The following is a 72,089-nucleotide window of genomic DNA, read 5'->3' on the forward strand; positions in this document are numbered from 1 at the left end:
TTTACCTCCTGCAACAAAAAGAGAACAATTAGGTAAATAAATCAGGTTTTTAATCTCATGGAATAACAGATTTAAAATATATTTAAAAACAAAACAAAACAAAACAAAATTAATTAGGACATAAAAAATAGCAGACAAGTGTCTTCTTTTACCACCATTATAAATCAAGAACCTTCTTAAAGTTTGATTTCTTAGTGTCAAAACTATCAGTTGCAAATGCAGAACTGAAACTGCGTAACACCTGATGTGACAAATACTGCATGGTCCTGTCAGTCAGCCCTGAATCCCAGATGCAGGCCTGCCATATTAATCTCTGACAGTGACCAAAATAAGCCACCTGAAATAGAGTACATAGGTAGTTCAAACTGTATTAAGAGGAATTTTCAACTTAAAATGGAATTTCTACAAGAGGTCAAAATCTCCTGTCCCCTTTTAGCATGTAGTTTTCCAAAAGCACTGAAGACATGTAAGTCTTGCTGCAGTAGAACAAAGTTCCCATTAAACATACAGCAAAAGAATAATCAAAAATCATGCTGAATGCTGCAAAACCAGCTGTGTATATTTTAAATATATAAGGAAGAATCTTTGCAACTCTCTTACACAAGTGCAACCAGAATCTGTCAAAAAAACTTTTTAGTAATACAGCTGATGTCAGCTTTGTATATAATAACAGATATCATTGGCTAAAGGAACAAAAATGTGGATGCCTAGAAGATTTTGAACATACTTCATGTTTGTTTTGGAATAACCCTTAATGAGTTTGGCATTTGACTTGAAACATGTTCAGAAAAATGATTTCTGCTTTTTTTTTTTTTTTTTTTTTTTTTTTTTTTTTTTTTTTTTTTTGTGTCCAGAAAACTGAAACTGAAATCTGGAATGAGTGCACAAAATCAATTTTAAAGACTATTCATGAGTAGTGCATTCTTGTTTCTTTGGTTTCCCTATGCAAATATATAATGCCCAAATATTTATTGGTTCATATTCCTCTAAGTTTAAAACGTACATGAGTCATCTTGAGACAACTGTAAGCCAAGGATGAGCCAAATCAGTGAGAATAAGAGTAACTACTTTACTTGTTCACTGGACATCAGGCAGATGTGGGGATAAAACTGTCAAGTGTGAAAATACAAAGAGAAATATTGCTATTTTCTATTATTCACATTCTTCCCATGAGCTGTTTGCTCAGTTGCCATGGCATAGGCGGTGAGATTTCATAATTTTTCCCCTGCCTGCCATGTGCTCATGCAACAATGTGAATTTAATCAGCCCAGACAGTTGGTTGTGTTTTGTTCATGTGAGTGGAATAAAACTTTTCTCACCAGCTCAACCCACAAAGTATCTAAAAGCCATAAATAATCAGAAACTCCTATGACTTGCACCTGCTTGCTTTATTTGACCAAGGATACAGAAAGGCTCATATAATGAAGAGTTCCCAAGCATTAATCACTTCTGATTGCTTATAAAAATCAAAGTAGTTTTATGTTTATTTTGTAGTGTTTTATTTATTGCTTGCACCTAGATTTTGGCTGGGTTAATTTGCAGCCTTACCTCTCTCAGTAATGTCATTTTTGTTTAAAATTATCTTGACTAGGAAAAGGACATTTTCTGGATAGCAAACAAATTTCCAGTTACCTATTAATCATAACTGATGCATTCTTCCAGTGCGTCCTAAACAGCAAAAGGAGCTGGAAAAGCTGCAAACAAAAATGGCTGGGGAGAAACTAGAAAGTAACAGAAGAGAGATCTCTGTCAAACTTATGTAGAAACATGTATGTGCCATATTGCACAAAATGATACTTTATTTTGTATAGTGTCTTTTGTCTAAAGTGCATCACAAAACCACTTTGCAGGAGTAAAGCACTACAGTTACACAGACAAATAATAGCAGAGGGAGAGCAAAATTAACAGATATAGTCAAGGCAGAAAAGATATATTTTCAGCTGAGATTAGAAGGAGAGCTTCATAAGAACATTAGAGTATTTTAGTTTTAGCATTTTTCTAAACAGAGCTTAGCTATATCTATAGAGATACAAAATCAAAGTGAAAGTGGTAAATGTTTGGAAATTTGAAGGTATGGCTTCTTGAAGACCTGCAGGGTCAAAATTGAATTAAACCAAAATGAAAACCCAACAGAGTTGTTTAAAAATTAAGGAGTGTCTCAGTCTTTACACCTTCTGTCTTTATGCCATGTTGGTTTCTCTAAATGGAAAAAAAAAAAGGAAAAACAAAACAATTCAAAAGACTGAATACTGTGTAATGTAACTGTGGTGCAGCTTCACAGATACTAAAAAGTGTGTATCAGAGATTAAAATTTGAGCCATTTGAGTATCTTTCATGGAATCTGGCAAACATACAATATTTTCTATTTGGTAACTAGCGCTCTTATCCTCTGGGGAGCTCTTGCCAGGAGCAGAAGTTGCCTATTCAGATCTCCTAAATTAATCCAAGCTCTGGTTTCCCACTAGTTCTGAGGTTATATACTTAATAACACCAGAAGAAGGATACTGTGAGGAAGGCCGAGTTCACTGACCTTGAGGAGCATCTGTATGGGCACAACAGTATGTGGGCGTTGTTTTCTTCATGGAACTGATGCTTCTATGGTAATTCTCTTTGTGGCTACCTGGACAACCTACAACAGAATGGGCAAAATTCAAATATGAGATTAAAAAAAATCAGAAAATTTTCCTCTTTAGTAGGCCAAACCAACATCAAACTGAAACAAAGCCTGAAAAATATTTTTATCTCATTTGCTCACTGGGAAGCCTAAGATAATTTTTTTCTGCCTAAATTGAAATAAGCTTTTTATTATTTATTTATTTATTTATTTTTCTCCCCAGATATTGCTTACAATGAAAGGAACTGATCCTCCAAAGCCCTGCAAGAACTCTCAGTGCAATCAGTATTTTAAGTAATAGGGCTCAATCCAACACTGGCCTAAGTGATGAGTAAAAAGTGAGCAGGATAAGCAAGAATATGCATCTAAGTGCTCCAATTTCCAACTAAGTCACAGGTAACCAACATACAATGTTGTTTATAGCATGTGTAAGAAAAACTGACCAACATCAGTAAAGGAAAGGAGATAGAGAGATTAGAGAGTATCAGCAGAGGAAAACAAACAAACAAGAAAACAACAAACAAAAACAAAAGGCTTGCTTTATTTATTAATCACTGGCTAACTGGATGCCAATTTCAACAGACATTGCCAAAATTGGTGTTGTCACTGTATCTGCAGGTCTTTTTTTACACATTAGTACTCATAGCTGTTTTCAAGCCTCCGTAGAACAGATCATTTGGCACTATTGTTTTCATCACTTGTAAATATTTCACAAAAAGAGTGCACTTATTTCTTGAGACAGTATTCCAGAACACTCTACCTGATCCTTCAGTTTAGGCTGAATAGTTGTTCATCTTCCAAACCCACCCTCTGCTTTCTCTGAGAGCACTTTCCTCAATCCATATGCTTCTTGTAGGTGTTCAGTGAATGATGACTTCGTGTATAAATCACTGTGCTGCTGCTTCACATGGAAAACTCTATTTGCTGAGCTCATGACATTTTCTGTGTGTAGCACTGGGAGCCAGCTGCCGTTGAAAACTGTATACAAAGGGCACATAAATTGCTGGGTGTCGTGGAAAAATTTATGCACTGGCTACATGGTTTTCCATACAAGATTCTAAGTGTTTTGTATGGATGCAGGAAACAAGCAAGTGTCTGTAAAGCCTCTACCTCAGTCATTGTTCTTTTTAAAGCAACACCAGGAATGAAGACCTGGACTTTGTACAGCTCCTTAGTTTTACAGGATGGGTTCATAACATGCTTGGGAAAAAGTATCTCCCTCTGTATCTTGATTTTTGCACAATTAATGCAATTAACATAATCTCAATTAAAACAATCTTAAAAAAAAAAAAAAAAGCATCATGCTGGGGGCAGGCAAGAAATTTCCACCATGACATGTAAACCAGAACACGGTAGGAAAAACATCAGAAACTCTATAAACCACTGTAACTTTGCCTTACAAAACTCTACTCTGTCCTTACAGGATGAAGAACCCTTTAGGCAGGTTTCTGTTACATAATAAGACTTCACTTTATTTTTTTCTTGCAGACTTGCCTTTTAATTTATTTATTTATTTATTTATTTTTATTTTTGTATCCTTACTACTCATGGTAACAAATTATCTTGCTTTCTTTAGGCTTCACTCCTTCTTGTAACATCTCACATAACTTGTTTGTCTTCATGGGAAATGCCAGAATTTAGATTCAACCAGGAAAAATGGCCTTTTGATAAAACAAATTTTTAAGTAAAATTGGAGGTTTATTTGTGCTGGGCTCCTCTATGCAGTGGTGTTTTGTTGTATAAATCCAAACACCCAGTGTAATTATGGGAAAGCACTGTAGTAACTGTTGCAGCTCTGTGACTAATTCAGTCCCCCACCTAGACAAGGCCCTTCCGGGCCTGGTGCTGTGCTGTTGAGGTAGGTAAAGAGCTCTTATTGTGAGAGAAAGCTTTGATAGGTAACACAGATGTATCAACATGAAAGTGTTTTTTATTTTAAATCTATATTTATATTTATATTTATATTTATATTTATATTTATATTTATTTGTATTTGTATTTGTATTTTTATTTTTATTATTTTTATTATTTTTATTTTTATTTTTATTTATTTAAGTAATATGATTATAACAATTATAGTAATGGAAGCACAAAACATAGATCAAGTTGAGGGGGCTTAATTATGAACCAGGGTAGCAAAGTTCCACATAACATCCTAAAATAATAGATTATGAATCTTTTTATCATGAAAAAGCCTTTCCCTTGAAATACCCTTAACACGTAGATTGAAAAACTAATAAAGTTAGCTGTTTCTTTCGCATTCTTCATGTTCATGCATCTGTATATATATTTACATAGAGTATCATACAAAAATTACCCTTATACTATTTGTCAATATAGGACATGAGCAAAGATAATTCTGTCACTTAAAGATTTCTTGAAATGATTAAGTCAAGATTAAAAACAAAACAAAACAACTTTAACCTTCATCATGATTTGGTCTTGCTTTTGAAAGTACCTAATATTTTCTGGCCATCCCCTCTATGTTATTTAAATGCTAGTAATCTTGTTCATGGCAATTTCAATAAGCCACAGCAGACATATAATGCTTCCTCTTTTAATAGGTGCAAAGTGAGTTATTGTCACAAAGCATATATATGAAAAAAAGATGTGAAGAGAGAATCCTGCCTAATCTCTGTAATAAGGGCTTGTGAGGGTGCTAACATGGTCACCTGAATTATGCATGTCTATTGTGTTCAAATATCATAAATCGAAGCATGAATACCCTCCAAATCATTTTCAGTTCATGAACATTTATATACAGAGCTCTTGAGCACTGCAAAGACAATTAGTCATATTTGTATGCCGGAATTAATTGAGAGTGAGATGCGGGAGGCAGAAAGAGAGAACAAAGAATGCTTTTTGTCAGTTCTTCCAACTGACAGGGATAATTAGATATATGAAATTGAAATTCCTCAGCAGGGGGTTTCTGTTGACAATGAATTTTCTTTTGATTCCATTCTGTTATTCTTTTATGCTGTCATCTGTGGCAATTTGTTATTCAGCTTGAAGCTTAAAAAAGCAAAGCATTCCGCTTTTATGAGTAGATGATGTCAGTTTGTACACTGCTGGGAAATAGATATTAAATGTAATCTTTAAACTAAAAAAAAAAAAAAAAGAGAGAGAGAGTGGAAAATAAAATCAGTTAAAGAGACAGTGCTCTATCTACACAGCCCTCAGAGTAAAACTTTTCTGGGAGGTAGAACTTACTTTTGATGGTTTTTAAAGATGCTCAGGCTGCATTAGTGTTTCATCTGCAGTACAAGGCTGAGCTGTGCTGCATGCTGGAGTGAAGATTTGTTGCTAGGAATAGCCATTTAAGATTATTTGACTATTTTCAAAATGCTGGAGTCTGCTTGCAGACATCACTATAGTATATTAACATTGTACTTTAACCTGGATGCAGACAATATTCTTTCACATTCCCAAATCCCAGACCTGAGCAAAAGGATATTAATAGGAAAATTGCAAAGCTGTTTAGTACTTTAAGGCATTTGGAAACAGCAGTCTGCCTGGATAAAAGCTGTTTTTGTACTTTATGAAACCTCAAACACAAGCAGGGAGCCAAAGCAGGGGAAATCCCAAATACCACTTTCTCTTGGCTGTTCAGCTGTGACAGGTTTGCAGGCCTGCTGCTATCTTATCCAAAAAAACTTTATTTTTGCAAAGCTTAATAAAAATGGGGCAAAAAAAATATTTTATAGAGTAGCTTCATCAGGCATTTGAAAACTAAGACAGCTGCAGAATCTGGTCCTTGGGTAAAAATAAAGTCTTATTTATTTAATTAATTAATTAATTCATGCAGCCTCTCATGCTCTCACCTTCAAAAAGGCTTGTTCTGTACTGGCATCATGAAAGCTTTAAAAAACATTGGCTAAAATAGCTGGTTGCAAAATGTTGGTCTTGTAGTAAGAAATTTGCATGTTTGCTTATTTTTTCCTTTGTGATTTTGACAGCATGTGAAGAATGCACCACATGTGCATACAGTTTCCTATGGAAGCCTATGCATACATATATTCCTAATAATCAGAAATATATATAAAATCTTACTTAGGTTTTCTAGCAAGGATTCTTACAAGCATTTCATAGAATCTAGAATATGAAAAACCCGTACTGTTCCACCTTCCCCTCTCCTTTTCATTGGAGCTGATCCACTGAGCTCTCCAAGCTTTCTTTTGCCTCTTTCCCTCCTCCAAAGCCCCATGTTTTTTGGCATTTATTATTTTTCAGACTGCAATTTCTCCTTCAACAGGCATCTTGGTGACTATGGCTTTATTATATTTTTATTTTATTTTATTTTATTTTATTTTATTTTATTTTATTTTATTTTATTTTATTTTATTTTATTTTATTTTATTTTATTTTTGTTACTAAAGCAAACATGCACACACAGTATTATGATGTAGTATATATTCCAGTGAAACACTGTGAGCCTAACTATACCATACGGCATATCATTACACATAGCAATATTTAACTCATATCGTCTCTGCACCCTCTGAGCATTCTTTGCAGATGCAGTTTTGTCTCACACTTTATGGAAGAAGGCCCTGTTTAAAAAACTGTGACATGTTAGATGTTAAAATAACTGAGAATACAGTCTGAGAAACTTATACTGATGAGAAGCCAGAGTGTCCCCAGTGTCCCAGTAGTGACCTAGAAGGGCAATCCCATATAAAAAAAAATTTGGTCTCTTTTCAGTTTTTCACTCCATCAGTTGATACTCCTTAAGGATGCTGCTTGTGATGACAGTTTCTGTAACCTGGCACATGTCCACCGGAAAATGCATTGATGCCACAAAATCATTTTATGAAGATGAAAATATTCAGTCACTACTGACCTTCGATAAATTATTACTGGTGACTCAGACTTTAAATACTATTCTTTTACTGCCTTCCTACAATGCAAATAGCAATGCAAACACTGTATTTGTATTTTTTTTATCCTGTTCTTCATCTCAGCCTGAGTTAGGTTGAGAATAACATCTACCTTCATGCAGGTTTAAAGAAACAAAACAACACACACACCACCACTACCACCAAAGGAAAACAAACAAACAAACAAACAAACAAACAACAACAACAACAAAAAACAGCAAACAAGTGGAAGACTCTACATGGGATTTTATAGATAAATTTGTGTTCAGTTCAGTAAGCCAAATGGAAGCAATTTTCTATGAAAAATGGGATACCATGTATCTCAGCCTTGTTGTTCAGGTTTGTTCAATAAGGACATACAATATATGCAATCAACTCCATGCCCGAATGCACAATCCCATGCTAGCCTATGGTTTTGTGGGATTCTGGAACACTCTGTGAGAAACTGCTGGAGCCAGGAGGCATACTTACAGTTCATCTCAGAACTAGGCAAAACAAAAAACAAAACCAAAAACAAAATCCCCACACAACAAACCCATTCCCCCCAAACCCAAACCCAAAAGACAGTTATGTTCTGGAAAATCCAGTGCCTTAAACTTTTTAAGAGGGGAAAAAAGTGTCTTCAGAAGTTAAGCAGTAGCAATGATGCAATGATTATTTTTTTTTCAAGAATGCAGAGGTGACCATCTGCATGCTTTATGGGTCCAAATTCAAAACTATTTATTTATTTATTTATTTATTTTTAATAGCACAAGCTCAGGCCTCAATTGCAAATTTTAACACTGACGTAAGACTAATATTCACAGTGTGTGCATTTATGAAAATCAAACATACTAATTGGGGATGACTGAGATGCTGATACATTAATAGTTGTTGGCATTCACAAATGTTAAACATCAAAGCATCCACAATACTCTGAGGAGAAAATCAGCATCTACAACATAAAACTTGCTTGTTTTATAGCCATTATGTTTTCTTTTTCTTCTTATTTTATTTATTTATATATTTTTTCCTTTAATCAATGTATCCAATAGCACAGAAATATTAGAAGATCCTCAAAACATAAAGAAACTAATACCGTTGCCAAAGTAGTATATATTCTTTATTATGAAAAACATCCAACAACAGTACCTGTTCTGAAAGCCTGGAAGCTTGTGACACACATCTTGTAATTTTGGTGGAACATGTTAATTTCAAATTGATTTGAATTTTCATTCTATGTAGTGTTGTATTTTGTTTTCTGAAAGTAGTAGTACTTTGTAGGCTAAAGATTTGCTAAGTATACTAAAAATGTTTAATCTCTTATTGCCTTTTAAATATTTTTTTCTCATATATCCTAACTGATGGGAGTCAACCTAATGCAAAAGAATGGCCCCAGATTTAGCTATGATCTTGTTTCTGATGCACATAAGCATTCACTTTTATGTGACGTAGTTCACAGTATCACTCCAGAACATGTTTTATGGCTGTCGTCAGTGTTTGAGATCACTGATTTAATATACCCTTCAGAGAAGATTCAATGTATCAGGGCTGCACTCTTTCATCTGTGTATTGCTTTGTAAAATGAACTACATGGGCAGAATAGATGTTCATATGATCTTTCCTAAGAGCAAATTAAATCACTATTGCTTGGCTGCTCTGCCATAAAAGAAGGGAAGTTATTATCTGAATCCTTCCATCTCACGTACAAATATCATTTTTAAAGCCAATTGGTAAAGCAAGTAGCATATGATTTTATGACTCTATGATTACATAATACTCTAGCTTATCACAGGGAAAGGGTTGTACAGAATTCCCTTTTACACTTTCTAAAAGCTCTACATGCTGAAGATAAAACTCCAAATCTTATTCTTGCAGATTGTTTTGTAAAAGGAAAAGAACTGCGTGATTAGCTAAATGAGTGCTTCCTTTTTATTTTATTTATTTATTTATTTTCCCTGTTACAGGGGATGAGATACCCTGCTTGCAGATGCAAACGTTGAATTAGTGATTGCCTCTAAATGTCTCTTGCCAGATAAATAATCTCGTCTCTTTTAGACCACCAGCTTCATTCCTAAATTGCTTTCCCCCCTCATTCTCATTCTCCTTGCAGCATGTGTTCTTCTGACTGGACAGAAGAACTGTTACTGGCTGGGCATTGGCAAGGACACAACAGCAGAGACCATCCTATTAGAGTTTCTCACACTGCATTGGCTGAAAACACTGCAAGTGGTTTGGAGTACAAAATCAAGAGGCTTTGAACCTCTTCAGCTTTGCAGATAAGTTCCATGATGATGTTTTGGCAAGGATTAAGAGATGCTCTCTTCTGACTCGCTGTATGGCAGCCTGAACCAACGCACTGAAAGAAGGATGCCTGCGTCTCTACCAACACTTCTCATTTAATGTTGCAACTCTTTGGAATGGAGGATATTAACTACTCCAGCTTTTCTCAGAAGGTGCAGTGCCTAACCTCCTTTCAGTGTGAGGTGATGCTGGGCTCTAAATGACTCATATCTTCCTCAAAAGAAGCTGGGGGACTTTAGAGGAATGAACACTAGCTCTTATGATGTTTTAAGATAGCAGCAACATATGTTGACCATCTAGGAGGAATTACGGTGGCACTGTATGTAGGTGGCCTGGTCATGAGATAAAATGTTTCGCTTTCCACTATATCAACTCTTTCAGCTTTTACTTAGCATATTCTCATTGCAGCTAATTCTGGGATTGATCTCAAAGTTGGTGTTTTGGTTTGTGAGCATTAAAAGAGGTAATATTCACCTCAATTCTTTGTTTAGCTCCATTATTGCAACTATTACCATATGTTTTATTATTTATTTATTTTAATTCTCTTCAGTGGTAGATAGATATAGGTCATCCCCATTTCCACCTCCCCCTCCTCCCCTCCCACACTGTGTCTTTTTTTCATTAAATTCTAACCACTTGCCCTTTCTCTACAAAATTTACGCGTTCTGATCCGGGCAATTCTTATGTCTTCAGCATGATCCATGAAACACCAAACACCAAAGAAAAAGAAAGAGATGGGAGACGGAATTGTTTTCCTGCACCTCCTCTTCATTCTGGTGAGATTAGTGCCAGATGCTACATTCTGTAAAGCAAACAGCCAGGCATGTCTTCTAACTTCATAATTACGTGCATATATTCTTCACATAATAAAACTAGAATAAAATCACTCCTTCCCCACAAGTAGTAAATCAAGCAAATGGTGAATTAAGTTTGTCTGATGAATGTTGCTCTTTATAAAATTAAGCTGTTTACAATGTGTGGTTCATCTTCTTTTACATGTTTAATGATTTTATTGCTTAGTATTTGTTCTATTATTCCATTATTGTTCTATTATTGTGCAAGGAGAAGTTAGATTTCTCTGCTGTGGTTGTTAAAATCATCCTTTTTTTCAATTCCTTTGAAACATAGGGTATTTGCTACTTTTTTTCCTGATTACATCTCAGGCAAATACATTAAATGTCTCTCTTACATGTTTATCATATATTTTTCTCTAACGCAGTGTCTTACTTTTGTCTAGGATAGAGTTAAATCACCACCTAGTACCTGGTATGGTGCTGTGCTTTGGATTTAGGATGAGAATAGTGTTGATATCACACTGATGTTTTAATTGTTGCAGAGCAGCGCTTACACTAAACCACGGACTTTTCAACTTCTCACACTGTCCAGCCAGCGGGCAGGCTGGGGTTGCAGCAGGAGATGGAAGGGTATAGAATCATACCAAACTGGCCAAAGGGGTATTCTACACCACAGGACGTCATGCTGAACAATTAATATGGGGTGTCTGTCTGGCTGGGGGGTTATTGGCTGCTTGGGGATTGGCTGGGCATCTATCAGCGGGTGGTGAGCAATTGCGTTGTGCATCACTTGTTTTGTACACATTATTATTAGTAGTATTACAATTATTATCATTATTTTCCGTTATTTTCTGTCCTAATAAACTGTCTCTATCTTAATCCACAGGCTCTCATTTCTTTCAAATTCTCTCCCCCATCCCAGAGAGGGGAGTGTGGGGAGGGTGAGCGAACGCCTGTCTGCTGCTTAGCTGCCATCTTAGCAGCACAACAGGCAGGTGAAAATGGATGAGTACTGAAGCACAGATTTTTGTTCTCCAAATTTAGAAGATGAAAAGTTTGTTGTGGAAAACAGTGTTTCTCACAAAATAGGAAGTTTTTGCTTTAGTTTCAGTTTTAAAATTTTTATAACACCATCAAAAGAATCTCTAGCTGAAACATTATCAGGCAACAACTTTGAGATTTTTCCATTTCAAACCATTTTTTGTTTGAAACACCCAAACAACATCTTCAGCTTCCCACTTACTGAAGTAAATAAGTGAATTTTAGGAAGACTCATGAAATATTTCCTTCAAAGCAACAGTACGCTTTGCTCACCAAAGCAATTTTCCACTTATATTTGGTCCAGAGCTATGCCTAGGTGTCATTCTGTTCCCATATGGTGTGTACTGTACACTTGCTGGAACCAGCAGACGGAATGGCAAGACTTCTACCTAGTGGGCTGAGCAAAATTTCAGATGGACAAGAATCTGGAACCAGAGTAAATGATTTGAAAATAAATTAATTGATGGAGACTGACAAGAAAATGTGATGACTCATACTTGGATGGGGGAGGAGGAAAGACAACTGCTTCCAAGACCTGAGATGAACACAGAAGTGGTGGGAAGCCTGGCAGCCAAAGGGAAAAAGCAAAGACACATGGAAGTGTTCTCTGAGTGTGGGAGCAGACAGGATCCAGGGCAGACAGGACAGCAACCAGGGTGCTGGTAGGTACTGCCATACCCCAAAAGCTGCTGTTACATAGCTGAATAAAATAACTGGTTACTGTGGGATGAGCGGAAGGAGAAGAGCAGATGACACAAGTATTATGTGCATGTTTGAGATCTCCTCTTGGAGGAAGCAGGGCAGTCCTCTGCCTGACACTCTTTCTTTTGCCCTTGTCTTCTCTACCTGTGAAGTGTGGCTCCAATATGTTGACAGTGCTTTCAGAGACAAATGAACACAAGATTGTGCCAGCTGGCAATTTTTGCAGTTCAGTTTGTGGTCTCTGTGAATAATTCACCCTTAGGCCTCTTTTTCACCGTAACCAATGGAATTATACAAACAGAAGTAGAGTCCTGTGCAAAGGATGGTGCAGTACAAAAAATCATTATCTTTTGAAATTGTAAGTGGTATACTACCAACCAGATATTGTTATATTTCATCCTAGAAAGGAGAGGCATGAAAAGTTAAGACGGAGAATAAGAATTGAAATTTATAACATGATTTTCTGAGTTTCTTCTGTGACTAAAAGCTACTCTGTTCCTACAGAAGCATAGCTCTTACATATTAGCAAGCAATTCTGCTGCCTTTAAAATAGCCTAGAAAGATTTTCAGAATCAGAAAATATGAAAGTTATTGTAGCCTAAGGCTGGCATTAACTTGCACGATGATAATTTTTATTTTATGTGGGTTTTACTTTTACCTGCTTTTCTTTGTAATTCATAAACAAACAAACAAGCAATGCTGATATCAAAAGAATTACTCTATCACAAAATCTATAATCCTAACTGAGAGGTTCACTTCAGTGCCTTATAATCTTTAATCTTTTCTGATATCAAAGGTAATGTCAAGGAGGGAAACGTAAGTTGAAAAAAAAAAAAAAGAAAAAGAATGTAGTCATTTTCTGATTATTTTAAATGTATTGCATATTTATTTTTTATCTGTTTTTCTACTCTGATACACTTCTTGTCAATCATTTATGCAGTGATTTTTAATTCCCATTTTTATTAAGCTTTGTAAAAAGAAAGCAACAATCCTGCAAATCTGTTGTAGCTGAACAACAGCCAAGAGAAGGCAGTATTTGGGGTTCCCCTTGCTTTAATTCTCTGCTTTTGTTCTTCAAGGTTTCAGAAGTGCATAAAGAGTTTTTATTCACCACTGCTTCCTCCAGCATCCCCTTTGGGGGTTGCCATTCAGCCCTGTCTCTGCCTCCATAGGATGAGAGACACGAGGAGTCCTGCAAAGATGTACACTTAGGTTGAAAAGTCAGGAAAGTGCCCCATACAACATGGGAGAAATGTCTTTGCTTGGTGAAGATGCTGTGCTGAGTAGCCTCACACAGGATTTGACTCATCCTGGATTAATGCTGTAACTTCTGCTATTTTACACAAGGGTTGAGAGTAACCCATGCAAAAAGGTCCTTTGCTGCAGCAGGGGTGCCTCCAAAACCTGAGGGAGAGATTCGTTTATGGTAAGACAATGATCAAGCTCTTTGATCATCTACACAACAGGGTTTCAGCAACATCTGAATGGTGGTTTCAAGCAGAAGTTGACCAGCCAGCTCCCTGAGAGCAGTGACTTGTCTTTGGGTTGGCGCCTCACGGCGGCTGTCCCTCAGGTGGGTCTGTGCAGCAGGTCAGGGATGGTGCAACAAGTCCTCCCAGCCACAGCTTCACCAGGAGCTCACAGAGAAGGACACAACAGATGCTAAGTTTTAGCCGACCTCCTATCTCTGTGTTACCTCTGCATCCCTCTCCCCCAGCCAGCAGTGCTGTGCTTTTAATTCCTTAATGTGTGACCCAGCAGCCCGTATCATCTTACAGGGAGTGAATAGGAGAGTGAAGGGCAGGCTGTGTGGTCACTGTTTTCAATATGCCTCCTGCTAGCCATTACATCATCCTGCTACTCTCTAAGAGGATTTTCAGCAGGCTTGGCTTCGTTATTAAAATAGTAATTAATTTTTTCCTCTTCACAAAACCTGAGGACCTTCAAATGGAGGCCTCGGGAGTGAGGGCAGCTTCCTTTTGAAAGTGGCCTTTCTAGAAGCCATAATCGGCTCTCCAACTTTACAGTACACATGTTCCCCAGTAAATGTGATTAAAGAGCCACACAAAAAAAAACCCTTGCAGAAAATTAATTCAGTTTCCAGAATAAAAAGTTTGATAAAGTTGTGCAATGCTCCAATGACAACACATAATAGAAGTGCAGAGTTTTATCCTCTTGAAGGATAAATGAGCGGCCAGAAAGGTCTGGTAGTTCCCAGAGTAAAAACATCTGCTACAGCTAATTCACTTTAGCTTTTGATTGTAAAATTCATTAGCCATATCAGGCAGCTGTAGTTTCAAACATGTTGCTAGGAAGTACAGTTTTACAGGCTGGGATGCCGTTTGTTCTCCCCAGCAGTGGCAAGGTAGCATGAGTACCCAGTGAAACGCAACCTCCTTCAATCCCAAAATAAGAACTTGAATGATGGGGGAGGGAAGGCAGACAGGAAACACTGAATGATGGCTGTGCATTTCACTTCTCTGCTCTACAATACTTTTTTACAAATTTTTTTAAGCATACAGGTTCAAGTAAATTTAATGGAAAAAAGTTTCCATGATTATTTAGATAAAGAGATGATCCCCAAGTGGATTTAAAAATCTGTATATATACGTATAAAAAGATGTATGTGTACATATGCTTGAATCTTAAAATATATATTTGTATTTATATATACTTAATATTTATATTTTATTCATATTCATATCTACATTCATAAAGTTATATAGGTTTACAACATATATTTATATCATATTTATAGCTGTAGTTAATTCATCTATCACAAGAAGAAAAAGACCAAGACAAAACTGCATTTTTTAGATATTTTACTCTTGTTGACTGATCCAGATAGAAGATTATTTTAATTTGCTCTCTGAATATAAAAATAAAATTACAATAGCACGTTTATCACTCCAGGCTTATGACCAGCATCCTGCCAGCCCTTTTGGTGCACAAATTTGCTTCCAGCTACACACTGATCAAATTCCTCATAACTCACTTGAAATACCCTGTTATTTGGGCTCAGTTTAAAAAAGCAGCTGAAGTGGGAAATAGACACAGAGAAATTGTGCTTTGTGTCAATCAAACAATGATTACTCTCTACTGAATGAAATTTTCAGTTCCTAGAGGAAAGAAAAAAAGATTTTTTTACATTATTATACCTCATAAGACTGGTGATAGCCAACAAGCGTTGATTTTTGCAGGTCAGAAAGATTGCTTAAACTACTATCAAACCATCACTGAGTGTTACAAAAATATTGTCCCTCAAGAAAGTGTGACAAACTGACAGCCATGAACCCACTGCTCCCTTTTCACAGGTTACAATGAATTATGCAGGATTGGCACCTATGAGATATGAGGATACAAGGACAATCAGCCTGGTGATGATAAACTCCATTTGACTAAAGCTGATTCCAGCACAACAGTTTTGTATTGTTAGCCTTTGACTGCATAGGATAGAATTTGATACTTTCCTCCATTGCAACTACAGAAACTGTAGTAAATTTGATAAATGTACTCAATTGTCATTGGGAATGGTCAAAACTTCTCTGATAATGAGAGACTGGTGAGAACCAGTCTGTCCAGTAGCAAGATGTTAATATAAATACGATGTTCTTTGGAATTTTTTCTACCCATTTCAGCTTTCACATGACATAACAGATGTGCATTGTGAAAACCATGTTCCATCTTTTCTACTTTGTTAGAGGAAAACATTGAAAAAAATGAATTATTGAAGACAATTCTTTTTTTTTTTTTTTCTTCCTTGATGATTAGATGATTAAAGAAAATATTCATGATGATGATTATGACAAATATATCAAACAGAACAATAAGCTATAGTGAGCAAAAATTGACTTGCTTTACAGGAAGATTACAAAATAACCTTTCACAACACTTATGGTATTTTTGTCTCACTATACTCAGGAACTAGCAATGAAAAGGAAAATAGGGTTGTGATATTCATAGCTGAAAAGCAGCAGAAACTCTGATGTAGACTTGCATTAATTTAGATTATTAAAAATTAAAATAAAAATGATTTATTAAAATACACATAAAATTTTTAATTTCAGATGCATGTAGTCTTAAGTATAAGCAGATTATAGCTGCAAGGATATATTTTTTTACAAATGAATTTCAGAGAGAAAAAAGAATTTAACAAGATTAAACAACAACTTTAATGAAAAATAACCTTATTTGCACTCTTGAGAGATTTCAGATGGGTGATATCGTTAATGACCTGTTGCAGAATTTCACTGTATAGTGCAAAGGCTCTTGCTCTTTATTTGGAAATTATATTGCATCACACCTGAAATAAAAAAAAAAAAATCTTGCTATGTAAAAAGAAAAAACTCTGCCTTTGAAAATACACGCTTTTGTTTTGTCGTAATATATATGCATGTGAAAATAGCATTACACATGAGTATAATGCTTCCAAGAATATCCCAACTTTTCCCTTCACTATCTAACAGAAAACAGTATTTTTCTTTTTTAATTTTCCATAGTGTACCACAGTATTACGTCCAAAACTCCATAGCTTAATTTTACTTGCTGATAAGAAACAGGAAATCTTCCCCAGCCTGACTGTTTTTTGTCCCTAGTGATTTTAAAGAGTGCACTTTTTCTTCTTAAATACGATATAAAGTCTGTATTATTTACTGTGGAAGTTTCCACTATTGAGATAATGATTGCTAATATAATTGAGTGAGAACATTCTGTTTCCTAGTAGACAGAGGTCCTGTGCAACCTTGCACATTTAAACAAAATGATTACCAGCAATCACCTACTTGAAATTCCTCCAAGGGTTTTTGTGTAGAGCATACGAATACACAAGAACAAAGACAAAATACACATTTTGTTCTATTTTAGTAGTTCTACTTAGATTTGAACTGGGAAGCTGCAGAACTGGGAACGATCATTTTGTTCCATTTTTTTCTGAGTTTGACTAAATAAGTTAATTGCTCTAAGATGGAGATCTTGGGATTTACTTGTATGAACGGTGGCAACACAGTACGTGAGTGGCACACACAAGTAACTACAGAAACTGTTGTGAGACATGTAGACAAAATGAAATAACAGTAAGGAACAATTATATACAAATATCTAACTGTTCTAAAAGTGTCTTTTTATCTGACCATCTAACAGTTGCCCAGATGATCTTAATGGGCCTAGTCCATATACTCACAGACTTAAATAATGAAAGCACTTGCAGAGTACACTGAAAAGAGGGATGCAATCCTTTGAGGAGATATCTCTCTATTGCTCAAGTAGGGAGGGGAAAGGACAGTTTAGGAAAACTTTCAAAAGCATGCATCAGGTAGATGTCAAACATTGGGGAATATTAGCACTCTGACTTTAGTTAATGTCATTCTTTTTATTTAGTTAGTATCATTCCTTTGCTTTCACCATGTATTTCCTCCAGCAATATATTTAAGCAAAGATTTAATTTTGATTAATGTTGCTGAAACCTGAGCATGTGTTTTAGTCAGGTACATGTTAAATCAAGTTTGATTCTGCCTTACTTACCAGGCTGCTGCATGCTGACTCTAACGTATATCGTGTCCCAATATGTGAGAGTACCCCTGTTCCCTGCTACATTATTGTAAGACAGAAAATTAGGGAACTGAAAGTTTTATCTATGTTCAGCATTTTGATGCATGCTATTAGCATTTGATTTTCCCTCTTCCTCTTCCTCTTCCTCTTCCTCTTCCTCTTCCTCTTCCTCTTCCTCTTCCTCTTCCTCTTCCTCTTCCTCTTCCTCTTCCTCTTCCTCTTCCTCTTCCTCTTCCTCTTCCTCTCCCTCTCCCTCTCCCTCTCCCTCTCCCTCTCCCTCTTCCTCTCCCTCTCCCTCTCCCTCTCCCTCTCCCTCTCCCTCTCCCTCTCCCTCTCCCTCTCCCTTTTCCTATTTTTTAACCTATTTTCCTTTTCCTTCATGGTATATTTTATCTTCCATGTCTGGGAACATTGCCCCTAGTTGAATTATATCCTTTCTCCATGCATGTGCTTAGCCCTTTGGTTCTCCTAGAAGTAGCTACTATTCAGCCTGTCACAGGTACATGAGGCTAATAGTTCAATCATTAGGGAGAAAAGAGGAAGATGAAAGGGCAGGAAATGTCTGTTACGGCCCCAGAGGAAGTATTTGTAGGAAAAGGGGCACAACAGCAAATAAAGTGCTAATTAATGTCCAATTCCAGCACTGATATACGGACCACAACAGGCAAAACACAGCCTTCTCTTCCACCAACTGCTCAAGAGCTTTTTTGTTGTAGTATTATGTAAGCATACATCTTCAAGTTTTGAATATATACAATTATTAAGTCCACTCCTCAATATATACTTTCTGTTTAACTATGTTTTCATCTTCAAATAAGACCTACTCTTGTTCTCTCACTATAATTTTTAATGTATTTGCCTCAGGTTTGTTTGTCAGTGCTGTTACTTACTTGCTCAGTACATACTGAACTTATAGTATCAAATACTTGAAATAGAAAGTCTGGAAGGTGTGGTGGGACAAGAGCATATTTGATAAGCTGGATAAAAAAAAATAAATAAAAAGGGAATGAGTTTGGAAATTAAACTATCTCAGGCCTAACGGGGCTTTCACAGGAACTACTGGAACTCATGATCAAATTCAGGGGATCTGAAAAATAAGGTGATACTTATGGTACTAATTTTCTGGCATTGCTCAGAAGAAAGTATTGATACTGAGTATTCTGTTGGGAAGCATAATAGCAACAGCAGCACTGTTTAAAGTAACATTGCAATTGGGACAAGGAACTGACTAAATCTGCTGTTAACAGAACAAAAATGAAAGTTGAAATTCACAAAGGAATGTCATGATGATCAATTATTTCTGGTATTTAGTATCTGAGAATCACATCTTAATGTAAAATGTTATTTGCTGGTGACTGAATGCCAGAAATAATAATCTGACATTAAGCTTTTGTGAATCTGACCAAATGAAAACCTAAGAAGGGAATTTATAGAACAGAGTGCATTTGTTTCAGAAATGTTCAGTTTTTAGAATTTAGATGACTGAAATATTACTCATTACCCCATAATCATAAAAGGAATATAATAGTTACAAAATATAAATAAATAAATATGTGAAAATCCTGCACTGAAGTATTTAAAGATATGGCATGGGAAGACATAAAACTTGAGAGTCAGAGTGGAAACATTTGACACACTAAGTTGCTTGTGGCAGCTTTGTATGGAAACAGCAGGGGGTGTTATTTATTGTACAGCATATATTATAACTCTTATGTCCAAACAGGTTTGAATATCTGCTGAGTCTCTGACCCCTTGTGCTCATGACTGAAGGACAAGGGAGAAGCTATCTAGAAGCTGTCTAGAGACGTTTTCTGTAGAAGAGGCACTTTCACAGCTATAATCATGACAAAAGTCAATATATATGTATAGCTGTGGAAATAATTTTAATTTCAGAGCCTTTCAGAGTCTTTATATGTCCCTGATACACACTGTCAGACTGCACTGAGGTAAAATTTTGAGCCAAAACCCATGCATTGCTCTGCCAACCTCATGTGAGCAGTGACTGTGTCTCTACCTTTTATTGCTGGCATTGCCAAATGTTTATAGCTTGGTTGAAGGTCCCTACTCCCACTGGGACAATCCCTCCCCTCCAAGCCCTGCACTGGCAGTCAGCTGTTGGAAGGCACCTACCTGAGACATAAAAATGAACCACAGCTCTCTCATGTGCCATATTGACATAAAACAAAGCAGCCACAGGACACAGCTGCATGAGTCTCAAGAAATGGGATCCCAAGTAGATGCAATCCCAAGAAGAAGCACTGCTGTGCTGAGTTTCTGTCTCAAGTAAGTGTCTACAGTAGAACAGTAGCAAAAACCCTTACCCAACTTTTGTCATGAATGACAAAGATGGGAATTTTTAAATATACACTGATGAAAATAAAGATAGATCTTCTATAGTTACACTTTTACACACATTATGTTATGTTATGTTATGTTATGTTATGTTATGTTATGTTATGTTATGTTATGTTATGTTATGTTATGTTATGTTATGTATTTAGCACCATATATTTACAATTTTGCACTCAGTGAATAGTTCAGCATGGTCTTGTAGATTCAAATATTCATAGCCTTATATTGTAAGTCATGATTTCTTCCTGTACATAAAGGTGTGTGTGAAGCTATGGCTAGGCAAGAATCTTTCTTCTTGCATATGTTATAATTTTAGCCCTCTTATTTTCAGGTGTGGAGGACTGCACAAATTCAAATTCCCTTAGGAGCACTTGAGATACACACTATGCTTAAAGCATTACCTATCCAAAAATGGCAGTACCAGATTCCATCCTTTGACTAATATGTAACAGCTTGCTTTCTGTAAATACCTTCCAAGTTCCACATCTTTGGAAAACAAAAACAAAGCAAAACAATGAAGCAAAACAAAACAAAAACAAAACAAGCAATAACAACAACAAACAACTGGAATCTTTCTTTATTCTCCTACGTATTCACTAAGTCAATATTTACTTCCTTCAAGTAAGTAAGGTTTACATGGATGAACTGATGGGAGAAATTGGAGCTTTATCTTTGTAGCAACACAAAATATGTAAACTAGAGTACATAACCTTTCTTATTCCCACCTTCATGGTAAAAAAAGGTACTAAATATAAGGTCAGGATTATAATTGAAACCTTTTGACCCTTTTCCTTCTCTGAAAAAATGAGTCACTTTCTTTTCTTTTTGTTATTTTAATCTTGCAGATTAAAAGATGAGAAGATAAAGATCTGCAGTAAAATGGGGATTAGGATTAGTGAAGTAAAGATTAGGATTTTTCACCTTGCAAGAAAGCTTGCAATTCTGGTGAGAAATCTTTTGAAATTGTCTCCATTTGAGTTATTGTTTTGACACCGGGATTGGCTTTTCAAAGGATGAACACAGAGAGCCAATAAAATTAATTTCCCAATGTCAAATGCATTGATGAAATTGAAGTGATAAGCATGCGAGAAGTGAAATTTCTTTCCCAGGCTATGCTTGTGCCTCTGACTGTTATGATGGTTCTTTCTTGGGCGGGAATTCCTACAAGTGGATAAACACATGCACCCTCTGCTTAGTTGTGCTGATAACTACCTTACCTGTGTGTGTGCTCCTGTATCATATAAGGCATTGTCAAAGTATTCAGACAAACACAACACTGGACAAGATAGGTGTGATGGAGAGGAACACATATTCTTTTTGAACTGCTAGCAAAGTTTACAGGCTTCAAATGATTTAAACCAGTTATGAAGCAAAGATCATTTGTTCTTTAGTGGAATTCTCTGAGAAGAGTGTATTGTACATGAAAAGGTTTTTACCTGAACAGATTCAGAAGGAGTAGGACAATACAAGCATATTCTATACAACAACTGTTATTTTTCCAGAGATTGGCTGGGCTTTGGCAAGTCACATTTCTTAGTGACTTATAGTCCAAACAACAGTCAGAACAGATGTAGGAACAAAAGACTTCCTGTTTCTCCAGTGAGTTTTAAACTGATTCTTTGCTTGGATTGAACTTTTATTTTGGAAATTTTTACACAGGAGCTGGGATCTGTCTATTTTCACAAGAATTTTGACAAGCTTGAGCTTGATTAGTCCCCATCGTAAACATTGAAGTATTTGGCAGAGAAAGATAGCAATGTGATTGTTGAGAATAATTCAGCCAAACAAAATTTTGCACACAAATACAGTTTTGATGCCTACAGAAAAGTAAAATCAAAATGCAAATTGCCTTCCTATTTATGACCCTATTAATGAAACTTTTGCTTTTCCCCATGTATATATATAAAAATATATTTATAACCTACTGTATTATTAAATTATGTCTACTTACATAATTATCATGATATTTAAACTTATCATTGTTATTCATTAATTTCATCACAACACTGAGAGGGTTCAATTAGGTTTAGAGTATCATGGGACTTAATGGCTCAGCAAGGTTTTAGGCTCCCAGTATTGGACCTTTTTACAACACCGGCAATAAAATGTAATTTGAAGAATGGAGACTACAAAAGCCTTTTTAACCACAGAGAGAAAGGAAGAGATACCAAATCTGGAGCTTTAGTCTAGGTTTGCTTTATTTTTATTTGTAAGTCATGTCTGACTTGGCACTCTCGTAACTCTAACAAAAATCATATTACAGTAAAAGAAAGACACCTGATATAAGACTGGGATAGCATTGCTCTAGCACTTGAAAAACACAGGGGGGGGGGGGGAAAAAAAAAAGAAAACCAAAAACCAAAATCCCAACAACCACAAAAAACAGGAAGAGACAGTATCTCCTTCCCAAAGAGTTTACAAAAGGCTTGGAAACACAGGCACAGAAAGGGAGTGAACTATTGAATGGTAGATGAGAAGCAGAGTCAGAGTTGCATCCACATCCTTTAGTCTCACACCCTGAGACTAAAGGTCTTTTGCTCCTGCTTTCTCTCCTAGCTGCAGATGCAGACAATGCAGTCTTCAGTAACACTGCATCCTTGAAGTTTCTGTTCAAAGACCTATTTCAGGTCTTACTATCTCAAGTGGAGACGAGTGCTACCTGCAGTAGTGTTATCAGAGATTAAATGCTGTGAAGGCAATCACAAGTGGGAGGTGGGACCCAATACTTCTGACCTGTTGGTTAAACAAACCAAACCTATTACATCTATATTTTTCTACTTCTTTACCTTTATAAAGTTGTAAATTATCCAATGATATTGATGTTATTGTCACAATATATTTTTTTTTTCTTGGAAAGGAATGTTTTCATACAGCCACACTTCTTTGAGATGTGGCTTTATCAATATAATTGGATAGCTTTTTTAAGTGCTGTATCTGAATTATACTGCATCATATAATCTGTTGAAGGAACAGGGACTCATTTACTTGGTTTTATTTTCTGGGAGCTATACTTTTAAAAACACATGCAAGCTTGCAGGAGGGATTTGTCTAGGATCTAAAGCAATGTTAACTTTTTGTGTAATAACACTCTGTTACTTACAGCATTCTCCAGCAGAACACATAAACCAGGATTTGATTCCAGTAGAGCAGACTGTCCCTTTGACCCAAAGCTAAGCCACTGGCTTTGTGCATTGATAGTGATGTGGCTTCTGTTGCATCAGGTAAAACTCGTGCATGTCCTCTTAACTCTTCTCTTAGGTGAAGAAGCATTATTAATAAAGTCACAAAAAGGGTAATAGGGCACAGAATATACAATCTTCATCACAGAACAATTTAAACATCTATAAGTATCCTAAATAATGTCAATATTGACTAAATAACTTAGCATGTGGTTGGGACCACGTGGTATGAGGAAATGTACAGAAGCGGAAATGTGAATCTGAACTGTTTAAGAGTTTATGTGTCAGCATTTCTTAAGGTATCACCAAATCCTTCACATGCCTTTGTACATGTGTGAATAGTAGTAAAATTATCTTCTTTCCTATATGATTGTTTTTGAGGTCAACAATGTGCAATATGGTAGATAATTTAAGTAGCCAATTAAATGTAAATTCAGTTATTTGTCTCTGAGAATACTAGAGAAAATTTGAATTTGTTATTTGTTCCTTTGCAAACTAAAATGGAACATTCTATGTGTTACTTGCATTAAAATGTCTGTTTCTTGTCGCACTACACTAATAAATTTGGAAATTCTCAAATAAGATGTTTTTCTCATTACAAAAAAAAAAAAAAAGAACAGTGTTACATTTATTGCATTTTTTTTTAATTCTGTAGAAAAAGCAACATTATAAGTGAACACTTAATAACTGTAAAGTAGAACATTGCAAAGTTAAAAGTGTTAAAAAAAAGCTTGCAATTTTATTTTAGTCACCTCACAAATATGAACTAGCCCTTAATTACTCAAATTACCCAAAACATCATGTTGTCATAGGTTCCCTGCCTCAATCAGAGAACTCAATAGTCCTAAATGAGTCATGCTGGGTGGCAGAGGGGCCCATCTTATTGTAGAAGTCAGAAGGCTTGTATGCATTAAATGATTAGGCTGTGGTTGTCCACAGGTCCACATAATGCTAGAAATTCAGTCTTTTATATAGAATGGTGAAAATAGAATTGGAAGGAGGAGTCATCTGAATGCTGCTTTGGAGATTCAGACTGTCTCACATCTGTTCTAGAGTTTCAGAGAACTCAAGTCACTCCCATGGTCACTAAGTTTTTTGTGTGCACCATGTGAGATTTGAGATTCTAGGGTATATCATACTGTTCTATACATAGAAATGCTAAGTTCTGCCCCCCCCCCCCCCCCTTGAAATTGCACCCACAGCTGAAATTAATGAGAACTCTAGCACATGAAACTAAGTTTTACCTTGTCTGTACTAAGCACTGAAAATTAGTAGCTACTTTTTTGCCTCTAATCTGTTAACACTTTTTTAATACTTTCAAAGCCAGCTCACTCCATTATCTTTACTGTTTTGACCTTTGAGGGGCCTCACTGGAGGGGTTGGGACACCTGCACAGCCCCATGGTGCTCCTTGGTGTGTTAAGCAGAGTGCCATACCACCAGCAACAGCCTCATGCAGGTAAGGAAGCTGATGAACAAATTGCCAAAGACAGACACACAGATCCTCCACAAGATCTTTCGTGCAATGCTTGCTAATACATTTTTTACTTATACGAAAACTTTCCATGACTTATTACTACTGCACTTTATAGTACCTTCTACTCAATGTCAAATGAAACTGCCAGTCATTCCAGAGGAAACTAAGTAATATGCAACAAACAGAGTTGTAGTCATAGAGATGGGGACTTAAGAAAATAGCTCATCAAAAACATGAAAGATTACTGAATAGTAACTATTAACTGGAAAAAAAAAAAAAAAGTTCAAGAAAAAATGTTTGTCTTTATAAGAGAAAGTAAAGTCACCAAATACAAGTAAAACAAGCCAAAAACACCTTTACCAATACTTTAGTAAGTCAAAGCCATACTAGCTTAGACTGACCAGACCAGTTTAACAGCAAAAACAGTCAGAAAAGCAAACCAGCTAACTAACAAAGGAAATAAATGTTTACTTTTTGAACAGGTGTTGCACTAGTGTGTGTTTAGCTAAATGAACCTTTTTAACAATATCAAAATCAAAGGAGAAATTCCTAAATTATTCATGAAATATTTTAGATACAGAATTTTTGAAGATAAGGACAGAGAATTGGGAAGATGTTTAGAAGACCCAGACTTGAACATCAGTATATACACTTGAATTTGCAAAGCTGAAGATCTAAACCTAGAGGAGGTTTGAAGTTTTGGACAGGAAGCACGACAGGTGAGCTGAGGTCAGCAAACTATGGGAGCAGATAGAAAGACACTTGCAGAAAATTTCTAACTAAAGAACAGTAAACATAGTACAGAAGCTTTCTGGGGTCTCAGGATACATCATTCATTACATAAAGTAGTTTGCAAAGATGTTTAGAAGAGAAAACATTGCTAAAGAGAAACAAGACGTATACCTGCATGCTGAAGAAGAAAAGTCATAGAAACCCTTCAAGGACAAGATGCAATGACTTAAATATTATCTTGAACAAAATAACCACTTTTGTAGCTTTTGGGGTACAAATGGCGGCAGAAGTTGAAGCAAAGAATATGAAAAAAAACTCTAGCTATGGCTAATACCAGCAAGTAAAATTGAAAAAACATACCGAGGAAATAATTTCTATTCTGGATAAATGATAAAAAGATATAAATGACTTTTTTTTTTTTCTTTTATTTAAATAAAGCTTGTAATTTTAGGACTCTTTTAGGGATTAAAGCATAGCAAAGAATAAATTTCAGTGACTGAGTTTATATTGTAGTTGTGCAAAATAATTAATAAAGATAGAAATACATATGTAGATAAAAAAAATAAATAATGAAAATGTATAAGGAAGAAAAATAAAAGCTGTAATTACAACCAGAAAATACATATCTTAAATCAAATGCTAATAGGTGAAGAAATGGAACAAAGAGAAGTGAAAACATAGGCTGGAGTGAGATTTTGTTCCTGTAAATTTGCTCAGGAAAAGTCTAGACCTATATTCCTGCAGAACACATTCAAGTGAAATTCCCACTGATGTGAATGAATTACAATATCACTGAAACATCACGTTTGTTCAGGTGTTAATAAATACATTAGAACTAGAGCTTATACAAGCTATAATATTAAAAAAAAAAAAAGAACCATAAGTTTTTATTCATACTGCAATAAATAAAAGCAGAAAGTCTGTAATAGACGATCACAGCTTAAAGCCCTTGTACTTAAAAGTCTGCAGATAAAGGAAAAACAGGTGCACATTGCCAGATCATGTTGAGCTTCTCATCAAGCAATTCCCCCAGCTTCTTCTTCTCCCCAGCCTCAGGGCTGCTCTCAATTTGTTCTCCACCCAGTTAGTATTTGTTCTTGGGATTGCCCCAGCCCAGATGCAGGACCTTGCAGTTGGCCTTGTTGAACTGCATGAGGTTTCACAATGGCCCACATCTCAATCCTGTCCAGGTATCTCTGGATGGATCACTTCCCTCCCATCTGTTGACTGCACCACAGAGTTTAGTGTCATTAGTAAATTTGCTGAGGGTGCACTCAGTCCCACTGTCCATGTCATCAACAAAGATAAACAGCACAGGTCCCAATACTGACCCCTGAGGAACACTACTTGTTCACAGAATCACAGAATTGTCTAGGTTGGAAGAGACCTTCAAGATCACCTAGTCCAACCTTTGGCCTAACACTAACAAGTCCTCCACTAACACATATCGCTAAGCTCAACATCTAAACTTTTAAAGACCTCCAGGGATGGTGACTCAACCACTTCCGTGGGAAGCCCATTCCAATGCCTTACAACCCTTTTAGTAAAGAAGTTTCTCCTAACATACAACCTAACCCCCCCCGGTGCAACTTTAGCCCATTCCCCCTCGTTCTGTCACCAGGCACGTGGGAGAATAAACCAATCCACACCTCGCTACAGCCTTCTTTAGTGTACCTACAGAGAGTGATAAGGTCGCCCCTGAGCCTCCTTTTCTCCAGGCTGAACAAGCCCAGCTCCCTCAGCAGCTCCTCGTAAGACTTGCTTTCCAGATCCCACACCAGCTTCGTCGCCCTTCTCTGGACTCTTTCGAGCACCTCCATGTTCTTCTTGTAGCGAGGGGCCCAAAACTGAACACAGTACTCGAGGTGCGGCCTCACCAGAGCTGAGTACAGGGGGACGATCGCTTCCCTAGCCCTGCTGGCCACACTGCTTCTGATACAAGCCAGGGTGCTATTGGCCTTCTTGGCCACCTGAGCACACTGCTGGCTCATGTTCAGCCAATTATCCACCAATACTCCCAGGTTCTTCTCTGCCAGGCAGCATTCCAACCACTCATCTCCCATCCTGTAGCTCTGCTTGAGGTTATTGCGTCCCAGGTGCAGGACCAGGCACTTGGCCTTGTTGAACTTCATATAGTTGACCTCAGCCCATCGGTGCAGCCTATCCAGATCCTCCTGCAAAGCCTTCCTACCCTCGAGCAGATCGACACATGCACCTAACTTGGTGTCATCTGCAGACTTACTGAGGGTGCACTCGATGCCCTCATCCAGATCATCAATAAAGATATTAAAGAGGACCGGCCCCAGTACCAAGCCCTGGGGAACGTCACTAGTGACCGGCCTCCAGCTGCATTTGACTCCATTCACCACAACTCTTCAGGCCCAGCTATCCAGCCAGTTTTTAACCCAATGAAGCATATGCCAGTCCACACCATGAGCAGCCTTACTGAAATCAAGGTAGACCACATCCACAGCCTTTCCCTCATCCACTAAGATCGTCACTTGTCACAAAAGGAGATCAGGTTCAGCAAGCAGGACCTGCCTTTCATAAACCCATGCTGACTGGGCCTGATCACCTGGTTGCCCTGGAAGTGCCGCATGATGACACTCAAGATAATCTGCTCCATGAGCTTCCCTGGCACTGAGGTCAAACTGACAGGCCTATAGTTTCCCGGGTCTGCCCTCTGTCCCTGCTTGTAGATGGATGTCATGTTTGCTAGCCGCCAGTCAACTGGGATCTCCCCTGATAGCCAGGACTGTTGATAAATGATGGTAAGCGGCTTGGCCAGCTCCTCTGCCAGTTCTCTCAGTATCCTCGGGTGGATCCCATCTGGCCCCATCGACTTGCATACATCCAAGTGCCGTAGCAGACTGCCAACCATTTCCTCATGGATAGTGAGGGCCACATTCTGCTCCCCATCCCCTTCCACCAGTTCAGGGTACTGGGTATCCAGAGAGCAACTGGTTTTGCCACTAAAGACTGAGGCAAAGAAGGCATTAAGCACCTCGGCCTTTTCCTCATCTCTTGTGACTAAGTTTCCTCCTGCATCCAGTAAAGGATGGAGATTCTCCTTAGTCCTCCTTTTTGTGTGGATATATTTATAAAAACATTGTTTGTTATCTTTAACAGCAGTAGCCAGATTGAGCTCCAGATGAGCTTTGGCCTTTCTAATTTTGTCTCTGGACTGCCTCGCAACATCCTTATAGTCCTCCTGAGTGGCCCGCCCTCTTTTCCAAAGATTATAAACCCTCTTTTTTCTCCTAAACTCAAGCTACAACTCTCTGTTCAGCCAGACCTGTCTTCTTCTGCACTGGCTCGTCTTTGGGCACGTGAGGTATGACCATTCCTGAGCCTTTAAGATTTCTTTCTTGAAGGATGCCCAGACTTCCTGGACTCCTCTGCCCTTCAGAACCACCTCCCAAGGGATTCTGCCAACCAGTCTCCTGAACAGCCCAAAGTCAGCCCTCTGGAAGTCCAAGACAGCGGTTTTACTGATCCCCCTCCTGACTTCGCCAAGAATGGAGAACTCTTCCATTTCATGGTCACTCTGCCCGAGACAACTCCCAACCACCACATCTCCCACCAGTCCCTCTTTGTGAACAGAAGGTCTAGCGGTGCACCTCCCCTGGTAGGCTCACTAAACAGCTTCGTCAGGAAGCTATCTTCCACACTCTCCAGAAAGCTCCTAGACTGCTTTCTCTGAGCTGTTTTTTGCTTCCAGGGTATGTCTGTGAAGTTGAAGTCCCCCATGAGAACAAGCGCTAACAATTTCGTAACTTCTGCCAGCTGCCTGTAGAAACCCTCATCTGTCTCCTCATCCTGGTTTAGCGGTCTATAACAGACCCCCACCAGGATGCTTGCCTTGTTGGCCTTCCCGCTGATTCTAACCCACAGGGACTCAACCTTATCATTCCCAGCCTCAAGTTCCATAACATCAACACTCTCTCTGATACAGAGAGCCACACCACCACCCCTTCAGTGCTGCCTGTCCCTTCTGAAGAGCATATAGCCAGACACTGCAGCACTCCAGTCATGAGAGTGGTCCCACCACATTTCCGTGATGGCAACCAAGTCGTAGCCTGCCTGCAGCATGATGGCTTCCAGCTCCTCTTGTTTATTACCCATGCTGTGTGCATTAGTGTAGATGCAGTTCAGTTGGGCCACTGCCTTCTCCCCTGGCCTTGCCATTGTTCCCCCTGGCACAGCTCTAACAAGCCTTTTTTTCAGCCCCGTCCCCCTTCTTACCTAGTTTAAAGCCCTCTCAATGAGCCCTGACAGCTTCTGGCCTAGGATCCGTTTTCCCCTAAGAGGTAGGGACCCGTCTGCAGCCATCAGGCTGACGAGTAAAGCGCTCCATGGTCAAGAAAAAAAAAACAAAATTTCTCTGTTGGCATCAGCCTCTGAGACATGTGTTTATCTGGTTGGCTTTCTGTGTCCTCTCTGTACTCCTACCTGCCACAGTAGGGATGGATGAAATCACCACCTGTACTCCCTCTCAATCCACTAACCGTCCCAGTCCCCTAAAGTCCTATTTGATAGCCTTCAGGCTTCTCTCTTCAGTATTATCACTGCCAGCCTGGACTATCAAGAGTGTAGTAATAAGAGGGGAAAACCAGGTTGGGAAGCTTTCTGGTAACATCCATGACCTTGGCCCCAGGGAGGCAGCAGACTTCCCTACGTGTAGGGTCAGGCCGACAAATAGGGCTCTCTGTTCCTCTGAGAAGGGAGTCGCCCACAGCAATCACCCTTCTTTCTGTCTTGGTGGAGGCAGTCCTGAGGTGTGGAGTCGACTTCCTCGCCCTAGGCATCCTCCTGGGTAGACTTTCTACCTCATCCTCACCCACCAGTCTCTCAAGTTCCATGGCCTCTGTTGTGTAAGAGCACCTGGGAAGGTAAGACTGGTGGGGGGGGGGAGGGAGGGGCGTTGCCTGCGATGTCGAGCAGGGACCTGTCTCCATTCGTCCTCAACTCCTAGGTCCTCTCCCTCTGCCTAACAGTGACAGGGCAGGGGGTCCACCCCCATTTGGGGTGTCTCACCCTGGTACCTGTCCTTCAGGCCGCGCAAAGAGTTACTCCACCAGTCTATCTCCCGCTCACACTCCCTGATGGCCCTCAACCTTTCTACCTCCTCGAGCTCTGCCATCAGGTGGACCAGGTCATCCACCTGCTCACTCCTCACACACAGTTATCTCTGTCTCCCTCAGATGGCAGCAACAGGTTCAGACACTCCCTGCATCCAGAGACCTGAACTGCCACATTTTTGAGCGGGCAGTCGGTCTGGGTGGTTACAGACTTCCTAGAGAGAGTCTTCCTAGTGTAGACCATTGTGGCCTAGCTAGTGGTAGACAGGCATTAGATTACTTGTTTTTATGGGCGGGGGGGATCTCTATGTCCTGCATGAGCACACCCTGCCTGAGTGAACTGCTGCGCAAACTGCCGCACCCCGCCCTGTTTGCCTGTCTTGGTTGCCACGCTCCTGGTTGCTCGAGCTCCCTAGGGGATGCTTTTGAATGTCAGGGTAGGGAGGCACTACTGGCTCCGCCTACGCCTTGTCAGCCTCCCTCACGAGGGCTGCTGGGTCCTGGAAGCTCCTTCGGCTGCCTCGAGTGGCCTCAATGCCAGAAAAAAGCCCTTCCTGTCCCGATCTCCCCTTTGATGCAGAACGCATCTGTCCTGGAGCTGATCACCTTGGTAAGATCTCCACTTGGACTTGTTACTTGGACTTGTTACTGATCTCCACTTGGACGTCGAGCTATTGACAGCAACTCTTTGACTCCTGGGTCTTCTTTGACTCCTGGGTCTTCCTTTCTTTTCCCATTTTAAAAATGGAGGTTATGCTTCCCTTCTGTCAGTCTATACGAACTTCAGCTGACTGCCATGACTTCTCAGATATGGTGGATAGTGGCTGAGCAACTACATCCACCATTCCATCAGGACGAGTATCTCATCAGGTCCCATGGACTTGTGCACCTTCAGTTTCCTTAGATGGTATTGAACCTGATCTTCTCCTACAGCAGGAAGTTCTTCTTTCTCCCAGTCCCTGCCTTTGCATTCTGGGACTTGGGCTATGTGGCTAGAGCTCATGCTGGTGAAGACTGAGGCAAAAAAGTCATTGAGTACCTCAGTGTTCCCCCTATCCTGGGTAACCAAGTCTCTCATTTTCTTCTGGAGAGGGCCTTCAATTTCCCTAGTCTTCCTTTTATCACTGAAGTACATACAGAAGCCTTTCTTGATGCCCTTGGTGTCCCTGGCTCAATTTAATTCTGGCAGGGCTTTGACTTTCCTAACCTTCCATGCTCTTTAGGTCTCCTTTTTCTGCTTGAGTTCAGTCAGAAACTCCTTGTTCGTCCATGCAGGCCTCACAGTGTTTTTACTTGACTTCCTCTTTGTTGGGATGCATTGCTCCAGAGCAGCATGGAGGAAGTGATCCTTGAATATTAACCAGCTTTCTTGGGCTCCTCTTCTCTCCAGGGCTTTGTCCCACAGTACTTTACCAAGCATATATCTGAAGAGATCAAAGTCTTCTCTCCCAAATTCTAGGGTAGCAAGCTTGCTGTGCTCTCTCCTTGCTGTCTTCAAGATCCTAAACTGCACAATTTTATGGTCACGGCGGCCAAGGCTGCCTTTGAACTTCACATTCCCCACCAGCCCCTCTGTGCTGGTGGGAGTAAAGTCCAGCATAGTACCTTTTCTCATTGGCTTCTCTATCACTTGGAGAAGGAAATTATCATCTTTTCAGGAACCTCCTGGATTGCTTATGCCCTGTTGTGCTCTCTGTCTAACAGATAGTAGTGTGGTTAAAGATTCCCATGAGGACAAGGAATGTGAGGCTGCTTCTATCTGTCCATATAGGTCCTCATCTGCTTGGTCTTCCTGATCAGGTGGCCTGTAGCAGACTCCCACTATAATGTCACTTGTCCCTGCCCTCCCCTTAATCCTGACCCATAAACTCTGTCAGCTTACCCATTCCTAGGCAGAGCTCCTCTTCATCTCTCCTGCCTGTCCTTCCTAAAGAGCCTGTAGCCTTCCATTCCAACATTCGTCATGGGAGCTATTCCACCATGTCTCCATAACACCAATCAGGTCATAACCTGGCAGGCGTGCATACACCTCTAACTCCTCTTGTTTATTTCCCATGCTACATGCTCTAAGATACAGACATTTAAGTTGGGCACCTGATGAAGCTTACTGGCTGAAGTGGCTTGAATTCCCTTGTGCCGATCTTCAGGTGCTCTCTTCTTTAATATTTCAGCATGTTGTACAAAGAAAAGGCAGGATGTAATATGTAATGTCACTGAAACTATCATGAGATTTGAGTTCATCTGCAGATAAGTTGCAACTCCCAAATCATAGTAGATGAACAGCTTAGATATGATCTTTCTGACAGTAGTTGGCTGTGGGTTAGTGAATTGCAAACGCAGAAGTGAACTGACACTGGCGTAGCCATTTTCATGTCCAAAAATGCCAGTGCCAGCTTATTAAAATCAGATCTCCAAGCAGACCTCTCTTTAGTGTCTTTAGTGATCACATTATTGGCTGTTATGTTTGGTGTTTTTTTGTTTGTTTGTTTGTTTTCTTTTCTTCCCCAGAAAACTCTCCTGTTTTATACTTCTGTAAAGCTCTGTCCATTGATGTCTAGGATGGTGAATAAGAGGTGCAAGTCACATAAAACATTTGCTTTCCAGGGTTTGCAGGACAAGTTTTTTCTCATCATATGACTATAAAAGCCAGTTGGACTTAGTCAATTCAGAATTTTCCTTGTGGCTTTTCCTCATCTACATGCAAATTAACTTCTTAAATGAAACATTCCTCCAATCCCCTCTCTAGCCCTCATTTCTTCAGGGCAGCTTGTTATGATGCTTTTGATGCAAGTCCTATAATGCACAGGTTTCTTCTAAAATCCATCCTCTATTCTTGTCCTCTTTCTGCCACTTGTCAAGATGAGCTCGTCTACAAAAGCATAGACTGCATTTTAAAAGATAAATGGGAAGCTGTGGGTGTCCAGGGCAGCCAACTTCATTTATAGGAATGTGATTAGACTCAGCCAGTGGAAAGTACAACTACTTAATGCTTCTTAACCTATGAAAGGACAGGGAGCTCCTAGGAGACGTCAATCATGTTTAGAGGAGGTGAGGAGGTAAAAAAAAAAAAAAAAAAAAAAAAAAAAAAGTACAATTCAAAGGGTTAAAAGAAAGTTGACTTCTGAACCCTTCTTTCTTCCCTGGGTTAATGACAATGGGGACTGTATGTGTTATGACTTATGGCATCACTTCAGCTTGTTTTCATAGTCTGCCAGTGGCCAGGAAAGTGTGGAGCAATAATATTACAGTATTTATTCGAAGAAAATAAGCAGTCATTGCTGAGCTAGGGAAGCCAGGGCATGTTTATCTTCATGGATTTAGTCAGCTGGGAGATGAATAAGAGCCAAACTTGAACAAGCAAACATTTGCCTTCTTCTCCACAATACAGCTATTTCACTTTGCATGGCTGAAGACATAAATCTTTCTTCAGTGGCAAGCAAACAGACTCAGATACATGGTACTAGCTAGGGGTTGCAGGACATCAACCAAATACTTGTGACCCTGAGTGTTCAAGAAAACAGCCACAATCTATCTTAGGACAACAACAACAAAAAAAGTGGCAACAATCTTATAATGCTTCAGCAGCAAACAATAAAAAGCTGTAATTCTTCCTGTGAGCTGGTCTCTGACTAAATATCAGCTGTAAAAATGACTTCCTATCTATTGTTCTGCTCACAAAAGGAATTATAGGAAATTATTGATTTTAACATCCAATTGTTGCAGTGCAAATACAGACATAAGGGTTCCAAGGAAGTATAAAGCTATTCAACTTCTATTGATGCCTTCATGGGCTGACAGGGAGTGTTTCAAAATAACTTCCATACAGGCTAAAGAAATAATGACTTCAATGATATATTCTTGGTGCAGGAATTAAAAATTCTATTCTGCCTTGGTTAGCCAGATAGTCTCGTGTCATAAAGGATAATGATAGTGAATAATATTCTGGGACCTTAGTCATTTAAGTCCTTGGACAGTATGATTCAGACAATGTAAACCTGTTGCATTTACAGATACACTTTGCTCCTGGAGTCACAGCAAGATACTACCAGCTTTCATCTGCTTTAATCTCAATATTTCCTTAAAATCACAACAAAGCACAAATGAACAGAGATACCTCTCAGTCTGCACACAGCATGAATCAACAGTTTGAAGAGAAGTGCAGTAGACTTTCACCTCTTACATATTAGCTCTGGTCAGCATATGTGCAGGTACTTTGGAATGATTTGCCTGGTAAAACCTGGGCATCCATGTTGGCGATTCATTTTCTGAATTCTGTAGAAAAGAAACCTCTGTTTACTAGTCAGAAGTGAAACTGTGAGCCCACAGGTGCATCCCCTGGTGCAGATGATGCAGTATGTACATCTTGCAGTATGTATGCATGCACCAACCAGACTGTCCATTCTCCTAGGAAGGGAAGCAGTGCGTCATACAATGCTGCTTCACTGGGACTGTACATAAGGAGGGAAAGGGAGAAAGCAGCCTCTCAGTGTTATTACTGCTACAAATCTTTGTAGTGAGCTGCATCCATGTTTAAGTAGGCAAGTCCTTTGCTACCCTATATGTTTATTTCCTTAACAGGAAATGTGAGTGCCAGTAGGCAGTTTCTGTATGATGATTGTATAGGGAAGGTCACTGGGTGGTGACATGAACATAAGGGAGTCTTACTTAAGGATACCTTCAACCAAGCTGCTCTGCAAAGCTCTGAGGACAAATAGAGATACATGTTTGGCTTGAGGGTCTCAAAGCAACTGGAGGGATCTCTCATTAAAACTGACAGTTCAGGCATTGTCCTTCTTAGTGAATGGACATTTTGAGTCTTTAGGTATGGACTACTTACGCTCAGTAGCTATCAGCAGGGGGGAAAGGTTGTAGGTAGGTGTAATGTACGAAGATTTGGCTTTGGACAAATTCAAGAAGAAATTAGATTGTCACTATGTTCCTGAGGCAGTTGGCTATGTGATTCCTCACCTCTCCCAGTTTTAGCAAGAAAAGAGGTGGCATAAAACCAGCTGCCTGGGGAATACACCAAGAATTGAATTTCATCTTACTTTCTCTCAAAAAGAGAGTCATTTGGTAGCCAAGCACAAGCATTTTAACTAAAGCAGAATTGTTTCTGCTACTCACTCCTTTTTAACTTTTACTTATTTACAAGACATTCATTGCAAAGGATCTGCCCTAAGCAGCCAGACCCTCTGCTGTTGTAAATAGTCAGTTGTGAAAATGTCCAGGAGGAGAAGGCAGATGGTACGTCCAGGAGTATAATGCAATATATACTGTGATCTGCATACTGTGTCTTCCCAAACTGTAGGTGAGATATTGTGTGAGCAGCTGTTGGAGATGTAGGAGAGGAGACAGCATGAAATGAAATGGATTAATAAAAACACAGAGAAAAGTACACAGAAATGTTTTCTAGTAATGAGAGTATAAAAACCTCAGCAGCTCCCTTGTACCAAACATAATGCTTCCCCTTGTATGTACACTACATAAAATAGCTCTCTCCTGCCTTTGAGGCTTCCTGCTGCCAAATACACAAGCTCAAGTGCCGTGCTTTCACATCAGGAAAGAATAAGTGGCCCAGAGCCATTACTGGGGTGTTGAATCCAGGATGGCATATATGTTAGGCCATATACTCTCATTTTCAAAGTGTTTGTATTTGAAGTTTTTAGCCACTGCAACTCTTTCTGACCTTCCTGCATCCACTTATCTCTTGTGGTCATTTTTCTGCTTCTTTGAATATTTCTTTGGTATCTACTCAGCTGTAAAAGAGGGATTCTTGTGTGCTGACAGTGATCTTTGTGCACAAATGCAAATTCTCCCCCCACCCCCTTCTTTTTTTTTTTTTTTTTTTTTTTTTTTCCAATGGGCACCTGCTCTGATTTTGGAACAGGAATCTAGGACATGCACAATATGATAAGAGGCAGAGTTGATAAAAGAGGAAGAGAAAATTGTTTCTTGATATAAAGATAGCTCTTTCCCTCATACTGTATTTCTAAGGAACCGAAGAGTAGTGTCATCCATCTCCTCCTCCACAGAGAAAGAAATGGCCTTCTTCACAGCTTCTTAATCACTGTAGTGTTTTGTCTGAAAATATGACTGGATTTGAATTGCACAAAATGGTATTCACCTGAAAGAAAAAGAGGTTCTAGATCAAAATCTTAGTCTATTATCACTCAAACACAATTGTCAATTGGGAGTATGGATCTAAATAATAATTTTTAAAAAAGCTGAAGTTGATGTGGTTTTAGAGGGTAAAAATGTAAAATAAAAGAAGACCCATGGCCTCCCTTGCAATACTAACACTTGCAAATCCCTTGTAAATCTAACACTTACCTTAAAATGCAACTCACTTCTGGAAAGAAACTGTGTGCTGTTATAGGTGGTATTATAGGATTCCACACATAATGAGTTTCATTGTCAGCAAGATCATTTTTTTGTATTTTTGTAAGTTCTATCAACATTTGTTCAGGTACTGCAGTACAGGTTGGTGTTAAGAATTCATTGTTCCTTCATTGTCTTGGTATCAACAGGCAATGTCCCAAGATCTCAGAGAAGACAAGTGCCTGGCTGCTCTCTTTCCATTGTAGGGCACTAGGGAGACCCCTGTCTTTGTGCTGACACCTTAGAGATACATCCACAGGCTGTAACTGTCATGGAGATACCTCAGGTCTTCATGACCAATGCTTAGGGAAGAGTCCTTGGTGATGTATAAGATGCAGTTTGCTGGTCTCTGAAATATATGCTTGCCCACAGGGTTGATAAACATATCTCACAGGTAGACGAAATAAAGGAAATAATTTTGTACCAATAATTTTCAGCACTGAGCTGTCCTTTAAGATAAGACTTGAGTAAGCACAGAGAGGCAGGGAAATACCAGTTTCAGGAGTGTGTGAAACCTTCACCTGGCTGGTCTCAGTCAGTGAATTATAGAACAGGCTATGATTACAGGATTTCTTGCCATTGTTTTCTGCTTCACCCAGAGCAAAGTCAATAGAAATAAATTCCAATTGCCTATATTCAAATAAAGAACTGCTTAATCATTATTCTACCAAAAATTTGTGAAGAAATGGTGCCTAATAACCTAAAAATTAACGGTCATTAAACATGCTAATACGTACAGTGGGCAAAACTAGACATAAAATTAAAAAAATATATATACAATTTATGTTGTATTTGTATGTCTAACTTCCATTAATTTCTCACTGAAAAGAGTAGACCTCAAAATAGCTACTGAATATTTCTAAGTAGATTTCAGGTCTCCTTGCAGTTTTTATCTGAAGTGATTACATCTGTTTTTAATCAAAAGGTAAAGTCTCTACATGGAGGGAAACTAGTTCAGAATTAAGAAAACAGAACAAAACAAAACAAAACAAAAACCACCCATGCACAACGAAACATCCAGCATATTTTAGCTCCCACAATTCGGACAGGAAAGTCCTAGTTCAAGCACCATTTGTGTCACTTTAAAAAATGTATCTTTGACTCTTTGTGAAGGAATCTGGTTTGAGAAGACCTAAGCACCGGTCCACATGGTATGAGCTGTTTTCCTTTAACTGTTTGGGATATGAGCTCACCTATCAGGACATGGTCTTAAGTGGCTATCAGATTAAATCCATGCAATCAAATAAATGCAATCCTTGACATTAAGAACACAAAGAAAACTCTTAATCACTTGCTCATTACTCCACTGATCTTGTTACAGATGAGCTCTCCTCATAACAACTGCTAAAAAATGTCAGTGTAAAAATGGGTGTGGTTCTTACTTTATCATTAGGTCAAAATTCAGAGCTGCACTTTGGGAAGAAGTAGGTAAAAGCTTCATTAGATTAATTTTTGGAAATAAAAGTGCACAGAATATTAAATAACTATATGTCACAAATATTTGAAATCCCTATTCAAGAAAAAGCTTAATTGCTCCTAACATATGCACCCCTAGCTGTGGAATCAAAGAACTTGAAAGCTATACATGCAATATTTCAGGAGCCAAATTTAACTTCTTTCTCTCTTTTAATGACATTTTCAACCTTAGTGCAAAAGTTTAATTTGAAAATTTATTACAGCAGATGCCAGATTTTATTGTATGTATTGTATGTATTGTATTGTATGTATTGTATGTTTTTATTGTATGTATTTAATTTTTTTTTAGTATGGCAACTACTGCCCAGGGAAGTGGTGGAGTCACCATCCCTGGAAGTCTTTAAAAGACGTTTAGATGTAGAGCTTAGGGATATGGTTTAGTGGGGACTGTTAGTGTTAGGTCAGAGGTTGGACTCGATGATCTTGAGGTCTCTTCCAACCTAGAGATTCTGTGATTCTGTAACGAAACAGAACTATGGCTACACACACCAGATATGCAGTTTACTCCACAGTGGTGTTTAGCTGCTAGAAGGCCAGATACAGTAGTCACTATATTCATTGTACATTGACATAATTTCACTTAACACACACACACAAAACAAACAAACAAACAAAACCAACCAACCAACCAAACAAAACCACAAGCAAACAAACATCTGGGAACATCATCAGATAATCTTAGCAGCCAAACAGCAATCTGTATCTTATTTAATTATATTACAAAGTACTTATTAAGGTACTTTGAATAAATTATTAGAAACATTTCAACTGGTCCATTGAATTTATTTTTGAATCATAGGGTAAAAGCATGGCACAATTTCCACTGACTTTAATTGTACCAAAATTTCCCTTCTGACAGTTTCCCATCCACACTCACAATTCAACAGCTACCTTAGTAAACACAAACTTGCATGTTATACATGTACATGATTAAAAAAAGGATGAAGCAACTTTTCATGAACAGTATCCTTCTGGACAAATTGTCCAATTGTGAGATGAACAGGTATAAGGTACACTGGGCACTGAACTGGCTGAATGGCAGAGCTCAAAAGTTTGTAGTGAATGGTGCTATATCTGGCAGGCAGCCAGTCACTTAACAGTATTCCCCAGGGCTCAATTCTGGGGCCAATTCTGTTCAACATATCTATTAATGTTCTGGATGCGGCAGTAGAATGCATCCTTAGCAAGTCTAATATTAAACTGGTTGTTGACTCTCCAGAGAGACTAGAAGCCTTACAGAATAATTTACATAGATTGGATCTTTGGGTAATCACCAATGGAATGAAATTCAACAAAGGTAAATACTGGGTTCTGCACCTGGGATGGTGTAATGTCAGACACAAGTACAGACTGGGAGATGGATGGCTGGAGAGCAGCTCAGCAGACAGGGATCTGGGGGTGCTGCTTGACAGTAGGCTCAACATGAGTCAGCAGTGTGCCCTGACAACCAAGACAGCATGCTGCATGTTGGGGTGTGTTAAACACATAAGAGATAGCTAGTCAAATGAGGCAATTCTTCAATTATACTTAGGGTTGGTCCGGCTTCACCTTATAGCTCCACAAAATAGAAAGGATATTAAGATCGTTGGAAGTCTCCAGAGGAGGGCAACAAAGCTGTTAAAAAAGATGGAAGCCATGTCCTATGAGGAGAGGCTGTAGGAGGCAACCTCATTGCTCTCTACAACTTCCTGAGAAGGAAAAGCTGAGAGAGAGCTACCAATCTCTTCTACCTGGTAACTGATAACAGGACATGAAGCTTTGGGACAATGCTGTACCAGGGGAGTTTCAGACTGGACATTAGGAAATATTTCTTTATGTTAAAGGTGGTCAAATACTAGAACAGGCTTCCTAGAGAGGTAGTTGATGCACTTATCAGTGTTCAAAAAGCATTTGTATAATGCCCTTAATAATATAGCTACATTTTGCTTATCCCTGAAATAGTCAGGCAGTTGGACCTGATGATCTTTGAAAGTCCTTTCCAGCTGTTCTGTTCTGTTCTGTTTTATCTATGTCTGGTGGAAGAAGGGGCAGGCAACTGGGGACAGTACAAGGAATTTGCCAGGATATGCAGAGAAAAAAACAGGAGGGCCAAAGCCCTGTATGAGCTCAACCTGGCCACTACGATTAAAGATAAGAAAAATGTTTTTCTAAAAGTATTAATGGCAAGAGGAAGGCCAAGGAGAATTTCATATTTATTTATTTATTTTACTGGACTCAGGAGAACATGACTACAGAGGATAAGGAAAAAGCTGAGGTTCTTAATACCTTCTTCGCATCTGTCTTTACTAGCCAGTTCACTTATCCTCAGGGTATTCTGACTCTCGACCTAGAAACCTGGGATGAGAAACTCTTGTCCTAGAAACTCAGGAGAAACTCTCCACAGTTCAGGTGGAAACAGTTATAGAGACCTGTTGCTCCACCTAAACTTTCACAAGTCGGTGGGTCCAGATGGGATCCACCTGAGGGTGCTGAAGGATCTGGTGGATATGATTGCTGGGCCGCTTTACATCATCTATCATTGGTCCTGGTCATCCAGAGAGATCCCAGATGACTGGAGACTTGCTAATGCGATGCCCATCTCTACAAAGGATCGTAAGGAGGGCCTGGGGAACTACAGGCCTGTCAGCCTGACCTCAGTGCCAGGAAAGGTGATGGAACATGTCATCTTGAATACAATCACGCAGCATATATGGGACAAGTGGGGGATCAGGCCCAGCCAGCATGGGTTTATGAAAGGCAAGTCCTGCCTGACCAACCTCATCTCCTTCTATGACCTGCTAACCCACCTGGTGGGCAAGGGAATTGAGTGCACCCTCAGTAAGTTTGCAGATGACACCAAGTTGTGGGGAATCTGTCAATCTGTTGAAGGGTAGGAAGGCCTTGCAGAAGGACCTGGACAGGATGGATTAATGGGAACAGGACAACATGATGAAGAGCTAATTACCAACTCCTGCACTTTGGCCACAACTACCCCATGCAGCACTAGAGGATGGGGCTGAGTGGCTGGAAAGCTGTGCAGAGGAAAAGAATCTGGGGGTATTTATTGATGCTTGCCTGAACATGAGCTGTCAGGGTGCCCAGGTGTCCAAGGAAGGCATCCTGGCTTGTATCAGAAATAGTACAGCCAGAAAGACCAAGGAGGTGATCGTCCCCCTGTACTCTGCTCTGGTGAGTCCGCACCTCAAGTACTGTGTTCAGTTTTGGACCCCTCACTACAAGAAGGATATCGAGGCCCTGGAACATGTCCAGAGAAGGACTATGAGGCTGGTGAAGGGCCTGGAACACAAGTCCTGTGAGGAGTGGCTGAGGGAACTGTGATTGTTTAGTCTGGAGAAAGACGATGCTCAGGGGAGACCTTATTGCTCTCTAACTACCTGAAAGGAAGTTGTGTGGAGCTGGGCATCAGACTCTTCTCACAAGTAGCTAGTGATAGGACTAGAGGGAATGGCCTCAAGCTGCGCCAGGGGAGGTTCAGGTTGGAAATTAGGAGACATTTCTTCTCAGAAAGAATGGTCAGACATTGTAACAAGTTGCCCAGGGAGGTGGTGGAGTTGTCTCTGGGGGTGTTCAAGGAAAGGTTGGACCTGGTGCTTAGGGATATGAGTGACATCGGTGGCAGGGGGATGGTTGGACCAGATGATCTTGAAGATCTTTTTCTACCTTAATGATCCTGCCCTCCTCTCCCCTCCAGTCTCCATTCCCCTCCCCTCCCCTGCCTTCCCCTCCCCTCGCCACCCCTCCTTTCCCCTCCTATGAACAGACATACATAGGAGCTATAGATCTCAAATTTTATAAGCATGCAAGCACAGCTTAATTTTACTTCCAATAGTAGGGAAAACAATTAAATCAATTAACTACTTCAATTAGTGATGATGAGGATATGCATGCATAAATGTTTGTAGAACTGGAATGTAATTATATAATTGCTATATCTGGTACAGTATCACTTCATAATTTAAGATCAGATTACATGTATTTCTTTTTCAGTCTGAATGATCAAAGATTGTGTAATTTAACTCCTAACTTGGGTGTGATTCTCAGCATCAGCAGTTATACAAATGTTTTTTATCAACTTCCTCACTTTTCTATATTCCTGTGAAGATTTCTGCTGTGCCATAGGAAACTTGTGAGATATTTCAAATGTAGGATTTCTGCTGGTGATTTATTCCATTGATTACATTGTCATGTAATGGGAAGAGGCAAACCATTTTAACTGCTTTTATAAACTGCAGTGGTGAGCTGGATTCTTATTTAATACAATAAATTTAGTTGCTACTTTGCACAAGTTGTCTAATTCACTCCACACGTTACTGCTACAGAACATTATATTCACTGGTCCCATACAGTATATTTGTACAATAATGGTGGCCACTAACTTGTGTCTGTTTAAAGAATTCAGAGGGAGGGAAACATCTGGGATTTGCTGCTGAATGATTTTGTTTATCTGTCCTAATTCAATGTCAATTGGACACTTTACTTATTTAAAGCAAAAGTAAATATAATTTTTGTATTGGGTTACATAGGTTATATTTTTTGATGGTTACTTCTTCAGTTGCCCAGTTACTTACATTTTGATCCATTCTAAAACAAGTCTTTTCTAAGCAACATTATTTAGTAATTAACACTATGCTGATCCACATACAACATAATAATACCTTAAAGATTATGCTGATTTCAGAGCCCTTGTTCCAAGTCTTCCCTGTACATCTAAACATAGATTTTGGGAAGGACAGCTTCAGAAGGCCCATTGTAGCTGAGAGTGTGAGTTTACTAATAAAAAAAAAAAAAAAAAAAGAAAAGTATTTCATTTTGTTCTTTTAAAATTTAAGATTCTAAGAGCCCAAGTTAATTTACCAAGACCTCTGACCAACATGAACTAGCATGGGTAAGGAAATTACATGCTATTGAATTACTATCTTGTCAGTTGAATGTTTACATAAACACTTTTACCCTGTTGCTTTTGCAGAGTAAAAAAGTTTAATTGATGAATGGTAGCTCCCTAAGCCACAATGAAAAATTTAAACTTTTTCAAAAGTAGGTCCCTAATTAGACCAGAAAAATGTGTGATCTAGAAGCTCAAAATTAGAGTAGTCCTGCTGAAATTCCAGAATCCCATTTTTATTATTACAAAGCAGAAGATCTGAGGGTTGAGTTTGGTCCAGGGCAGGGTTGTTGAGCTGTTATCAACTACTGCAGTGCTGAGAGAACTCTGAGCTCTTGGACTTGTTCTGTAAGTGTTCTGCAGACTTAAATTGTGGGGATGCTAACACCCAGGGCTTTAGGTTGAAATTTCTATCCAATAAATGTTCCTATACACAAGAGAGTCAGGAAAGAAGAATGTGCTCCTTATAGAAAGAAAAAATGGGAGACACTGTGCTTTTGCCAGGCTTCTTTTTGCAGTTTTCTGTAGATATTTCCTGTTCCCTCACTTTCTATTTATGCAGATGTGGTGGTTTTACCCAGCTGGGCAGCTGAGCTCCACCACAACTGTTCTCTCACTCACCCTCCTCAAAGGGAAAGGGGGAAAAAATATGATGGAGAGAGCTCAAGGGTTGAGATAAGGACAGGGAGATCACTCTACAATTATTATGGACAAAACAAACTCAGCATAGGGAAATTAATTACATTTATTATCCATTACTAACAAGAGCAAGAGCACTGCTAGAGCAGAGAGAAACTAACTAAAAACATTTTCCCACACCATCCACCCTCTTCTACCTCCTCCCCATGAGCAGTGAAGGGTAATGGAGAATGGTGGTTGTGGTCAGCCTGTAACACTTCATCTCTGCTGATCTTTCAGTCATTCTCTTCCCCTGCTCCAATATGGGGTCCTTCCCAGGGGGTACAGTCCTTCCTGAGCTTATTCTGCATGCGTCTCCCACAAGCAGTAGCTCTTCGAGAACTGCTCCAAACATGAGTCTACACCATAGGGTCTATCTGTCGGGAGTAAACTACTCCACCATGGGTTCCCCATGGGTGGCACTTGCTTCTCTGTGGGCTCCTTTCCATGGACTATAAGTCCAGCCCTGAGTCTGCTCTGGCGGAGGATCTTCCACAGGCTGCAGCCTCCTTCAGGTGAGCTCCACGAGCTCCACAGTGAGCTCCTCCATTGACTGCTGTGTAGAAATCTGCTCTGCTGTAGTACACAATAGGCTGCAGGGAGACAACCTGCTCCACCATTGGCATCTATTTCCAGAGGCTTCAGGGGAGCTTCTCTTCTGGTGCCTGGAGCACATCCACCCTCTCCTTCTTCACTGACCTTGGTGTCTGCAAGGCTGTTTCTCACTCTCCCAGCAGCTGTTGGGCAGCAGTTTTCTTCCCTTTCTTAAATCAGCTGTAACAGATCTAAACAACATTACTTATTGGCTTGGCTCTGGGTAGTGGTGGGTCCCTTTGGAGCTGGCTGAAACTGGCCCTTATCTAACTGGATTCTTCTAACAGAGGCTACTTCAGTGTACACTTAGGTTCTGCTCAGTAAGAAAAAAAAAAAAAAGGAAAGAAAGAATTAAAATAAAAAGAAAGAAAAGGAAAAGGAAAAGGAAAAGGAAAAGGAAAAGGAAAAGGAAAAGGAAAAAAAAAAAAGGAAAAGGAAAGAAAAGGAAAAGGAAAAGGAAAAGGAAAAGGAAAAGGAAAAGGAAAAGGAAAAGGAAAAGGAAAAGGAAAAGGAAAAGGAAAAGGAAAAGGAAAAGGAAAAGGAAAAGGAAAAGGAAAAGGAAAAGAGTACTCTCCTTATTCATGGACACCATTCCCCTGATATCTACTGACCCTACAAAAGGTTGGGGCTCAGGAGTCAGGCACCAGCCAACCTCAAGAATGCTTGGATTTGAATCTTTTTTTTGTTTTGTTTGTTTGTTTGCTTGTTTGTTTGTTTGTTTTTCTTCTGAGTTGAACAAGGCAATTTTCCTCCTTCTCCCCTTTGTCTGATACTTTACTGCACTTTACATTATTTAGAAAAATGTCACTGAAGGAACACTCTGTGTGGTCTCATAAAATATTAATGACTCCTGAAAGAAAACTTGAAATCAAGATGTTCTTTCATGCTGGGCTATATAGTCTCTTTTGCTGGCTTTTGGTATTTTTTTTTTATTCTTTTTTTTTTTTTTTTTTCTTGTCAGTTTTCTTCATGGAATCTGAATTGCTTGGCTGCCTTTCCTTTAATATGAGCTACTCTTTATATTTATCATATTCCCCTGGAAGGAGAAGGGGCTACAGGGAACAAATGTGATGATGTTGATGGTAACTAAAAATTGACCTGTCTCTTCAGCAGCAGTTTCTACAGATACTAAAGGAAATCCTCTGTAGTCATTTATTTTTAGGATAATGCAAATGAACAAGAAAAGTGAAGGATGGGAAGGAAATAAAAATCCAGAACAAGCTGATTTCTCAATCAAACACATATTTCTGGTAATGACTGATTTACTGTTTAAAAACATATCTGAAGAGACAAGAACTAGTTGTAATTCTTTTAAGGAATTGGAATAATGAAAAAAATTACCCACCAAGAAACTTCCATGTAAATTGGAAAGCAGTCTGCATTGGGGAAAATAATCTGACCAAAAACCAAGGGAAAGTAAATCTTCCCATAGTAAAGGCCTATAAATTTAGAGGTGGACAGCAGTCGTGAGTAAAGAATACCGACATTTTAAGTGAAACATTTGCCAGCAAAGTGGCCGTCGAAAATGGTTATTGAACGTCTTGTGTGAGAGCAAATTGTAGACTAGAGGTCTTTCTTATATTTTGTAGCAAAGCCAACTTCCATTGATACCACCTTGATGTCAGCCCCTTTCTGCAGCCATTTGTAAAAAGGCTTGTGATGTGAGATTGACGACTTAAATACTTCATCAATCAATGCTTTAGCCAATGTGTTGTTCAGTGATTGGTGGAAAATTCAAGTAATCCATCTTACCCCATCACCCTTCTTCTTTATTCTCTTCAGGTATTTTCATTTTTACCCCTCCTTATTTGTTCACTTTCACTACAATCTGAAAGAAATCCTGTGCTGAGAGGGAAGGGCCCTCTGCTGTCTTTGAAAACCTAATCATTGCAGTAAAACTCTTTGGTGCAAAGTGCAACTGAATTAAGTGAAGTTTAAATGTTACTAGGGGTGGTCCTGTTGCATGTGGAATGGCAAAGCACAGGGTAAGGCTGCAATATGTGCCAGTCTCTCAAATTAAATCTGTCAAACATCCTGAATCATTTATATAATGAACAATAAGGCACATATTTCTGGTGAATTAATCTGCTAAGTAGATTTAAGGAAAGAAATAGGTATGATACAAAGCCAAACAGCAAGTGTAAGGAAACAAAAAAGGGTTTAGGACATCCTTTGCTCAGAGGGAGAATCCTTTGCTTGTGCAAGAATATTTATGTTGATATCTGGTACTCCTGATTTTAATCTCAATAAGGAATTAAAATTTTAACTGCCTACTGGAAATTTTAGCAGAGATTATAAAGCCACAGCATCAATAAACTTTACTCATCTACATTCTGCTTTTGCATCTGACTGAAAAGGTTTCTAACATAAAGGAACAACTTCATTTTTTCTACTTATAAGTGATAGTTTTCTTACATATAGCATTTTTATAGAGATAAATACAAAATTAGAAATAGATATTGGCCCAGAGACATATATTTTTTTAAAGGCTTGAGGTGGTGAAGCTTTTATGAATCTACCTAGTTTTAGACATAAGTATAGATCATTTCTCTAGTAGACATTTTTGGGATTAAAGATTGTTGTTGTGGAAAATAAAATTGTTATATTTATGTTAAAAAGTGAGCATTTTTTTCATTTGTAGTGAGAACAATTTAGGAATGTTTTATAAAATATATATTTGCTTTCAAAAATGACAAGCATCTTAAAAATGGTCATTTGAGTGAGAGATTTTAATGCTTTTAAAGCATTTTTTTGATTGGATTTTAGTTCAGATACTAAACAATATAAAGGCAGCCATAAACTTCTAAGACTGCTGTCTGATTTATTCTGGGTTTCATGCATAGTTTTTTGTTGAATATTATCTTAATCACATCAGTTTCAATAAGACTAGTCAAATGTGAGAAAGTAAGTGGGTAAGAATCTAAACTGCATGGGCTAATATAGAAGACAGGCAATCCACTCATTCTTTATTATTCATTTTTTCAAATCAAAATAAGAAAGTCTCTAGAGAGTAAAGGACATTTTATGACACTTTTGCTTTTTTATTATTATTATTTTTAATTTATTTGTTTTCCACTTTCAGGGATTTGGATCTCCAAAAATTTGGATCTCTTGGGTGTATCAGCTTATTATTATTATTCTTAATCTGTAAATCTCAGATAGAGGCCACAATGTGGGTAAAATACCCTCAATATTTTTCTATCAGAAAAAAAAAAAAGTGCAAAGATAACTTGATGTTAGATTATAACCATGCTTGTGTCATGGTTTAGTTAGTACTATATTAGCCAAACATAGTCCAAGAATTACAAAAAACAAGAGACAGAGAACTAACAAAAACCAAAGAACTACAAAAATAAAAGATGGTGAGAACTAAGACAAACCTTTTCTGGATCCACTTTAAAATTTTGTGCAGTCAGTATCCAGCAAGACATGTTTACATTATTAAACATACATCCTCCCCTTTTTTATTTTATTTTATTTTATTTTATTTTATTTTATTTTATTTTATTTTATTTTATTTTATTTTATTTTATTTTATTTTATTTTATTTTATTTTATGTATTTATTTATTTATTTGTGGAGGCTTTAGTTTTGGAATGCCAAATTAGTCCAAAATGTTCAAAGTAAAATACTGGGAATAAAAATTTTCATGTCTTGTCTTCACCCATTATCAGGACAGTAACAAACAGATACAGGAGGGAAGTGACTACTCTTCCTCCATACATTTCACTTTTCATTTCAAAGGTCTCAATACAGTGTATAGCTAAGTTGACATTTAAGAGACATTTGATACTTTCACCTGAATAAAAGTAAATTTCTTTGTGTGCATTTGTGTGTTCATAAATAAGCAGCCTGGTGAATCATTCCTGTCATTAGAAGGTAGATAAACTGCAGGGAGGGAACAAAGTCATCATTTCTACCTCTGTGAAAATGATGGGGGGTTTTTAATTATTAAAATGCAATTATTTCCATTATTGATGAGCATGATACTCAGGACAGCATCAATACAAACTGTCCAGGACACACACTCACTTGGATCTCAGGCTGGTCTGGCTGCAATAGTGTATTGATGCCAGTGTTTGTTTCACTTCTAATTCACATAATGGATGAGGACTTAAATACAATCCATGGCAAATTAGTACCTAAGAGATTGGATTTATTTATTTATTTATTTATTTAATGTGTTTATTTTTTGTTATGTGTGAGCCTTTCCATGATGTCAAAGCAGGATACTTTCTGTATTAGGAGAATTAAGGGGCACTAGAATTTTAAACATTAAAGCTTATTAATATTTGAGGTATGGTATCTAGGTTTTATGAAATTTGCTCCCAATGCAGGTATCAGAATGCTTTCTAACCTCTGTATTTTTCTCATTGCTTTAGTTTCTCCCTTATAATATATACAGAGATACATATATTCATGCATTCATTCATTAATACATGAACATTTGAACATATATATACATATGAAATTATTTTCATTTTCTCAAATTGTCTTGTTGCTTGTATCACACTGTGTTTGTAAAATCACTCTGAGAGATTAACACTTTTTATGATTTGGCTTTGTGATAGTATACAGCGCTTCATTCATTTGGACCTCACTCATGAAGACTTGTGGGAGTGAAATCCTGGTTTGTTAGGAGAGAAAAAAAGACCAACACCCACCTCACTACAACTTCTTTTCAGGTAGTTGTACAGACTTCCCTCAGACTTCTTTTCTCCAGACTAAACAACCTTAGTTTCCTCAGCCTCTCCTCATATGTCTTGTTTTCCAGTCCCTTCATCAACTTCCTAGCTCTTTTCTGAACACATTCCAGCAACTCCATGTCTTTCTTGAGGGATCCAAAATTGAACACGGGACTGAAGGTGTGGTTTCACCAGTAGCAAGGTGAGAATCACTAAGTGACTAAGGGACAATCACTTCCCTAGTCCTGCTGGCCACACTATTTCTGCTGTATGTTCCTTGGCCTTCTTGGCCACCTGGGCACATTGCTGGCTCCTGCTCAGCTGGCTGTCAACAGCACCTCCAGGTTCTTTTTTGCCAGGCAACTTTCCAGCCACTCTTCCCCAAGCCTATATTGCTGCAAGGGGTTGTTATGACTAAGGTGTGGCACCCAAGCACCCAGTCTTTGGCCTTGTTGAGTGCCATAAAAATGGACACGGAGCATCAATCTAGCCTATACATATGTCTCTGCAGAACATTCCTACCCTCAAGCAGATCAATATTTTCACACAACTTGGTGTCATCTGAGAACATACTGAGGCACTCAATCTCCTCATCAAGATTGTTGATAAAAATGTTAAAATTGGCCCCAATACTGAATCCTGGTGAACACCACTTGTGATCGGCTGCCAACTGGATTTAACTCCATTCACAATGACCCTTTGGGCCTAGCCATCCAGTCAGTTTTTTACCCAGCAGACAACTCATCCTTCCAAGCTGTAAGCAACAGTTTCTTCAGGAGAATGGTATGGGAAACAGGATCAAATGCTTTCCTAAATCCAAGTAAACAACATCCACATCCTTTCCCACTAAACATTTAGTCTAATCATAGATCAGGTTAGGAGATCAGGTTAGTCAAGTAGGACCAGCCTTTCATAAACCCATTCTCAGGTGACAAGGAAAAGAAAAAAAGCCTCAAGTTGTGACAGGGGAAGTTTAGGATAGATGTCAGGAAGAATTTTTTCATGGAAAGGGTGGTTAGGAATTGGAACAGACTGCCAAGGGAAGTGGTGGAGTTACTATCCCTAGAGGTATTTAGAAGACCTGTGAACATACAGTTTACAGGCATGGTTTAGTGGTGGACTTTGTAGCATTAGCTGATGGTTTGGACTTGATGATCATAAGCAATTTTTCTATCCTAAATTAATCAATAATTCCCTGATTTTATTCTAAAAATAACTGATGCAAAGGTAACCTTTCAAATACACTGCAGGCAACAGGCCCTCTCATTTTGTGACAAAATTTATCTCTCCTGCTTATAACTTCTCAGAACCAGAACCCCATCCCACCAAAAAATAAAATAAAATAATAATAATTATAAATATATATAGATACAGCTAGTAACTCTCATATAGGTACTCAATAACTCAATATAATCAAAATAGTCTTATCAAAAGGTATCTAAAGATATGTCTTTCAATAAAGCAAATTCAATTTTTTCCTCCATCTGTACAGCAACTCTAAGATTGGTGTTCCCTTTGTTCCCTTTCATACTTTCTGCTAAAAGTTGAAAGCATCATCTGTACAAAAGCAATGACAAAGACTGTTTTTGACCAAAAACCTGATGTAGACAGGTTTTCTTATACACAGGGGATTTGGTCAAATGCACTAAAGCAACTGTGCAAAACAACCCATACAATATTGTATATCAAGAGTAATTAAAAGCCTTAATTTAAAATGTGAAAACCAAATAATTTTATATTAGACAGAGAAACCCCTATTGACATCTGAAAATAATGAATAAACAGAATGTCAATTCACTAACATTTGCTATTTAGACTTTGATGCATACTCTTAGCTCTAAAATCTGCTCCTGGATACACACAGGAAACTTCTATTGAAGTCAGTTGGAGTTGTTTATGTGTAGTTGGCAGCGAATTTTGGCCCTCAGACATTTTTTTAGTGTTCATTTAAGGGAGTACAGACTATCATAAGCCTCTGTTTAACCCTCTGTTTGAAGAACTTGCTTTCACTGAATCCAAACTTCATGGCTAGGGCTCATTCTCTTAACACGGATCAGACCAGACTGGTTTCTATACTACTTAGACAAAAGCAGCAATTCAGTTGCTGCATTCACTAGTTGTATAGGATCATATTAATGATAACAATAATCTAGAGTAGGTTAAATTTGTCATCTCTATTATTACAAAATTTAATGTCTATTATTGGGCAAAACACCTTATAATTGTTATGGCTGCCTCTAAGGCCCCTTGTCTGTGATGGAGGACCTTGCTGCAAATACAATACAGACACATGCCATCTCACAACAGAGTGGTACAAATGGAGATGAACCAAGTACTCAAAAAATGAATAAGAGAAGTGGACCTAAGGGCTAACACAGATTTGCAGTGAATGCATTTCTGTATGTCTTCCAAGTAATCTTTCCTTAAGGACTGTCATTAGATTCCATCTCTGCCTTTCACTTACTACCCTGCCAGTCCCCAGTGCAGGGTGGGTAGAAACCTTAAAAACTAGGAATTGCCTGTGGTTGGAGCACTGTAACTTCTTTTTTCAGGTCTGCTCCTCCAGTGGGCATGCAAAGCTGAGCTGAAGAATGCTAGGGATGCCTATGAGTGATGAGCAGCTCTTCTGACCTCTGTGAAATGCTCAGAGAAGAAGTAAGACCTCTTAGGAACTCCAGGACCTCAGGTGCAGGTCTTCTCCTCAGAAAGCTGCTCCTCTGGGTGAAATTGGATTGTTGCAGCTATCCCAACACATAGGTAGCTAGAAAGCTGCAGTTAGAAGAATACTTCATTATCAGTGCAAATTATCAAAATGATGCAGTGTGTAGAGCACGGAGTTGCATTACTGCATTTACAAAGGATCAAGGAAGCCAATGGACAATGGGTAGCTTTTAGCTCTGCCTATCACCTATGCTTCTCTCACTTGAAATGATAGTTTCTTTTATTCCACCTTCAGTCAACAAACACTTCAGTATTTTTTGTACTACATATTTTCCTTTCCACTTTTCTTCTCTGTATTTCCAGTGAACACAGCCACACTTTACTTGACAGTGTAAAAAACAAGGGAAGCAGGCCGACAGTTATGTGCAAAATCAGCAATCATCACTTTACCTTTTGAAGCAATGAGGATTTTTTCCTGGAAACCCACAGACATTCTTTCTGTGCTTGGAAGCTTTCATTTACCTAGGCCTCCCAAGTGTGACTTTTGATGTTGATGAGGCATAACTGGTGTATGCATATGTCCATGGTTCACAGTTCTCCTGAACATCACTGTGATGCAAAGCACTACAGTACTTGGAGCACTGTTGGGTATGAGAAATCCAAAGAGAAAACGAGGGCTACTTTGTGGTTACTTGTATAGCAAACCCCTACAAGCCTTCCTGCTTCATTTACAGTCTAAGGTTTTAAATGTGTAAGGGAACAATGAATTACTCACCAAAATCAGTGCTGTGTTTGTATTGGTAAGGGTAAACTCTTTTATAAATATTTTTAAATTTAATCTCAAATTTAGTTATGAGAAAGCACTCTGCTTCTCTCTGTGTGGGAGGGAATGTGGGATACGTTCCACACATGAGGAACTTATTTTAAATATTTCTCTGATGCAGAATCATATCATTTTCACGGAAATACTTTTAGTAGTGTTAATTGCTATACACTTAAAGCAAGCCCCAAAACAGAATTTTAATGCGCTTTTTTTTTTTTTTTTTCCATCTGATTTTTAATTCTTGCATTTTAACAAGTACTAGCCAATGATAGTTTTGCCATTAGATTCAACAGTTAAATTTACAGTATAAAACTCTTTTTATGACATTTAGCTACACAAAAGTGACAAGTCTACTGGTAAAACAACAATTTAAGTACTGCATTTGCAGTCAAAAACATTTTTGTCACTCCTAAATTGACAAATTTCAATTGTTCCTTATTTTAAAAGCAAATTTTAAAATTACACAGTGAGAACATAACAGTCTCTGTCATGGTGTAATTAAGTCCCTTGAACTGTTTGCTATATATAGAAATACTGTATTATAAAGTGTTAGTTACCATTAAAAAAATTACCAATTACATTTATAGTGAAAGCCATTAAATTGATTTACAGCAAAGCAGTTAATTCACTGTGTTTGTGCATAAAACTGCTAATAACATGACACAAAATGTAGTTTTCATTTTGAACTCTGCAAACTTAGGAAAATTATAAACAGGAAGATACAATAAAGCTAATGAACATCTGAGGTACTTATATTGCAAAAGAATACTGCTGAAAAGACAGTTTGCTGGTTTCTAACACAGTACAATTCTTACATGTAATGAAAAACTTTGAAAAGAATTACAGAGGGCTTGACTTTTTCTACAAGTGCCCAGCTCATGCATGGCCTGAAATACATTTTCAACTTAATTTTAAGCATATTCAAGCGCTTTGCTGGTTTTGGTCTCATAAATGTAGCAGGTAGATAGTGTATATCAGTGTTCAATACATTTACTGTCAGCATATTTTAATTTCAAAATATATTTTCTTTCACAGTTAATAATGAATACCTGTATTTCTCAAAGAACATTACTTCTGATGTTGAATAGTTTTAGGTATCAGGACTAAAGATGCAGATTATGTTTAAAGGTTCTGTTGAAACGTAAAATAATTATTTTCCACTTCATCCTGTCTTCAATATACAAAAATAACCCAGTAGTTGTTTACCATTTTATGTATACTGCATTCAAAGAAATGAAACAGTGATTTGACATAAATTTTAGCCATAGTAAATGGAAATGAATATAAATGAACCAAAATAATACTGTAACATAACAAAATAAATACATACCTTGTCCCATCATTAGTATTTTGTTTTCGTTTAGACATCTTCATCCTCTAGTCATTCATTAGGCAATAAATCATCATCAGCTTTTTGGAAATCTTTTACCTAGATGGAGACACTCATGTGTTGGTGAAAACATGTGGTTGGTGAAATCAAGGCCTTGCTACAGTCAAGGGGATAGACACATTTATTTCTAGAGTTATTTGAAATCTTTATGTTCCTGAGATGCATTTTTTTTTTAATTATTATTTTATTTCTGGATGTAAGGGATATATTAGCAGAAAAAGATATATAAATTAGTGAGTGACTGTACATTTTTATTAACGGACATTCTGTTCATTGTTTACAGTGATGACTTCTGACATGCATACAAGTAGAAAAAAGAATCTACCTCTTATCTAATTAGAACACAGCAGGATTCAATGTTCACAGCCACAGTATCTGCATACCTGATATTGAGATGATAGAATAATGTGCAAAAAATAAATATTTGGCTGTCTATGAAAAGCAACAAAGGGGTATTATTGGTGTACCAGCTTCCTTATTTTTAAAAACAGCACTTTAATTTTTTAATCATTTACTCACTATAAACTTGAAGATGCAGAGGACAATCAAGCAATTGGATAGATACTTCATTTTCCACCAGAATGACAGAAAAATCTTCATGACCTTTTTTTTTTTTTTTTTTTTTTTTTTTCCATATCCAGCATTTTATGTCCTGCATAACAAAAGCTAAAACTTAATAAAATTTGATTAAAGGCCAGACTGTAGATTCAATGTATACTTTTGAATCATTTTGAATCATTAGTATAAAGAGATGGATGAGAAGGGAAAAAATGTCACAATTCTGTCCTACTTTGGTAATGTATGTAATAACCCATCAAAACTAACATGCAACCATGATGAGAGTTATTAGCTCTTTTCAGACAGCTAAGGTATAGACTGCCCAGTGATCTGGGAAATGGATGCCCTACAGACAATTTTAGATAAAAGAGAATGATTTATTTGTAATTTGTGTATTTTTCAACAAAACCTTTGATACTCTGGGACAGAAAGTATAATTACAAAGGAGAGTGATAGTGGCTAGAAAGACCAATACCAAAATGCATCTGTTTTGGTAGTCTCCAGTGTTCGAAAGCAAGTGAGGTTGTTCAAACTAAATAAAACAAGTTATGTTAAATGTTGACTTTTTGTTATCAGTAATTTTCCTTTAAATATGAAATAGTTCATATATGCTGTGGGTGGTACAGAACAATCATTAATAAGCGAAGCTAGTTGAAAGCGTCTGTACTAAGGTGGAAAGAAAAATACCACACTCAGAAGAAGAGGTCAACCTCCACAGAAAATGTGAATTATAAATATTGGTCAAAATATAGAATGAATTTTTTCAAGCTCTGGAATGATGCTACATGCAGATTTTAAATGAAAATGAAATAATAAAACATTAATGTGAAAAGACTATGTTCACCTCAGTTTAAATCATGCTTATTTTAAAGTGTAATAATTAATAGCTATATGTGAAACATGATCAATTTTCTTGCACATCATGTGCTGCAGACATCAGCTTTCAACACAATGAGCACTATATAATTGCTTGTGTTTCTTACATTTCCTAAGCACAGACTGCAATTTCATATATTATCTTTAACATGTTATCTTTATTTTTATCAAAAGAGAAAACAACTCCCTTGTACTTAATGTTATTGGAAATACAAAAGTAGGACCCAGCATTTTTGACAGTCTCATCTTTAAGGCATGACATGTGAATCAGTCACCGGCTTAAACAATGCATGTAGTTTCAACAATATAACAAAATCACTCTCTCCCTATGAAATATGGAAAGTGTTACCTATCAGCAAGCTTTATCATATCAATTAATGAGCCTTTTCATGTCTTCTTAACTGTTATTTTACTATAAAGTTTTAAACCATAAATCACTGTGACAAGTTAATGACCTTGAGTTTAATGTTTAAACTAGGATGTTACTTAGGTCACAGCATGAGTGAAAACAACAAACTTTTTATAAACTTCCTCCCTTTTGGTGCATGCAGCCTTTCCTGTTCTGTGCTTCTGTGTGTGTCAGTTGGTCCTTGGCAGTAGAGGACGTTCTTGCATTCTCTAACTCCACAGTTGTCACCTATAGTGAGGAGAATATTTAACAAAGTACAACAGAACCAAGTTCTTCATCAGTTACCCAGATTTGTTGATACTCTGTCCTGATGAGCTTTTGATTTCACTCATTAGTTACACAGAAAAAAAATCAGAATCCTCTCAAGCATTACGAATGCCAGCTCTAACAGAAGCACAAGAGCTTAAAACTGGATCAAAGCTGACTTTTCAGGCTCCTGGTCTGCCTCACAAAATTCCTGATTTGTGTATGTATGAATGAGCACAAAATGGGAAGACACAAGAGCAAACAAGATAATTTAACCTTTTGTTTTCAGTTAAAAAAATAATTTAAAAAAAATCCAAAAAGCTAAGGGCTATCCCAGGCAGACAAACAATCCATAGTACCAGAATCCCACAAATTCTGAGATTTTTACCTGTATGCATAAATGTCTTTCAAATTAATTTTAGTATGGTAATAACGTGGGATTAAAAAGATCTTTTTCAAAACTTTTTTTTTTCTTTCTTTTTTTTTGTCTAGTTATGATTCAAGTCACAGCATCTGTGACATAGTATGGTACTCAGATATTGGTGTGATTATTAGCTTTGGCTCATACTGCAGGGGCATCCTTGCTTGTATCAGGAATAGTGTAACTAGCAAGAACCAGGGAGGTGATCATCCCTCTGTACTCTGCTGTGGTGAGGCTGCACCTCGAGTGCTGTGTTCAGTTTTGGACCCTTCACTACAAGAAGGACATCAAGGCTCTGGAACATGGCCAGAGAAGGTGAAAAAGCCGGTGAAGGGCCTAGAACACAAGTCCTGTGAGGAGTGGCTGAGGGAACTGTGGTTGTTTAGTCTGGAGAAGAGGATGCTCAGGGGAGACCTTATTGCTCTCTAACTACCTGAAAGGAAGTTGTGTGGAGCTGGGCATCGGCCTCTTCTCACAAATAGCTAGTGATAGGACTAGAGGGAATGGCCTCAAGTTGCGCCAGGGGAGGTTCAGGTTGGAAATTAGGAGACATTTCTTTGGAAGCAAATGTAAGAAGAAGGGAAATCCTTCTTTATTTTGCCTTTTTTTTTTTTTTTCCATTTTCTGTTTTTCTCTTTCCCTGTAAGTTGTACAAGGGAGATAAACCAGCCTGAGTAAGATTAATACAAACTTGCGAAGATCAGAGGTGCCCAACAGACTACAGTGAAAATCTTGGGCTGTATATTGCAACACATCCTGTCATGTTCTAGGATGCTTTTCATCATATGGCCAAAGGCCAGGTGTTGCAGTTCATGTGCCCGCTGCCATCACAAGGGTGTACCAACATTTCAGAAAGGTTATTATGGCAAATATATCCCTACCACTGCCACTCAAGGAGGCCCAGATGTATTGACATTCCACTCGCTCCATGCAGACAGAAGGCTAACTGCATCATGAAGGGGTAACCTGCCTTTTAATCGATGATAGATGCACATTTGACTACATGAAGATATGTAGAGACCATGCAGCTCTAAAGGAAGGTCACCATAGGGAGTGTACTTCTAAAACTGTTAACATGGCGCTTGTGTATGCAGACTACAGCAATCTATATCAAGCAGAAATGCTGGGGAGGTGGCCCCTCTTGGAGTAGCTCAGTCAGCTGTAGCTGAGAGGATGGGAGGCTGACAAAAAGATTTATCTCTTTATTCACTCAGTCTACTACCCCAGCATAGGGTAGTCAAGTTTATATTCGAAAATAGAAAAGTCATAGGAAAGGCTGATGCCTCCATTGTTTCTCCTGCACCTTTCTACATGTGCACAGCTTATGGAGGACAATTATTTAATTCCTCAAAATATCCAGCATATTTTACTCTAATACCTACCAGCCTTCCAATGATGGAATGCCAAAACACAGCAACTGCAAAGATAAAAGTGTATGATGTGAATGGTGTGAATGCAGATGAATTTTGGTTATTGAACATTTATATGTATGTAGTGTTTGGCATTTGAAGAATCCTTTGGGATACCACAGGGGAAGGAATAATAATAATAATAATAATAATAATAATAATAATAATAATAATAATTAATAATAAAGCAAAGAAAACAAGAGATTAAACTATATGTTATATAATATATGATAAATTATATTTTTATCTCCCGGCTAGTTTTTGAATGATGTTCAATTTACATCTGTCTAGTGATTTATTTAATATCAGACTAAATTAATAATAACGAATAACTAAAGATTAATTTTTTTCTTGTAGATACCCACGGATAAGCTTACTAGGGAACAGTAAAAAGACCCTATTTCCTATGTCATTAATATTAGGATGATTAGAATACCACTAGTACAACAGTAAAAAGACCCTATTTCCTATGTCATTAATATTAGGACGATTAGAATACCACTAGTACAACTTAGTTGCTTTGATTTAGATTTTGGAACTTGATGGAAGGTGTAACCTTTTTTCTGCAACACTCTCCTGTTTATACAAAGGGTATTTATGTCCATGGGCATTTGACAGTGCTGGTGGTCAAGGAGCTTTGGAAACTGCTGTTGTCTGTGGAATTTTTCTTCAGAATTTCTCTCTACTTAAAAAAGTTTCAACCTTGTCACATTTCCAAGGCTACTGTAGGAAAGTATCTGTATGTACTTCTTAAGTCTGCCAGAGGAAGATGCTGATTACTGGAAAAGGGAAACATTTCCTTGATGTGGGAGTGATGTGGGGGGAAAGAAGGAGCTAAGGGTCATGGTTTAGCACTAAAATGGCTGCCAGGCTTACAATGGCAAATACTGAGGAGCTCCTAGGTGTGATATATATATATATTTTTCTGACAGGATGTGTATGATATAACTACGCTTCCATGTCATTGGTTCTTTTATCTGCGCCATGTAGTTAAAATCAGCCTCCTTCTGATTTAACTGAGATATTTTTTTTTTCCTGACAAACATTTAAATTCTTTTTAAAGGAAATGCTAGGTAATCTAAAAATAAAATCTCTTTCATCAGGAAGAAAAAGGTGTTCATGTGCTACTTCTCAGTTTTCTGCTGCTACATGTTTTTTGTTTTGCTCTCTAAAAGAACTGGGCAGTGGAGCCAAAAGAAGGAAATGTTTATTCCTGGTTCTCTTCCCTCCTTCCTCCCTTCCTTCCTTCCTTCCCTCCTTCCTTCCCTCCTCCCTTCCTTCCTTCCTTCCCTCCTTCCTTCCCTCCTTCCTTCCCTCCTTCCTTCCCTCCTTCCTTCCCTCCTTCCTTCCCTCCTTCCCTCCTTCCCTCCTTCCCTCCATTAAAAACCAAATGAACCATTACTTTTTAAAAGGCAAAGGAGGGATCTAAAATCATATGCAGTATCTGAAAATATACTTCTGACCTCAAATGGAAAAAAAAATGTTTTGAGCTTTCCTTTTTACTGATATAAGGCCAAATGCTGTTACAAAAACACAGGAAAAAAGTATGCCGAAATTGGTAGGAAGATGCTTCTGAGACTACCCTTGGGTAAGTGATCCCATTTTTCCTCTGTTGAGTTGTAACTCCTAACCTTTACATGCATTGTAAGTGCATGTGGCAGAAAATTTTCCAGTGAAATAGGCAAGAAAGGTAAGTGTGGAGAAGAAAAAGGAAGGATTGCCTATCTCACCTTTCACAAACAATGGCACTTTTCTAATTTTTCCTGTTCCCTAACTAGTGTGAATTCAGTAGCTTTGAATTCATGACATTACTTGTTACACCACTCTACAGTTTATAATAACCCAGTAGCAGTCCCTTTTTTTCTTTTTTCTTTTATTTATTTACTTATTTATTATTATTTTTTTGAATTGGCTGAGAAGGCAAGCAAGCTTTATAACCAAAACAATCAATTTAATGCTGCCGAACCCAATCAGGCCAGTTTGAGAGTGACCCTTTAAACTGAGTGTGAAATTGGGAGATGGAGCTCCCCTTTCCTACTCCAGAGCTGGTGAAGAAACCATCACTTCCTTTTGTAAGTGGTTGCATTAATAGTTGTGCTGTTCTTGCAGACATTATGTGCTAACAAAACTATGTGTGCCTGGTTCTGTAGCAGGTTACAGGGGAAAAACAAAGCAAAGGCCATCTGGCTACACCAGTTTTTATGTATAATGTCCAGATACTAATGCCTAATGCACTTGTAAATGTAAGTTGTCTCTCTCACAGGGTCTGATTTTAATTTGGGTAATATTCCCGTTAATAATAACATCTAATTACAACATCCATTAAAAGTTAGTAACATTAATTTAACAGGGAGAAAATCTAATAGAGTTCTTAGAACAATATTGGCATTTTTCCATTAAATTAATGTTACAAACTTTTAAAAGGATGTCTTAAATAGGCATCATTAGTGGTGGGAATATTAAACAAATTAAACTCAGGCCTTTAATATGAGGTGGGAGCCTATTTATGAATCCAAGCAAAGGTGTCTGCCATGCCTTTCAATGTATTTAAAATGTTCAACAGGAAGCATAAGGTTGTGCAACATTCACAATAACTGTTTTCTTCACGGTAAAGGCTCAAGTGATTTTTTATTTTATTTTATTTTATTTTATTTTATTTTATTTTATTTTATTTTATTTTATTTTATTTTATTTTATTTTATTTTATTTTATTTTATTTTATTTATTTTTTATTTTTTACAGTATCTCTTTTGCTGGCCATGTGGTCCACACATCACTTGTTTGGCTGCTGCTGTTTTGTTGTTGTTGTTGTTGTTTTTCAACAATTACTTTCTAGCCTGTTAAATTTCCTCCTTTTTGATAGCTTTGAAATGGATTCCTGGGTTTAGCTGAATAGGAACAAATTGTATCAGGGATGTATACATTTTAAAACACATACCCTAATCTAAATCTATACCTCATCTGCAATAAGAGAGTATATATATTTAAAACATGATCCTCCTTGGACAGCCCAATGAAACTGTTAAGAGATTAATTTTTTAAAGATGATTCTTGGTTTAGAGGCTGACTATAGACAGAACATTTTCTAATGTAAACAACGGATTACACAGACTATATTCCCCTTGGGGTGAGGATGAAAGGACAAGTGGGAGAAGCTAGTCAGATGCTTAATGTAATACTGGAAAAGGATCAGCAAGGGACTGACTTTATTTTGTTCTCTGTGTACAATACAAACTTCTCACGTAGTCTATTATTAAACATTTCAATACAAATGCAACAAAATAAAGCAGCAGTGAGAGTGAAAAGAGCAGAGCAGCACAGTGTGGTCAGACTCAGACAGTTTTAATAAAGCATATCCTCAAATTTTTAGTCTGCACTCTGCAGCTCCAAGTTTTTCTAAGCAGATAGCAGTGAACACACTATGTTCAGAGTACCTAGAATAGATACCAGAATAGAACCTAGCCATGAGCAGCTAATGTTTGACATCACTGAGTTTGTGCATCTCTTCTGAGTATATACTGTAAGAAACTTATATAGAGAGGTCTGATCTACTGCAAATACTGAAAGAGGCATGCATAACAAGCATACAAATCCTCACAACTCGTTGTATCATTCATTAGGCAAAAGGATAAATCTGTTTTTCAATTGTTTTACACTCACACTGATATATGGGCACCTTTCTCTTAGTCATGTTTGTCTGCAACCCCAGATTTCATTCTGTGAGTTTATACTCTTGCTGAAACATTCATGCTTGGGGTGCCCATGAAGAAAATTTACCCTGCTAGCTATCAGCCCTTTCTGCCCTCAGAGCTGTGGGCAGGATGGTGCAATTCCTTCCCAGCTCTGGGCTGTGCAGACCCTGGCCCCAGGATGTGAACCCACCTCTAGCAGTTTCATTTGTCTTTAGGACACATTAGCACTACCTAACAGTGAATCTGCATTTTGGTCTTTTCTAGGCAGTCCCAATTTGATGGACACTCAATACTTAAGGAGCAGAGTCAGCTTTGCATCGCCATCCTGAATCCATTTTGCTCATGAAGCACAGCCAACTAACTCTTACAAAGAACCACAAAAACAACAGCCACCTAACCCTGTTGCCTTCAATGTTTATTAACAACAAATACTTGGAGGTGGGAGAGTTGTCTAGAATTTGAATCCTTATTCCTGCAAGCCAAGTTGTTTGTGTCTCAGACTGCAACAGTATTTGACTAGTCCTAATTAAAAAATAATAATATTTTTTAAAAAGAACAGAGAATTAAAAAAAAAATAAAATAAAATAAAATAAAGGAAAATCATTATGTTATTTATGGAGCATTAAAATGTTACGTTAATTTGGATATATTAACTATAAGGAAAACAAAACTAGGAAAAATAAATACAGAGAGCTATGGAAAAATCATGTTTTGATTCTGATGGGTAAATTGAATGGCAAATTGTGACAAACAATGAGCTTGCAAATGGATTATTATTATTTTTTAATCCTTTTGGTATCTATTTAGTTACATTTTTGAGCTGAGATGATAAAAAAGGTTTTATATTACCTGAATGCTAAAATACTCCAGTGTCCAAGTAGTTTAGTGATACTGTTTGAAAGAGAAAAAAGCCAAGCATGTCATTAACAGATTGGTTTTCTTCTTTTGTTCCACAATAAGTTGCTGTTAGTTGGGAAATTATACAGCCATTTGTATCATCCTACAGCCAGAAGTATAAGCAGCAACAATATAGTGCAAATTTATAAGAAATACAGGGTCACAAGAAGACTGTAGAGACTTATGGTATGTAAAGCAATCAGTTTATTATTGCAGTGGTATTAGAACAAAATAATGTATAGTGTTAAATTGTTTTTTTTAAAACAGGAACATATTGCTCCTAAACTTTCTCCTATTTTTTCCCAATATATTTGTCCTAGAATATATTAATTAAAGTAAACCATCAAGTGATTTTATGCTAATAATTTCAAATATTGAAGACTAAAAAAGTAAAATGTGCAGCCACTGTAAGTGCTGTTGTTTGCTGTTATAGTTCTCACTGTTACATCCAGACATTAACTAAAAATGATTCAGCAAAGGACACCTCTGTAGAATGGCCTGGGTTGAAAAAAACTTTAAAGATCATCTAGTTTCAACCCCCCTGCTCTGGGCAGGGTTGTCAACCACTAACGCAGGCTGCCCAGAACTGCATCCAGGCTGAATGCCTCCAGGGACAGAGCATCCACAACCTCTCTGGGCAACCTGTTCCAGTGCTGCACCACCCTCTGAGTGAAAAAATTCCTCCTAATATCTAACCTAAATCTCCCGTCTTTAAAAGCATTGCCCCTTGTCCTGTCACTATCAACACATATAAACAGGCTTTCCCCTCATGCTTATACACTCCTTTCAAGTACTGGAAGGCTGCAATGAGGTCTCCCCACAGCCTTCTCTTCTCCAAGCTAAACAAGCCCAGTTCCCTCAGCCTTTCTTCATAGGAAAGGTGCACCAGCCCTCTGATCATCTTTGTGGCCCTTCTCTGGACCCATTCCAAGAGCTCCACACCCTTCTTGTACTGGGGGCCCCAGGCCAGCATGCAGTATGGTCTTGTGAGTAGGGTCTCACAAGAGTAGAGTAGAGGGGGACAATCACCTCCCTCTCCCTGCTGGCCACCCCTTTTTTAATGCAGCCCAGGACATAGTTGCCCTTCTGGGCTGCAAGCACACACTGCTGGCTCATGTCCAGCTTCTAATCCATCAGGACCCCTTCTCCACAGGGCTGCTCTCAAGTTCTACTCCCAGTCTATATAAATACCTGGGATTGCCCCAACCCAAGTGCAACACCTTGCACTTGGCCTTGCTGAACTTCATTAAGTTCTCATGTGCCCACTTCTCCAGCCCGTCCAGGTCCCTCTGGATGGCGTTCCTTCCCTCTTTTGTGCATGGTCACATAGCTTCTTCACACATAGTTTCAATATGACCATGAGACAGAGTGAATAATGAATAAAATCCCTAAGAGCAACCAGTAAACAACAAACTATACTATCCTCCCTAACTCAGATTTTCCACAATACAGTAAAGGCTTTATTACAGCACCTCCACAACAGGGACTGGTTCAATCAATTGGGATAAGCTACTGTTAATTAGTCTGATCTAGTTTAATAACTTTATTCAGAAGGAATGTGGGAGAAGGAGGGGGTGAAGGGGAAACTATTTCCCTGCTGCCAGTATTATACCCTGTAGAGGGGCCTTATATCAGCTATTCAGCGGGAGGAAGTCATGTGGAAGCATTTCTGTTATTGTTCCCATGAGCATTCAACTCCTAATTTGCATTAAACTAGTAAGAAGTCAACAATGGTTTGGGTGCATACCTGTAAATCTTCTATTATGAGATGAAAGTATTAAAGTGCACCTCTCAGACAAGCTTGCTTTCTCCCCAGGTTGAACAAAGTGTTCTCTAATACAAATTAGATTGGCCACAGTGTTTGGTTGTGATGCTTTTGGTCTGCTTTTTTCTCTTTCTTTTCTTTTCTTTTCTTTTCTTTTCTTTTCTTTTCTTTTCTTTTCTTTTCTTTTCTTTTCTTTTCTTTTCTTTTCTTTTCTTTTCTTTTCTTTTCTTTTCTTTTCTTTTCTTTTTTTCTTTTCTTTTCTTATTTCTTTAATTTTCTTTTTCCTCTCCTCTCCTCTCCTCTCCTCTCCTCTCCTCTCCTCTCCTCTCCTCTCCTCTCCTCTCCTCTCCTCTCCTCTCCTCTCCTCTCCTCTCCTCTCCTCTCCTCTCCTCTCCTCTCCTCTCCTCTCCTCTCCTCTCCTCTCCTCTCCTCTCCTCTCCTCTCCTCTCCTCTCCTCTCCTCTCCTCTCCTCTCCTCTCCTCTCCTCTCCTCTCCTCTCCTCTCCTCTCCTCTCCTCTCCTCTCCTCCTTTGTTTTCTTGTTTGTTTTAAACTGGGAACCTGTCTTATGCAAAATTACCCATTTACCTTTGTTGTCTACCTAACTACCTCAGTCAACATGCTGCCTTTGCTAAAACAATACCCCCTAAAAAACACACAAACACACATACAACCAGTGTCCTCCAGAAATGTGTATTAGAGGAAGAAAGGAAAAGCAGCATTCCTACAAAGCCACTGAGGCCACTGTACCTCAGTGCCCTATTGATTTTCACATTTGTTTCACATGCAGTGCTGATTCGAAATGTTCCCCTCTTAGGAAAGTTTTTAGTTTCCATGCCTGGATTTATGCCTGTACATTCGTCAGAAACTGAATCATTCAGTCCAAATCAATTACTCTTTCTCTCTACATTTCTTGCGATGATATCTCCATGTGTATGTTCATTTTCTATCTCTCCATCTATCTATAATTATACAACTAGCACTCAGCTTGGGCGATAGCAGTAAACTATTGTTCAAAGGAGACTGAAAATTGCTTGGAGCGGGGAACTGTCTTCTTAATTAGTCTGGAAAACATCACACACACTTATAGCACTATAGGAATAATAAATAATTATAAAAATAGTTCCTGAATGTGGGTTCATATTGCCCAAAGGCAAAGGTTGGGCAGCTGTTGGGAAGATGATGGTTCCCAGCAGTAAATATGAATGGGTAAAGCAGCAACTCCAGGAAGGGCCTTGTCAAGCTGCAGATTCCTTCTGAACCTGATACCTGACAGTGCATCCATTCCAGATATATTCACTGCAGATATTTTCTCTGTTAGGGTATAGAGTTTACTCTGTTTTTACATGACAAGTTAAAAAGTGAAAAGCAATAAGGTAACCTCCCAGACAGCAGAGCAGACTGCTGCAGAAGTGTCCTTGGTCTGACCCTTACAGGCTTTTTTTTTATATTATTTTCTTTTTTTTTTGTTTGTTTGTTTAAATAAAGAAAGAGTGCAAAGGCAGTCCAGTGAGGCTGCTCTTCAGGCCTAGCAATATAGCGAAAGTCTTTGGAAACAACTGTGCAAGGAGACTGACAGATTCATAATGTATGGTGTGGCCCTAGTGCAGGTCTTCCTCACTGAAATAGTTTAAGCTTTTTTACAGATGCTTAATCTAAGGGAGAAAGGGAGGGGGCAGAGAGAGGCTGGGAATTTCACTATCAGAGGCTGAAACACTCTACTCTCCCGTGAGAATACTCCCGGAGTCCGATCTGGTTAGTAATTCAAGAGATAGCCTGCCTATTAAGGCCAAACAAAGGGTATAGAAAAAAAATAACCTGCCTGAATACAGCTTATTTGGTGAAATTTACACATTTCTGTAAATGAATTAAATTGCTAGATACTGAAGTGATGTATCTCAGCAAAAAGCATTCATTGGAAACCAGCAACAAACACAAACTTAGAGCCAAACTTTGCAGACCTTATTTAGTGATTACTTAGAGAAAGCTCCCAGCAACTTAAATGGAAGTTTTTCTTGACTAAAAACTGCTAGATTTGGTTCACCATGAGATAGTAAAGCCCACATTCACATATATCTTCACAGTTTCACAGTTTCTTTTCATTTATTCTTATCTGGAAGTATTCCATAAGCACTTTTTTTTTTTTTTTTTTTTTTTTTTAATGTTAATTTTATTTTTTAACTAATGAAATTCCTGCAGGATACCTGAGACCATTGCATCCATTTCTGACAACCCATTTACCTTCCAAAATTCCCGACAGAAGCTGCTGACAGAAATGATTCTTTAACAATGACAGTGAGATTGACAGGACACTTTTTCTGTCTTAATATAAGCAAGGATAAACTATTAGTGTTTTCCATACAGAAAAGGCTGCAGTGAAAATAATGATAATAATATATTAATTATCATTTTAGTTATATCTCATTGACGTTAATATTGATCTAGATTTTAGTATCAGAATTCAGTCTATAGCAACTTGAATAAATGAAATGTCTCACATGAGGGACACCACTTGTAAGGGAACGCCAGCTAGACTTAACTCCATTAACCACTACCTGCTGGTCACGGCCCTCCAGCCAGTTCTTTACCCAGATAAGAGTATACCTGTCTAGGCCACAGGCAGCCAGTTTCTCCAGAAGAGTACTGTAGGACACCATGTGAAAGGCTGCTTTGCTGAAGTCCAAATAGATGACAGCAACAGCCCTTCCCTCTGACCCGTCTGGTCACATGATCATAGAAGGAGATGAGGTTCAACAAGCATGACCTGCCTTTTGTGAATCTGTGCTGGCTGGGCCTGAACATGTGATCTCACCCAAGATAATTTGCTCCATAACTTTCCCTGGAACCGAGATCAGGCTGACAAGCCTGTAGTTCCTTGGCTGCTCCTTACGGCCCTTCTTGTAGATGGGAGTCACATCAGCAAGCCTCCAGTCCTCTGGGACCTCTCCAGACAAACAGGAATGCTGATATATGGTGGAAAGTGGCTTGGCAATTACCTCCACCAGCTCCCTCAGCACCCTAGGGTGGAGCTTGTCTGGTCCCATGGACTTGTGACATTCCAGATGGAGGAGCAGGTCTCTAACTGCTTCTTCCTGGATCGCAGCAGGGGATTCTCTACCCGAATCATAGGGGACATCTAGGTCAGGGAGTAAAGTACCCTGAGGATAACTGATGTGACTACTAAAGACAGATGTAATGAAAGCACTGAGAACCTCAGCCTTATTCTTATCCTCAGTGATCAGATTTCCTGCTGCATCAAGTAAAGGATGGAAATTTTCTTTGGTTCTTCTCTTGCTGTTAATATATTTGTAACACGATTTCTTGTTCTCTTTTACTGCAGTGGCCAATCTGAGTTCAAGATGGGCTTTTGCCTTTCTAACTTCCTCTCTGCATATCTTAGCAACTTCCTTGTAGTCACCGCAAGTAGCCTGTCCTTTCTTCCAGTGGACATAGACTCTTTTTCTCCCAGAGTCTCAATAAATGTTCCTGGTTCAACCATGTCAGTCTTCTTCCCCTCCAGCTTGCCTTATGGTACATGGGAACGGCCTGCTCCTGTGCCTTTAAAATTTCCTTCTTGAGGAGTATTCAGGCTTCCTGGACCCCTTTGCCCTTCAGGAGTGACTCCCAAGGGATCCCTGCAACAAGTGACCTGAATAGGTCAAAGTCTGCCCTCCGGAAGGCGTTCAAGACAGCAGTTTTGCTAGTTACCTTTCTGACATCACCAAGGACAGAAAACTCTACAATTTCACAGTCACTCTGCCCAAGACAGTCCCCAGCTTTCACATCTCCCACTGGTCCTTCTCTGTTAGTGAAGATGAGGTCTAGCAGGGCACCTCTCCTGGTAGGCTCTCATACCAGCTGTCTTCCACACACTCTAAAAGGAAGCTATCTTCCACACACTCTAAAAACCTCCTGGACTGCTTCCTCTGCACAGTATTATACTTCCAGCATATATCAGGGAAGTTGAAGTCCCCCATGAGAATGAGTGCTGGTGATCATGTAATTTTTGCAAGTTGCACATAGAATGCCTCATCCATCTCTTCATCCTGATTAGGTGGTCTATAACAGACCCCCACCAAGATGTCACCCCTACAGGCCTTCCCCTGATCCTTATCCATAGACACTCAACTTTATCATTCCCAACCACGAGCTCTTCAACATCAAAACACTCTTTAATATAAAGAGCCACACCACCACCCTTCCTATCTTGTCTATCCCTTCTGAAGAGGATGTAGCCATCACAGCACTCCAGTCAAAGGACTGATCCTACCATGTTCGAGTTACTGCAACTACGTTGTAGTTAGCCTGTCTCACAATTGCTTATAGCTCCTCCTGTTTGTTGCCCATGTTGCATGCACTGGTGTAGATGCACTGCAGATGAGACATCTGCCTCAGCCCCAGCTTCAGCATTGTTCTCCTAGGCACTTCTCTAGTGAGCCCTGTTTTATCCTCTTCACCCATCATAGCTAGTTTAAAGCTCTCTCCACAAGTCATGCTTGCTCCTGTGCTAGGTTTCATTTCCCCCTTTGAAACAGGTGAGTTCCATCCATTGACAGGGGTTGAGTAAACTCAAAAAAAAACACAAAGAACCCCCAAGTCAAAGAACTTGGTCAAAGAACCCAAAGTTCCTGTCTCAACACCAGCCTCTCTACCAGTTATTCATTACCTGTGTTTGCCTAGCCCTCTCCATGTCCTTCACCTTCCCAGAAGGAACAGAACAAAACATGACTTGCGATCCTGCTCCTTGAACTATTTGCCCTAAACCCCTGAAATCTCTCTTCATAGTTCGCAGGCTTCTCTGAGTGATTTCATCACTGCCTGCTTGAACTATGAGTAATGGGTAATAATCAGTGAGGTGAACCGGCTCCGGGAGTTTTCTAGTTACATCCCTAGGCTCCAGGTGGGCAGCACACTTCCCTACGGCTTGGGTCTGGTCTGAAAATGGGGCCCTCCGTTCCTTTGAGAAGGTAAGTTGCCTGCCACAACCACCCTTCCTTCTTTCCAGAGGCAGCCTGAATGTGTGGAGTTGACTGCCTTGTCCCTGGTAACCTCTTTGGGGAACCTTCCTGCACCTCCCCACTTACCTCCTCTTCAATGTCCAATGCTACAAACCTATTATTTAGGGGGACCTGGAGACGTGAGGGAAGCAGAGGGGGGGGTTTGCCCATGATGCTAGGCAGAGACAGTCTCCCAGCCCTCCCCATCCCTCAGGTCCCCCTCCTCTGACCAACAGTGGCAGGGCAGGGGTTCCACCACCAACTGTGGGGTATCTCCCTGGCACCTTTCCCTTTGGCACTCCAGGCAGGTACTCCACCAGTTGATCTCCAGCTCACAGTCCCTGATGGCCCTCAGTCTCTCAACCTGTTCTTTCAGCTCTGCAACCATGCTGAGCAGATCTTACCCCCCCGCCCTGCCTCCAGCAGCAGCAGGATCTAGCACTCCCTGCAGCCAGAGACCTGTACAGCCACGGTTCTGGACAGGCCCTCCCTTTGGGTCACCACAGTTTTTCTGGGGCAAGCTCTCTGCCTGGTGGAGACCACGGCAAAAACTGCGGTCACAGATACTCTCAGTAGATAAGATGGACTCAAAATGGAGGAGGAACAGAACCCCTATGCCTGGCCACACCAGCTCCCACAACCACCACCATGGCACACTGTGGGTGGTTATCACCCGCGGCTGGCCACTCCTCGCCCTTCCACAGGCTGTTCCTAGGCAGAGGGCAGAGGCGCAGCCACCGTTGCTGCTGCTCATGAGAGCTGGCGGGTGCAGCCTGGTCATGCTGCTGTCCCAGGCTGCACCCGGTGAGGCCAGGGCCCGAGATCCCCCTGTAACTCGTGGTCGGGTGCCGCAGCTGCACCAGCTCCGGGGCAGCCAGCCTCGACTACTCTCTTTATATAGAGAGAGTATGTATATATACATATACTATATGTATACTACTATTTTATATATATATATATAGTGAGAGAGAGAGTATATATATACTCTCTTTATATATGTATATTGTGTATATATATAAACGCACACACACAGGTATAATTCTCTCAGTCTATGGGCCATCCTTCTAAAATGCCTGTTGAGTTTGTTTAGTCTGTGATTTTGGGCTCTATCTGTCATAACAGTCTTCCAGGGCCAAAGAGATGGTGTGTGGTGTTGGAAGGTTACACGCTGAAGCCCGTTCTGATGCCATCACTGCTGTGCTTGTCACAGAATCACAGGATCATCTAGATTGGAAGAGACCTCAAGATCATTGAGTCCAACCTCTGACCTAACACTAACAAGTCCTCTACTAAACCATATCACTAAACTCTAAATCTAAATGTCTTTTAAAGACCTTCAGGGATGGTGACTCAACCACTTCCGTGGGCAGCCTATTCCAATGCCTAACAACCTTTTCGGTAAATAAGTTCTTCCTGGTATCTAACCTAAACCTTCCCTGATGCAACTTTATCCCATTCCCCCTCATCCTGTCACCAGGCACGTGGGAGAATAGACCAACCCCCACCTTGCTACAGCCTCCTTTAAGGTACCCGTAGAGTGCAATAAGGTTGCCCCCGAGCCTCCTCTTTTCCAGACTGAGCAATCCCAGCTCCCTCAGCCACTCCTCATAAGACTTGTCCAGTTCTATCAAAATTCTTTCATCATAATCTGGGTTACTCTTACTGTAATACCATTAATATGGCATTTAGCAACCAGCATTATTCTTGTCCTAAATCCCAAACACAGCACCATACCGGCTACTGGGAAGAATTAACTCTATCACAGTTGAAACCACGACATATATGCATGGCACTGATAAGTTTAGGCTTATACTCCAAGAGACCTGAACAGAAATGGTAAACCAAATCCTCTACCATTGAGGACGTCGGCTGCAAGACCACACTGCTTATGTCCTAGTAGAGGCTGCAGTCCTTCTGGGGGACTTATGTGACAGAGAAACACGCACATACCTAGAATAGTCAAGAACTAAATATGCCCAGAAACCGACCCACTATATATTTCCACTATCCCCAAGGTTATGACAGTCCATATGGCAGTCAAACTAGGTATGACAGGAAGAGTGAATATGACACAGCACTTGCTGATGTGAAAAGTGCAACCCAAATGCCTGAAATCCACAAGTTTCAATATGCAATTAACTTTCATTGCAGATCATAAATGAAGATTTATCACAGGACCTAAACCACAGACATGTTCTATTAGATTGAATCAACAGTTTCCACATGGTTTAGTCATGTGACAGAAAAGTAAAGTATAGCCAATGCAACAGAGATTCTTTTAAATTTGTGGTCACAGTAGGTCAATTATCAAATTGATATATTTTTTTATTTTTATTTTTTGATAATTCTTTTATCAAATAAATTATTTTGTTTCTGAAACTAAACACTTTAACCCAGAACATACAATAAATGATGTGCTATTATTGCTATAGCCAGAAGTTCAGGGGCCTGTTGTGATAGATGCCCACCATATGCCTTGTGACAATTAGTCTGCTCCTACTGCATCTTACAGTCTCAACTTTTTAAATTTAGGTGACCAGCATGGTAGCACCAACACCTTCTATATTGCTTAATCT

This window comes from Anas acuta, chromosome 2 (assembly GCF_963932015.1).
Source record: "Anas acuta chromosome 2, bAnaAcu1.1, whole genome shotgun sequence".
Classification (NCBI taxonomy): Eukaryota; Metazoa; Chordata; class Aves; order Anseriformes; family Anatidae; genus Anas; species Anas acuta.